Source organism: Bidens hawaiensis, unplaced genomic scaffold (genome assembly GCF_021521415.1).
Source record: "Bidens hawaiensis isolate Kalapana, Puna unplaced genomic scaffold, B.hawaiensis_p1.1 tig00003244_1, whole genome shotgun sequence".
NCBI classification, from domain to species: domain Eukaryota; kingdom Viridiplantae; phylum Streptophyta; class Magnoliopsida; order Asterales; family Asteraceae; genus Bidens; species Bidens hawaiensis.
The window spans coordinates 435,779-505,922 of NW_027491178.1; the positions used below are offsets into that span (position 1 = coordinate 435,779).

General features: G+C 37.5%; 6 protein-coding genes, 1 long non-coding RNA gene, 5 other non-coding genes and 2 pseudogenes across 13 annotated transcripts; 6 read left to right on the plus strand and 8 right to left on the minus strand.

The window, feature by feature from the left end:
- Nucleotides 1–9,951: 9,951 nt before the first annotated feature.
- Nucleotides 9,952–14,779, plus strand: LOC143622944 (uncharacterized). Its single transcript, XM_077093955.1, has 12 exons — nt 9,952–10,295; nt 10,366–11,202; nt 12,294–12,383; nt 12,462–12,698; nt 12,830–13,054; nt 13,130–13,463; nt 13,556–13,602; nt 13,693–13,772; nt 13,869–13,924; nt 14,021–14,061; nt 14,346–14,404; nt 14,511–14,779. Exons 1-11 carry the CDS (start codon nt 10,047–10,049, stop codon nt 14,400–14,402), a joined length of 2,253 nt encoding a protein of 750 aa, XP_076950070.1. The 5' UTR covers nt 9,952–10,046; the 3' UTR covers nt 14,403–14,404; nt 14,511–14,779.
- A 2,280-nt stretch (nt 14,780–17,059) lies between these two features.
- On the plus strand, nt 17,060–20,841 carry LOC143622777 (uncharacterized). Its single transcript, XM_077093833.1, has 7 exons — nt 17,060–17,465; nt 17,574–17,703; nt 17,815–17,901; nt 18,579–18,770; nt 18,998–19,156; nt 19,251–19,406; nt 20,229–20,841. The coding sequence occupies exons 1-7, from the start codon at nt 17,244–17,246 to the stop codon at nt 20,429–20,431; spliced, it is 1,149 nt and encodes a 382-aa protein (XP_076949948.1). The 5' UTR covers nt 17,060–17,243; the 3' UTR covers nt 20,432–20,841.
- A 1,710-nt stretch (nt 20,842–22,551) lies between these two features.
- Nucleotides 22,552–24,902, plus strand: LOC143622865 (pentatricopeptide repeat-containing protein At1g51965, mitochondrial-like). The gene is made up of 2 exons (XM_077093891.1): nt 22,552–23,291; nt 23,697–24,902. Exons 1-2 carry the CDS (start codon nt 22,584–22,586, stop codon nt 24,900–24,902), a joined length of 1,914 nt encoding a protein of 637 aa, XP_076950006.1. The 5' UTR covers nt 22,552–22,583.
- Nucleotides 24,903–25,424: 522 nt separating this feature from the next.
- On the plus strand, nt 25,425–25,496 carry TRNAE-CUC (transfer RNA glutamic acid (anticodon CUC)). The gene has a single exon. It is a non-coding gene; the product is annotated as a tRNA-Glu (tRNA).
- A 1,776-nt stretch (nt 25,497–27,272) lies between these two features.
- TRNAE-CUC (transfer RNA glutamic acid (anticodon CUC)) lies at nt 27,273–27,345 on the plus strand. The gene has a single exon. It is a non-coding gene; the product is annotated as a tRNA-Glu (tRNA).
- A 60-nt stretch (nt 27,346–27,405) lies between these two features.
- Nucleotides 27,406–27,492, minus strand: TRNAM-CAU (transfer RNA methionine (anticodon CAU)). The gene is given in 2 exon segments: nt 27,406–27,441; nt 27,455–27,492. It is a non-coding gene; the product is annotated as a tRNA-Met (tRNA).
- Nucleotides 27,493–27,845: 353 nt separating this feature from the next.
- LOC143622778 (major allergen Pru ar 1-like) lies at nt 27,846–31,947 on the minus strand (annotated as a pseudogene).
- Nucleotides 31,948–34,251: 2,304 nt separating this feature from the next.
- Nucleotides 34,252–35,310, minus strand: LOC143622779 (major allergen Pru ar 1-like). Its single transcript, XM_077093834.1, has 2 exons — nt 35,053–35,310; nt 34,252–34,786 (listed from the first exon to the last, which is right to left on the minus strand). Exons 1-2 carry the CDS (start codon nt 35,239–35,241, stop codon nt 34,493–34,495), a joined length of 483 nt encoding a protein of 160 aa, XP_076949949.1. The 5' UTR covers nt 35,242–35,310; the 3' UTR covers nt 34,252–34,492.
- A 2,089-nt stretch (nt 35,311–37,399) lies between these two features.
- Nucleotides 37,400–37,472, plus strand: TRNAE-CUC (transfer RNA glutamic acid (anticodon CUC)). The gene has a single exon. It is a non-coding gene; the product is annotated as a tRNA-Glu (tRNA).
- A 60-nt stretch (nt 37,473–37,532) lies between these two features.
- Nucleotides 37,533–37,619, minus strand: TRNAM-CAU (transfer RNA methionine (anticodon CAU)). Its single transcript is given in 2 exon segments — nt 37,533–37,568; nt 37,582–37,619. It is a non-coding gene; the product is annotated as a tRNA-Met (tRNA).
- A 406-nt stretch (nt 37,620–38,025) lies between these two features.
- Nucleotides 38,026–40,396, minus strand: LOC143622780 (protein VAPYRIN pseudogene; annotated as a pseudogene).
- A 4,362-nt stretch (nt 40,397–44,758) lies between these two features.
- Nucleotides 44,759–48,595, minus strand: LOC143622781 (uncharacterized). Its single transcript, XR_013151776.1, has 3 exons — nt 48,312–48,595; nt 46,844–46,951; nt 44,759–45,988 (listed from the first exon to the last, which is right to left on the minus strand). It is a non-coding gene; the product is annotated as an uncharacterized LOC143622781 (long non-coding RNA).
- Nucleotides 48,596–53,109: 4,514 nt separating this feature from the next.
- Nucleotides 53,110–55,407, minus strand: LOC143622782 (FH protein interacting protein FIP2-like). Its single transcript, XM_077093835.1, has 4 exons — nt 54,786–55,407; nt 54,584–54,693; nt 53,408–53,551; nt 53,110–53,311 (listed from the first exon to the last, which is right to left on the minus strand). The coding sequence occupies exons 1-4, from the start codon at nt 54,856–54,858 to the stop codon at nt 53,138–53,140; spliced, it is 501 nt and encodes a 166-aa protein (XP_076949950.1). The 5' UTR covers nt 54,859–55,407; the 3' UTR covers nt 53,110–53,137.
- A 1,927-nt stretch (nt 55,408–57,334) lies between these two features.
- LOC143622783 (FH protein interacting protein FIP2-like) lies at nt 57,335–59,328 on the minus strand. Of its 2 annotated transcripts, none has more exons than XM_077093836.1 (7): nt 59,243–59,328; nt 58,866–58,975; nt 58,653–58,787; nt 58,379–58,534; nt 57,919–58,002; nt 57,718–57,764; nt 57,335–57,636 (listed from the first exon to the last, which is right to left on the minus strand). In XM_077093836.1, the coding sequence occupies exons 1-7, from the start codon at nt 59,283–59,285 to the stop codon at nt 57,456–57,458; spliced, it is 756 nt and encodes a 251-aa protein (XP_076949951.1). In that variant the 5' UTR covers nt 59,286–59,328; the 3' UTR covers nt 57,335–57,455. The 2 variants fall into 2 exon arrangements, with proteins under 2 accessions (XP_076949951.1, XP_076949952.1); XM_077093837.1 differs by lacking the exon at nt 59,243–59,328 and adding an exon at nt 59,122–59,239 and having other exon boundaries at nt 58,866–59,065.
- Nucleotides 59,329–70,144: the final 10,816 nt, after the last annotated feature.

Here is a 70,144-nt window from a genome sequence, read left to right on the forward strand (position 1 = left end):
GACTCCTGTTTGACGCTTCGCGGAGTCTAGGATGGTCATGCTTGGGATGAGCCGCGTGTGGAAGGATGCCGGGTCTGGGACGCCGCAGATACCCACCGTTCTTGAATACGGTTTGAACTATATTCCTTATGGTATGCTCCGTCTTTTGTGTTGGTTTAGGATTTCCTTCTAACATTGTTATCATTTTTATTTCAGAGGGGAACGACTTACAGTCGCTCTTGCACCCGCGGGAGACTGGTGGTCCCGCGCGGTTGGGTACTCGTGACCTTGATGAGAACGAGTTGCCCATTTTGGAGAAGACTGCGGATAGATTCGTAGAGGTCTATCCGCCAGGCCATGACATTTTAAGCGCCGCTCGGCCAGGTAAGGAGTTCTTTAATCCTCGTCCTATTCATGCTCAAACTTCTGCTGGAATTCCTCTGATCTTGTCATCTTCTGATGAGGGATCCGCAAATGGGCCTTTTATTGTGAGGAAAAAGAAGGCGGCTGGCGTGAAGGGCAAAACGAAGGTTGCTACCTTCGTTGACCTGGGGAATCAGTCCGATTCCGAGACTTAAGGTGAGGAGGCGGCGGGGAACCTTGGTGGTGGTGACGAGACCATTGCGAAGGTAACTGGCGTGAAGAGGCCAGTTTCATCGGGTCCATCTCCGCCTGTCAGGTCTTTCAAGATCAAGAAAACCAGTACGTATACTTTTTGTGTACCTTTTCCGCATTTCCTTCCGCATTTGTTTTTTATATCTTTGGTTTTTCTTTATGCAGGAGTGGACTTATTTGCTTTTGAGAGCGGTGCGGGAGGAAGTGGTTCAGGACCCACGACGATAGGTTTGGTCAACCTATCCGAGGCGATGACCCAGGCGGCTGCGCCTGTTTCTGGTACTGGTTCAGTTGCTTATACTGTTGAAGCGACTGTTCCGGTTATGACGTCATCTGTCGTGGCTGCTGTGCCGACGATGGCGTCCACTTTTTTTGCTACGTTGAGCAGTTCAACTTCATCGCCGGCCGTCAGTGCCATCTTTACTACATCATTCACCGGACCGGCGGTGACTTTTTCTGTGAGCTCATCCGCAGCGTCTACCACGGTTATGAGTTCATCTCAAATGAGTTCATCTCCGATGGTCTCTACCTCAGTGGCTTCTACAGTGTCACACTCGGCGTCAGCGACTACCTCGTCCTTGGCCGGTTCTTCAGGTATGTTTAGAACCTCTAGACTTACCTCTGTTGATGAGGGAGTCCAATCTTTGCCTCCTTCCCATCTCCTTGACCTCTTGGATGGATATCCTTTAGGTTCAGGTGATGGGTTTAGCGGCTATCGGCCTGTTATCGACCCTACAGGTGCGTGGGGTTACTTTGGCCTATTATCCATCCTTGTCATTTTTTCCTAACTGTTTTCTGTTTTCACAGTTTCGAATTCCAATGAGGTCTATGCCCCAAGGTGGAATATCCGCCGAGGGACAACTCTCAGGACGGCTGCAGACTGTGTCGACTGGGCGCACCATGCCGCTCCAAGTGGTGCATTGGGGGAGGCCATGGTTAGTTACCAGGAAGGCCGGTTGTCCACCGAGCTCCGAATTCTACTCGCCCGGATGCAGCCGCGTGTCGAATTACTTTGTCGTGAAAACGATAAGTTAAAGACTGCGAGAAAGCTGGTTTCTTGCTTGGTCTAGGATTTGCAGAGAAAGGCATCCCGCCTTCCAAATTTCCTTTACACGATGTTGACACTGAAGCTGCCTATGACCAAGCTGTGAACCAGTATGTTGTTTTCTCTCATCCGGTTGTGGAGAAGGTTAATGAAGTTGCTGCTGCTGATGACGGGCTAGCTGTTCTCAAAGCTTTCCTCGAACCACCGCAGCCGACTGATGGTGCGGGTTCAAGTGGGTTTGGAGGAAGTGGTCCCGAAGCCTGAATCTTCAGAATCCTCCAAGTTAGGATAAATTTGTACTTTTTGTAGGCGGGTAGATACCTAGCCATTTTGTAATATTTGAACAGCTTTTAATGTGAATATAAATGTTTTGTTAACGCCTTGCCTTGTAAACATTATATGATTTGCTCATGCATATTTTAGTTTAACTTAGCAGCTTTCTAAGTGTTTTGAATAAGTTAACCTTTCGACGCGTGTCAGATAATAGGTTAATGTTCTGTTTCCTCTATCATGATTGTGCGGGTAGGACCGTCACTTTCACTTAGTAGGATGACCAAACTTCATCTATGTCTGACCTGCGTGAAGGTTTTCCTCATCTTCCCCTTAGAAATTTTTACTGTTTTTGTGTTTATGCGGGTTGTGCCGCTTTCCATACGCAACGACTCACTTCCTCCCTCACTTATTTATGCGGTGAATACCGGCATATCAGTGTGGTCAGTTCATAAGTATAAAGGTAAGGCTATCAACATCAATGTGATAAGGAGAATCATTTCCATTAGAAGTGGCTCTAGGCCTGTTCGTTACAAGTTTGGAATTGATCTACATGTAGCATCTGCGTAATTGAGCTCCATTCCATGTTCTTGGGATGGGGGTGCCATCGAGCCTTTCGAGCCGGTATGCGCCCTTTCCCAGAACTTCTTTAATAATGTATGGCCCTTCCCAGATCGGGGCCAGCTTTCCTGGGCGCTCCTGGTTCGAAGCCTCGTTGTTACGCAGTATGTAGTCTCCGACATTGAAGTTGCAGAGTTTCACCCGCGTGTTGTAGTACTTTTGCATTTGTCGCTTGTAGTTCTCTTCACGCGTTGCGGCTAAGTCTCTGCGCTCTTCGGTTAGCATAAGGTCTAACCGTCTTTTCGCATCATTGTCTTCTGGTTGAGTTATGACTATTGGTGAGGGTAGACCAATCTCGATTGGAACCATGGCTTCAGTGCCATAGGTGTGGCTGAACGGGGTTTCGCCCGTGTTTGCTTTTTTCAGCGTTCTGTTTGCCCAAAGGACATGTGGAACTTCGTCCACCCAGCCGGATCTATGCTCCAAGAGTCTTTTCTTTATGCCGTCAACGATGCTCTTGTTTGCTCTTTCCACCTCACCATTACCCTGCGGGTGTGCCACTGAGGCAAAGGTGTGGGTGATTTGAAGCTCTTTCAGCCACTTTTGTAGCTTCTGGTCAGCAAAGTTGGTGCCGTTATCACTTACCAAATTCTGTGGAAGTCCAAAACGACAAATAATAAATTCCCAAATAAATTTCTTGACATGTTTTGCGGTTGTTTGGGCTAGGGGTTTTGCTTCTTTCCACTTGGTGAAGTAGTCGATGGCTACCACTAGGAACTGAACGTTCCCTGCTGCTGTGGGAAATGGGCCCGTCACATCGATGACCCATTTCTGGAATGGCCATGAAGAAGTGACTGGAACAAGTTCGTTCTTCGGGCGATGCGTGTTGGGTGCGTAGAGCAGGCAGGACCTACATTTTCTGATGTAGGCCAGCGCATCCGTGTGCATCCCCGACCAAAAGTATCTTGCGTTGTTTAGCTTAGCTACAACTGCGCGTGGACCTGCGTGTATCCCACAGATGCCTTCGTGTACTTCCCTTAGGAGGTAGTCAGCATCTTGGTCGTCAACGCATCTGAGGAGTGGGCCAAGAAAATTACGCCTGTAAAGTATGTCATCAACGAGTTGATAGTTTAGTGATTTACAGCGTATCTTTCTTGCCTGTGTCTTTGACTCTGGTAGTACACCCGTCGCAAGGTAATTTATGATTGGCGTCATCCATGTTTCCGTACCGGTTTGGATGACACAAATTTCCTTGTGCGGGACTGATGGTGCTCCAAGGAGTTCAACGCGGATGTCCTTTCCCAAGTGGGTGAAGGCTAACGATGCAAGCTTGCTTAACGCATCCGCAGATTTGTTTTCGCTTCGCTTGATGTGCACAACTTTGCAATCGTTGAAATCGCGCATAAGGGTTTTTGCTTGTGCGAGGTACAGGGCCATTGTGTCGTTCACGGCTTTGTACGTCCCGTTTATCTGGTTGGCTACTAGCATGGAATCCACGTGGGCTTCCAAGTTTTTCACCCCCATCTTACGCGCAATTCTTAATCCGGCCAAGAATGCTTCGTACTCCGCTTCGTTATTCGTACTTGGGAAATCCAGCCGAATAGCGTAAGTGTATTCTTGGCCTGATGGGTTAGTTAGTTTCAACCCTGCGCCTGAACCTTCGTTGTTGGCTGCTCCATCAGTATAGAGTCGCCAGACATCGTTAATGTCTTGTGCTGGAGAGGGTTGAGCCTCTTCCTGGCACTCTTTTTCCCGCGGAGCGGGGACTTCTGCAATAAAGTCGGCCAAGACCTGGCCTTTTATGGCTGGTCTTGGCTTGTACTTTATCGCGTATTCTCCCAACTCAATTGCACATTTGGCTAGGCGCCCTGACAACTCGGGTTTGCCTAGAACGTTTGCAAGTTTGAAGTTGGTGAGAATGGTGATTGGGTGGCCTTGGAAATATCGTCTTAGCCTGCGTGAAGCCTGTACAAGCGCTAAAACTAATTTTTCCTGGGTGGAGTATTGGGTTTCCACGTCTGTTAAGACGCGGCTTACATAGTAGATGGGCATCTGGATGCCTTTTCGTTCTACTAGTAAGACTGCCCCGGTTGCTCTGTCTGTGGCGGAGAGGTAGAGAATTAATTCCTCCCCCACTTCTGGTGCTGTGAGCGTTGGGAGTTCGATCAAGCGTGACCGAATCTCTTGAAAAGCTGCTTCCGCTTCTGGTGTCCAGCGGAAGTGCGTTTTCTTCAAGCAATTTCTCAATGTTGACACGAATGGAAACGACCTATCCGCATGGTTTGCCAAAAAGCGGTTAAGTGCGACTAGTCGTCCATTCAGTGTCTGAGCCTGTTTGATAGTAGCAGGTGATTCCATTTTCATAATGGCTTCGACCTTTTCAGGGTTCGCTCTGAAGCCATCTTTGGTAACGATGACTCCTAAGAACTTCCCTTCTTCCATCCCAAAGGAACACTTGCTCGGGTTGAGCTTCATGTTTATCTTTCTGAGCGTGTTGAAAGTTTCTTCGATGTCTTTCAACATCGCCTCTGGCTCGAGGCTTTTGATGACCAAGTCATCCATGTAGACTTCCAAGTTCCTCCCGATTTGGGCATGAAACTCTATGTCCATCAGGCGTTGGTATGTGGATCCGGCATTCTTTAGTCCGAATGGCATCATTTGGTAAAAAAATGTGCCATCGGGCGTCCGAAATGCGGTTTTATCCTGATCGTCAACAGCCATGTGGATTTCATGGTACCCTTTATACGCATCAAGGAAACATTTAAGGCGAAACGGTGCTAATGAATCTACCTTAAGGTCAATTTCGGGTAACGGGTAACAATACTTGGGGCATGCTTTGTTTAGGTCTTTAAAATCTATGCACATGCGCAATTGTTTGTTGGATTTTGGTACCATGACGGGATTTGCAACCCATGTTTGATATTTACTAATGCGTACGATGCCTGCGTCAAGGAGTTCCTTGACTTGGGTTCTACACGCGTTAGCCTGCTCAGCACCCATTATGCGACGCTTTTGTATGACCGGTGTAAACGCCGGGTCACACTTGAGCTTATGCTCAGCCTTAGTTCGAGGTACACCAGTCATGTCAGCTGGTGTCCACGCGAAGATGTCGGCATTTTTTTTGCAACAAGCGTTTGAGTAAGGTGCGTGTGGGATTAGTGATCGTTGGGCCAATGGTAACAGCCTGGTCAGGGTATTTGCCATTAAGGGTCCATTCTTCTGGTTCAGAGATGGTTGGTTTAGCCATTTTTGGTTTGGGTTTAGATGAGACGGATGCGATACATACCTGGGGAATGCCCGTGATCATCGCGACGCCCTCAGCTGTTGGCCATCCCATCATACCATGGACCGAATACACCACGACATTAAATCTTGCCATCCCGTCTCTCCCGAAGAGAATGTCGTATGTGTGGTGTGGCTTCCTCATTACAACGAAGTCCACGTCTTCCGTGCGGGAGTACTTCCCGTCCGTGAGAGTGACGGGGAAAGATAAGATTCCCAAGGGGGTGTTTGTGCTGCCGTCGAACCCTTCCATCGAGGCGTAAACTGTTTCTAGGAGTTCCTTGTTTTCGTCGTCTAGATTGTCGAAGAACTGCCTATACATGATCGTTGAGGAAGCGCCATTATCAGCAAGGGTGTGGGAGGTGATGTAGTGCCCTAGCTGGCTTTTGATGACTATGGGGCCTTCTTTGTTGAGCCCCCTGGCACACGCGGGAAGCGCACTTCTGCTTCCTTCCACGCACTTAGCTCTGTTGTTCGTCGTTTTCTTCCGCTGATGTTGCCGTGAACCATGTGAATGCTGATGTCGACGGACTTCCTTCCATTGCCCTTGTACCGATTGTCTTTCCTCCCTCCGTTCTTGATTGACGCCACGAGGTGTGTGAGTTTCCCATCCTTGACGAATGTTTCGACGACATCCTTTAAGGATGTGCATTCCTCAGTGGTGTGGCCTTTTGTCCCGTGGAAGTCACAGGATTTGCTCTGATCAGCGTTTTGACGCTGTTGGATTATTGGAGCCTTTGGCCATGAGAGCCTCTCGGTGGCAAATATCTCGGTGACGCTTTTGGTGAGTGGCGTCCATCTGGGATTCCGGTTCGACGAGTGCATGTTGTCCCTTCCGCCTAAGAGAGGGCGAGAGCTGGATGAGGTGTCAAAGTTTATCCTTGACTGCCAAATACCAAGCTTCCTCTTTTTATTTTGTCGGGTGGTACGGACGCTATTTTCTCTTGTTCTCTGCGTGTAAAGGTTTGTGCTCTGGGGAAGATTTCTACCCAGTTGCTTCTCCGTTTCGGCAAAGCGTTTAGCTGCCGTCATGATGGCATCCCACGTGGATGGCATGCCATCTTTACCTGTCAACGTGCGGATGAGCTCTGGGTACTCAGCGCCCTGGATGAAAGCGGCGCGAACAAGATCTTCGCTTATAGTGCCCAGACTTAGCTTCTTTGAGTTGAAACAAGTGATGAAGTCTAGCAAAGATTCGTCTTCCTCTCGGATGCAGTTGAGGATCGTCCATTGCTTTTCAGTATATTTTCTTTGTTGACTGAAGTGCTGGCTGAACTTGTGCTGGAAGTCTGCCCATTGCTTTTAGCTCTGTTGTTCGTCGTTTTCTTCCGCTGATGTTGCCGTGAACCATGTGAATGCTGATGTCGACGGACTTCCTTCCATTGCCCTTGTACCGATTGTCTTTCCTCCCTCCGTTCTTGATTGACGCCACGAGGTGTGTGAGTTTCCCATCCTTGACGAATGTTTCGACGACATCCTTTAAGGATGTGCATTCCTCAGTGGTGTGGCCTTTTGTCCCGTGGAAGTCACAGGATTTGCTCTGATCAGCGTTTTGACGCTGTTGGATTATTGGAGCCTTTGGCCATGGGAGCCTCTCGGTGGCAAATATCTCGGTGACGCTTTTGGTGAGTGGCGTCCATCTGGGATTCCGGTTCGACGAGTGCATGTTGTCCCTTCCGCCTAAGAGAGGGCGAGAGCTGGATGAGGTGTCAAAGTTTATCCTTGACTGCCAAATACCAAGCTTCCTCTTTTTATTTTGTCGGGCGGTACGGACGCTATTTTCTCTTGTTCTCTGCGTGTAGAGGTTTGTGCTCTGGGGAAGATTTCTACCCTGTTGCTTCTCCGTTTCGGCAAAGCGTTTAGCTGCCGTCATGATGGCATCCCACGTGGATGGCATGCCATCTTTACCTGTCAACGTGCGGATGAGCTCTGGGTACTCAGCGCCCTGGATGAAAGCGGCGCGAACAAGATCTTCGCTTATAGTGCCCAGACTTAGCTTCTTTGAGTTGAAACAAGTGATGAAGTCTAGCAAAGATTCGTCTTCCTCTCGGATGCAGTTGAGGATCGTCCATTGCTTTTCAGTATACTTTCTTTGTTGACTGAAGTGCTGGCTGAACTTGTGCTGGAAGTCTGCCCAATCATAGATGTGGTGGACCGGTAGACGATCAAACCACGCTCTGGCTGCCCCGACGAGCGTCATCTGGAACATGTAACACCATGTGGGTTCCGTCCAATTACTGACGGTTGCCCCCGCTATAAATCTGTTCAAGTGATCGTCCAGGTCAGATATGCCATCGTAAGTGCCTATGTTGGACATCTGTTTGGCACTCTTTGGAGCGATTGCTTCCGCAATGTCCCTTGCAAATTTGGACGTTCCCGCATTCGCAACAGTTGGTCTGAAAGTTTTGGAGAAGTCACGTGGGTTTCCTCCCGTGTTCTTTGGTTTGAAGGTTCCCTCGAAATTTCTTCTCGAGTGGAAAGTCTGCTTCTTTACGCTTCCCTTTCGCCTTATGACGAGGGTTTGCGTCACTGTCAGATTCTTCCCAATCTTCATCATCCAAATGCTCGCAATCATTGCTCATGTTGATCTGTTGTCGAGTGCTTCCGAATTCGTCATTGGCCTGTTGGAGTGAACGTAAACGTTCGTCCAACTCGGCTTGGAATTCTTTCTGACGTGCTTCCGCCCAAGCTTTAACTTGTTCTGGTGTTTGTCGCGGAAGTCTCGTCTGTTGTTTCCCCAACTGGGTATCAATGAATCCCAGGAGAGGATTGTTTACTACACTTGCCCCGGCTTGGGTAACCGGGGTAGTGTTCGTAACAATCATGTATTCACCGGTGTTTCCCCCAGTAGCTGGGGTTGTGGTTACCGGAGTTTCTTGGTCACTCGGTGGCTTTGGCATCGGAGTAACCTTAACCATCTTTCCAGAAGTTTGAAAAAACTGAGAAAAAGAATTAGTTCTAGCTTAATGCACGGATGGCGCCCAATAAAGAAACACTAAATGACCCCGGCAGATTAAGGATAATCTTAGGGTAAATAGATGTTTTCCCCGAGGGTTAAGTCCGGCAAAGATGGTTATTCTTCTCAACCTGCAAAACAGACACCGTAAGCTCGTCACTGAGAAGGGGGGGGGGTTCCTCCTTGTGACCACCCTCCGGCGTGAGAATCAGACTAGGTTGCTCTGAATATAAGTGTATATAGAGAGAAATAGCTAGAGAGAAGATGATGATACCGTTCCAAGGTGTTGGAGTATTTATAGCCGAAGGTAGGTTTCCAAGCAGGTACGGCCAGCTGTATATAATATTTCTTTTCCACCAACTATGGGCTACGTTCGTGCCACGATGGGAGTTGGTGGGTAGGCAGCGGCTGATAGTGACATTTTGTACTGGAGCGTGCTCCTCCTCGTACTATTATCGGTGAGCTGTCACCCTGTGATTGGTTCATGGGTTGCTTTTGTCAGATCTTGTTTATTTGTCCATACTTTGGTAGGTATAGTACAAAAGATCTTCTAGAAGCGTACGGACTGGCTCTTTTGGGCGGGAATATTCCCGCCTTGCTCATTCCTTCTTCAGGTGACATTACTGAAGTATTAAGAGTTAGCGCCTTATGCGTGTAGCCTTACTGTTAGTGCGGGTAGCCTTCCTTCTTGGCTTGTACCCACAGCTGCGGGGACAGGCAGGGTACTGTACCAAGGGAGGCTTTCCTGCGGGAACAGCGGGCTTACTGCGTGTAAGGTCTTCATCTCTCTGAGCATGGTGGGTCCTGCGGATCCAGTTGGTCTTTGCGCAGACGTACCTCTTCAAGGTGAGTCTTGTGGGGCCAACTGGGCTTTGCGGTGACCTACCTCTTCAGATTCCTTATTTTTACGTCTTTATGACTTACAATTTATTAAAAAGTTAAAAAGTTGTTTGAGTTTGCTTAAAATATAAGAAAAATTTTATAAGTCACATAGTCATAAGAAGGTAAAAATAATGAATCCCAAACACACGAAGAATTCAAAAACTCAATTTCACACGCAAACAAATTATCTCAAATGATAAAATAAGTTAATTTTAAGCAAATAATTTATCTTAGTTAAACCATGGATGTAAAATACGCAACTACTTGTTCAAAGAAAACATTGTTTCTTTTTCTTTTTCTTTTTCTTTTTATTTTTATTTTTAATTTCCATTTCTATATCCAATCTATCTCTTGAAGAAAACACTCGGCTGTTAACTCGACGGCGTGACGCAGCAAGTCAACCACAGCATTGCCACCGCCGGAAAGCGTTGAATTTGATTTAATTGGAGAATTAAGATGGATCATGAAACCCTAGATGAGAATAATAATAATAAGAAGAAGAAGAAAGTTAGGGTTGTGAAGAAGATCGTGAAGAAGAAGATTATTAAAAAGGTACCAAAGCGTGTACCAGGTGCATCCAATTCTAATCATTTAGGCACAATTGCAAGCCCTAACCCTAATGTTCACTCTTATGTGGAAATTGAAAACCCTAATGTTGATATTGTTGGATTAAGAGAAGCTGAGGTTGTGAAGAACATGCTGGAGGTTAGTGATTTAGAATCAGTTTTTTAAATTTTTTTGTGATTATTATTATTATTATTTTATTGGATTGTAGGATAATGTAGATGAGTGTGAAGGTGATGAGTGTGTGAAGATTGAAAACCCTAATTTTGATATTGTTGGATCAAGAGAAGCTGAGGATTTCAAGATGTTGGAGGTTAGTGATCGTATGCACAATAAGTTGCCGGATAGTGATTTGAATGAAATGGAATTGCAGGATAGTGAATGTAATCGAATCTATTTAAAGGATAGTGATCAGAAGAAAATAGGATTGCAGGATGGTGATCATAAGCAAATCGAATTAATGGATAGTGGTCAGAATCAAATCGAATTGCAGGATGGTGATTGTAATCAAATAGAATTGCAGGATGGTGATCATAATCAGATCAAGCTGCAGGATGGTGATCAGAAGCAAATCAACTTGCAGGATAATGATCATAATCAAATAGAAATACAGGACAGTGAACATACTCAAATCGAAGTGCCGGATAATGATCAGAAGCCGATTGAATTACTGGATATGGAACATGATAGTAACACCATGAAAGTAGATGAAAAACATGAAGGTGAGGAGTGTGTGAAGGAGCCACTAGTGAAAAGTGAAACTGATGGATTGGAATCAAAAGAAGCGTTAAGTGAGAGTAAAAAACCGAGTGAAAAAATGGTAGCATCCAGTTTGCATATGAAACAGATGAAAAAGATTTTCATTCATGGGTTGGGGCAAGAGACAAAGGAAGAAGATGTTAGAAAAGTTTTTGAAGAGATCGGTGAGGTGGTTGAAGTGAAACTAATAGTAAATTTCAAAACAGGGAAAAACAGGGGGTGTGGTTTTGTTAGGTTTGCTACAGCAGACCTTGCTAATTTGGCTCTGAATAAATACCAGAATGTTGAGGTAACTCTACTTTGTCAATGTATTTTCGTGTTTTTAACAGTTATCATAAGGTTTGAAGAGTTTGCACATCAGAAAATTTAATAGTTGTCTTTATTTCATAGTTGCATCACAAATTACATAGGTAGAATGTTGACAGTTTAATGTAAATGCCATGTTCAACGTTAATGATGTGTAAAGTTAGAACATCATTATAGGGATTTGATAACTATGGTTGTTACAGCATATAATTTGACTTACCATGAATTGAATTTATAGTAAAAGATTGATCACTGATCTGTACAATCTATAGGGATTCTTGTTTAGTGGAGATATATAGGGACTTTGTAAATGTTGGTAATATACTAATACATGTCATCTGATATTATGGAGATTCTACACGAAATTAGGACATCTTTAGGGGAGATGATAGACCTACTAAAAGTAAGGAAACCTTTTTGTTTGTTATGTCAGAAAGCTCAATAAACTTGCTCGGGTCCTATTAGTTGCAATTTGATACTATTAGAATCGTGGGTTAAGTTATATCTTCTATGGATGATTTTTCTCAATTGACTAGAATTTATTTTATCAAAATATTCAATTATAAGTTGTGATTAATAACACAGCACAACATAAATCTTGTGTTGCATTTTTTCGTGCATTCATACGGATTTCACGAATTTCTAAAACAATGAATGATAATTTTTAAGGATGTTTGAAGTTGATTCTCATAGTAGAAATATTATCAGGGTAAGGGGGGCACCATCCAGTTGGTCGGTACCGATCTCCAAGACTTTCCTATCAAATCGGGTGTTTAACATTGAAGTTGGGGACCATGAAATGTTGTGTGCGCTGTGATTGGTTGGATTTTGATGTTTAACGTTAAATAAAAATAATAATTCTTCATAATCTCCGTAAAGCTCCATAAACTCTTTAACAATGAAATGGCAATCCCTTATTGGTCCATTTCATTCTCCATACCACCGTAAATCTCCATACACCCCCAACGCCCTCATCATTGTCAAGTTACTTTTAAATACAAATGTGATTTGTTTTTATGAAAAGTCTACTTATCTTTCTTTTCTTTTTATATATTTTCTGAAATACACATATAGATATGTGGAAGACCGTGCCATACATCTGCTATTGAAGGGATTGATACAATCTTACTCAATAATATTGATAAAAGGTGGAACAAGGAAAATGTAAGCCACACTTCAATTATGAATTTAACCAAGTTATCATGCTTAACAATATCTGAATAGAATCATTCTTTTTTGCAGGCTGTTGAATGGTTGCAGAAAATTGGGATAAAGAAAATAGATGAAGTTGTAGTTGTACCCGACCCCGATAACAGTGAATTGAATTGTGGTTTTGCTTTTCTTGAATTTGAAACAAAAAGGGATGCTCAAATGGCTTACTATAAACTTCAAAATGAAAATGTTTCTGGAAAGCATTCAAATATTAAGGTTTCATGGGCCTCACGATTTGTTGATCCGGTTGAAGAAGAGACCCATAACGTTAGTTAATTCATCTTTAGCTATTTTTTAAATTTTATTTATAAATTATAATTAAAAAAAATTATTCCTGTGCCATGTGATACTGGTAAAATTAGTTTCTTACACTCAAATACATGTCGGTTTTTGTGTAGATAAAATCTGTTTATGCTGAAAACATACCTTTGTCTTGGGACGAAAAGGAAGTAACCGACCACTTTAAAATGTTTGGTGAAATCGAAAGCATCGCTCTTGCCAAAAATCTTTGGACAGCCAAGAGGAATGATTTTGCGTTTATTAATTACAAGACACGTGAGGCGGCCCTTTCGTGTATAGAGGCTTTGACTTCCAAAAAGTCAACCAGCAGCAATGACTTAAAGGTATGATATAGTTTTGCCATCAAGTTAGAGGGTGTTTAGATTCGCATTTTGGAACTGATTATAGAGGGTTTGTAGGGTTCCTTGAAGGTTTCACTTGCGAAGTCAATACCAAAAATGAAACCGGCCAAAACCGTCCCAGATTCTACTGTGACTTCGGTTTCTAAACCTTACCAAAAAGCAAAACCATCAAGACCGTCGAAGAATCAATACCAGAATGCATACCAATCAAGACAATCTCAACAAAATTTGCCATATTTAGGCGTCTACAACCCGCCACCAAAACCTAAAATCATGATTGGTAAACATGAAGATTCAAGAAAAGATTCAGAATCTTCAACTACTGCTGAACTTGTACAGCTTTTAAGGGAGCAAGCATCATGGAAGCATGGTGGACCGAGTTCAACTGCAGGTTATTATTGAAATAATATTATTTTTTGTCATCATGTGTGCAAGTGATTCAAGTTGACCCATTTTGACTTGTTACACTATTCATTTTTATAGGTCATCATCGACCGCCTTTTGTAGGGAAGCAAACGTTTACCGAACTGGTAATAATATAAATTTCACAAATTAGAAAACATTTAAATCCTAATAATAATAACAATCTTACCGATTCTATATAAAATTATTTAATGCAGGAAAGTAAATCATTATATCATCATGAACCCCAAGCATACCACCAATCTCATCTTCAAATTCCAAATGTTACACACCACAGGTTTGTTTATCTCGTTTCATTTTGTCAATTATGATTTGTTTAATTTGTATTATTATATTTCTCAAAGTTGACTAAATTATATATCTTTGCAAACAGACCAACTGTGGCATCCTTCCCACGGTATGATCAGCAACGTGCTCATTACACATCTGGTATGATATCTAATTATTTATGAATCATCAAGGTTGGTTTATGGCTGTATTTATATATTTAACTTTTTCTTTACCTTGATGTTTTATGCTTCATAGGATCAGTCAATGCGGTCAAACCTGACTCTAAATATATCCAGGTAACCATTCTTGGTTCTTACATAATCCAGAAATTCAAAAGAAAATAAAAAAGTAAAATGACAATGCTACCCTCATGTGCCTTGCACACGAGTCATGACTGAACTTAACAGAAAAAATTAACGTCTTTTAGTGGAAATGACGTAAACTGTAAAAAAATGTGAACGGGGATGATTTCTGTTATCTCCTTAGTTTAAGTACGAAAAGTGAAATTTGCTATATACTTAAAAATGACGAAAAGTGTAATTTGTTTTATTTAAATAATAGTTATTGCTGGGTTTTGCAGACAAGGGACCAAACTACTTACCCTGGAAGTAGTAGCGTATATCGACGAATGCATTAACCGTAAGTCTATATTTTTCTTCATAGCCAATTTAATTAACAACTGTGTTTAAATTTATGGAAAATGTATGGGAACAATTGGTTAAAAAAGTTTACTTGTAATTTACAGGACATTTGGCTCTTAAAAGGGTGTTGTTTATCCGGGAACACAGTTTTTGTGTATGAATAATGCTTTATTAGTTGATATATTATAGATTAGTTTTCATATCTGGTGTTGGAAATTACATTTTTTGCCTTCTGTAAATGCAATATAAGAACAGAAAATGTCTCCAAGACGATTCGATGTGAAGGCAACTCATGTTAGCTTAGAAAAACGTTCGCTAGTTGGACCGCAGGATCTGATCGACAGTACTGAAAAACAGATGATATTAATTTTTCATATCATTAAATATTTATATTGTTATGATGATTATTGATTAGGCTGAGGGGTGTGGGGCTTCAACGGGGGCGCTAGAGCCCCTCCGCTCGCGCCCCCAGGCGCTAACACCACACCACCGGGGCGCTAACCGGGGCGTTAACGGGGCGCTAGCGCGGAAAAACATGCAGGCGCAAGCTGGTTAGCGGGAGAAGAGAGAGAAAAGCACGGGATTTGATGGTTTTTTGACCATTGGGAGCCGACCAAACCCAAAAAAAAAAATATTTTTCCTATATAATTATACCCCATTAAAGCCCCCCATACCAGGGCCAGGGGCTCCAACGGGGGCTCCAACACCCCCCTTATCCAGTTTCTCTCTCTGCCACACGTCATAATATTATTGGTTGGAACCCTCACTGGAGCCCCCATTAGAGCCCCCCACACCCCTCAGCCTTATATAAAAGAGGTTCAACCATTCATCAATCAAAACTGCTAAACATCATAAATAAGTTAGTTTAGGTGTATACTTATATGCACAAACACCCATGCACTGACTAGCATGCATGAATGAAATTAAGTAAACCTTAATAAATACACTACTATGTATTCGTGAACATAAATGAACCGAGCAAATCGATGAACACTAAATCGTGCTATGTTTATGTTTGTTTATCAAAAAAACGTAAACAAAGTGTTCATGTTCGTTCGTTTTATTAAAAAACTGAAATACTCATACCCCTTTTACTTTCTCAACAATGGAGATCCTTCACCAAGATTTTTATCACTATCTTCTCTCTTTTAGATAGGCATCTTGTTCTCAACAATTCCCTTTTACAAATGCTTTACTTGACGCATAAAGATACTACTCTTCCAAGTACATTCATAATTTCGTTATATACAACTTTAGACATGGTAAAAACTTTAAATGTGAAGACTATCACTTATATAATCTTCTAGGTAGGTTTTTGCCAAATCAAAAGCAAGTTGATTCTCGAGAAATCTTGAAGTTGTCTTCACCGATGCTATAAAAAAGCATCTCTTATGTGGCAATGCCTCTCACAAGGAACGCTTTTGGAATTGTGCACAAGCCCGTGGTGAAGGTGCCCTTCTGCAAAGAAATATTAGTTACTGTAACGTAAATGTGTGCGAATGGAGTGCTACTGGTTAGGTGGGGCGCCCTCGCCAATGCCTTCTTGTCATCTCGTTTTTTTTTCCACGGACTCGGATGACTTGAAGTGATAAATCTATCTAAATGCACATTCCGATGCTATCAGTTGCAACCCATATGACACGCATCGTGAGATTAGGCACACACGATAAACTATTAATTCCGAGACCAACAAAATATGTAACGCTTAATTTTATCGTTTATTTTGTGACATTTTCAACAAAATTCATTTAATACAATACATCAATACTTTAGTAATTTAACTGAAATAAAAAATAATAATAAATGCAAAAGATTTTAATACACATTTAACATATAACTTTACTCCCTATTTAATACAAACTTATATGTTACCGTCTCATGTCTAACCAGACTTTACAAACTTCCTCTTTATTCAACTCATCCCCGGAGGTAGCATTTTAATGGTTTTAAGAGCCACAATCATTCAAACTACGAAATCCAGGTATTTTCCCCCCATCAATTTCCATCTAAATTTGCTTGACAAAACCATTTCTTACAATTTAATCGAATTCTTGATGCTTATAAACATTAACAACGATAATCAAACTAATAGCTTAACATTCTCCAGCACTGTCAACAGTAATAGTAAAAACATTTTGAAATAACCAAAGTAAACACATTAGCAAGCTTGAAACTCATACATACAAGTAACAAAACATAATCAAATGAGATTTACGGTTCATAAATTTGTCGACCGCGTTTCGCAGAGGATTGAAGGCTGAAGGCGCGATCGGTGTTCATAAAATCATGATCGACTACTGAAATCGAATTGAATTAAATTTTTCGAAAACAAAATTATTAATTGTGTGGTTTGATTAATATAATAATTATTTTGAAAGTTTGTGATATTATGTGACCAAAAGTACAAAACAAGTCAATGATCTAATTCTGTTTTTTTTTTTCCTTTTCCTGCAAGTTTAAGCTATAATTATTTATTAAATTATTAGAAAATAAGCTTATGATTAATATGATATCTGTACAGTATTAGAAAATAAGCTTATGATTATTTATTAAATTATTTGAAAATAAGTTAAAATTTGTGATATTGTGTGCGATTCAGTTGTATTTGCTTGTTATTAACGCGATTGTATAATTGCATGTAAATATATCTGCACAGTGAAAAATGATGCACATTTTATAAAATTAAAATTTGTGATATAATGTGACCAAAACAACTAATCTAAGGTTCTAATTCTGTTTTATTTATTTATTTTTTGGCTGCAAATTTAAGCTATGATTATTTATTAGCAACTAAGGTTATGACAAATATAATATTGAATTATTTTGTTTGATTAGGAATGGCACATCTCTACAAAAGCAGACTTGAAACTTATGCTCAAAAGAGAAACATTCCTCTTCCTACGTATGCGGTTGAAACACATTGTCGTCTCTTCAAAGCGCAAGTCACCATTTGTGGGAATACTTATGAGAGCCCCGGTTTTAGCTCAACTATAAAAGACGCGGAACACGAAGCTGCTAAAGTTGCTTTCATGGCATTATCACAGGACGGAGCACCAGAAGTTTGACTCTTAAAACTATCTTTATTTATTGATTTGTATTAGTGTTATGTTACTTTGCTAATTTAATTAATTATTGAACCAATTGTTGTTATGTATGTTTTGATTCAGGATGATTGTCTGTACAAGAGTTTGTTACAAGAATTAGCTCAAAAAAGGGGTCTTTTGTTACCGGTTTATGCCACCAACAAATCAGGCCCACCGCATATGCCATGTTTCGTTTCTACTGTTCAAATTTCAGGTTAGTGGGACCCACATGGATATCGTGATAGTAAAATGTTTTACTGTTTTATAGTGTGAAATCATAAAACGAAGAATAATGATCATGAATCTTGGATTTGCTACTGAAAAGGTGAAAACTATTTGGGAGAAGATGCACGCACGAAGAAACAATCGGAAATGAACGCTGCTAAGGTTGCTTATATCGCTCTTACTGAAGGTAATAAATGCATTTGATTATCTCTTACACTGCTTCATGTAGGCTTGTAAATGAACCGACCATTCAGTGAACAGTCTGTGAACCGCTCAGCGGGAAGTTTTTATTTAATAAACTAACGAGCATGGACATTGGACAAAAAATGTTCATTTAGTTAAACAAGCATGAACACATGTCTCCTTCGGTTGTTTATGTTCGTGATCGTTCGCTCATTTAAATTCGTTCGTTGGTTTATGTTTGTTAATATATTCATTTAAGTTTTTTTGACACATTACAACCCAGTCTACTTTTAATAACTTTTTATGTCCAACGCGCTGTTCTTCAGTCTTTACATTATTTTTAACTGGTTTTAGGTCAGTTATGTTCATTCGTTTTCGTTCGTGAACTATTCGATAATGTTGTTAACAAATAAACATAAACGAACAGAACACTTTCGTTTAATTGCCCGTGTTCGATCATTTGTTCGGTTAAAGTTAAACATTTTATTCAAAAGGTTAATCATTATTGAATTACTATTATTTTGTAATCATATTTGACTTACTAATTATATATTAGATTTTGGACAAGTGATGTTGTCAACACAAGTTACTGACTTTTGAAGATACTAGTTGCATATTTCAGTAACATAATCTTTTTTTTTTTTTTTTTTTTTTTTGTGTGTGTGCATATTTTATGCTTAGGTGGACCAAGGGCAAACAATGCAACTGTTATCTCCAACATTGTAGGAACTTCTAGTTCTGCTTCTGGTTCCGGTTCTTCCAGCATGCAGACAGTTATAACTCACCAAAATGAACCCACCGTCAATAAGGTGCAACCAAGTATCAACAACCGACCCATTTATACAATTCCAGATGACCCCGAGAAAGCAAAAGGTAATATTTATAAAAATCTAAACATATTTTTACATATAAGCAGCGGGTTGTTAAAAGAAATCCACACAGTAATCGAAATGCATATCTGATTTAAGTTAAACCGTTTGTTTTAAGTTATAAATACATGGATCGACATTTTAGTTATTCATGACTATATACTTTAATCTTCAAATTCTAAATTAAAAAATAATAAAGTATTTACTATAAACTCCTTATTATCTTTTTAGGGTATCTTGAATTAAAAGACTTCCAAGATGTTATAGAGAAGCATAAAGAAATAGCACCTGTCACAATCAACCCGCTGCAGCCAAAAACTACACCGGATATTCTTGATTTTGCAAAATTGAATATCAAACAGAAAAACCATGTAATTCAAGCCGGTGAAGGTATTTCCCAGCGCTCTTGTATTTATGTGTTTGTGTATAGGCATTCACTTGTATGGTATGTTAGAATTAACATCATGAATTATCATTTGTTTAGGGTCGGGTTCAAATGGTAAAACAATCAAACTATCTTTCAATGAAGCCATTTTACACCCGTTGATGGATTCGGGCTCAACAAAATCCTCACCAAATGTTGTTAATGTTCCAAAACCGAGTCGGATACTGACTAATAATGTAATTCAAGCCGGTGAAGGTACGTGTGTTATCCAATGCTTATGTAGCAACTGAACCGAAATAACTGAACCTAAACAAAAACCGATTGTTTGGTTTTATGTTTTCGTAAAGACCGAGTTTTCAGTTAGGTTTCGGTTTTGCATGTTATTAAAACCGAAATACGAACCAAATTTATAATTTTTTAATATTTTATTTTAAATTTTAAGTGATTTATAAGAATTTAATCAAATAGTGTAGCCCATATATTTTAGTGCAAATGTATAATAATCAGTTAATGATTAATTAACAAAAACATTTTGGCCCAATTAATTATTTTGTGCAGTTTTTTTCAGCCCAGAAATTTCAAGCGCAAATGGCAAAACTGAAAAAACGAAAATTGAAACCGAAATTGAAAAAACCGATCCGAAACTGAAAAAAACTGATCTGGGATAACAAAACCCAAACAAAAAGCAAAGGTTTGGTATATGTTTTCTTAAAAACCGAACTTCTTGATTCGGTTTCAGTTTTGCATGTAATTAAAACAAAAAAAAGCGAACCAAACAGAATATATGGAATTTCATTCTTTTATTTTGAATTTTAAGCAATTTTTAAGAATTTAATAAATAGTGTACCCTCAATACTGTAGCCCAAATGTATATTAATCTGTTAATGATTAATTAGCACAGACATTCAGGCCCAACTCCATTATCTTGGTCCAATAACTTCAAGCCTTAATAACGAAACGATAAAACCAAACCTGAAACAGAATGGTTTCGAAAAACTCAAAAGCCGGAATTTGGGATTTTGGTTCAGTTTGAGCTCAAAACTGACCCATAAACAATTGTGCATATCTTATCTTTAGGCTCGAGCTCAAATGGTAAAAAAGGTCAACCGTTGGTCTACAAAGTCATTTCAAACCCGTTGATGGAGTCGGTCTCTACATTGCCACATTCAACAAAGATTGTGATTCGACCGCACGTGCATGGAATGACTTACGACGGGCCCATCCATGTTGTAGATGAAGAGTGGGTGGCTATGAAAGTGAATGTTGGTGATGGAATGTAAGATGGAGTTATGTAGTTTTTTGTTTAATCCTTTTGGATTTGTGTGGCATTTAGACAATTATTGGGTGAACTAGGCGTTTTGACTATTGTGTTTTGGTCCTGAAAGGCGGGTGTCGTCTGGGCCATGATTTTACGATTTGGAGAACATGTAGTGTTCACTGGTAATCTTGAAGGGTTTAATTGGAGAACATGTAATGTTCGTATGTGATGTGACGTTACTACCTTATTTTGCAACATGCTGTTTACAATAGTTAAAAAAATATTATCTGGTTAGGCTAGATATGCCTGGTAACTAAACGAGTAAACGAGCTTAGGTTAGCATGTCAAAATTGGGTTTGAATCAAAACGTGCATTTTTCGGGTACATGCCAAGGTTTCACATGCATACATTGACACACTTTTATGAGCATAATGCGTACTAGGTACCGGTTCTACCAAGAAAACACAACTATGTTCAGCTCAACTTGTTTCAATCTATATTTTAGAAGTGTGATCTTGTAGTTTGTGAGTAATGTTATAAGCTCGGGCTTGGCTCATTGCTCCTAAATCATGTTATAAGCTCAAGCTCACTCTTTTAATATATACTTATCTTTTCATCTGTAACTATTTGTCTAATTATAAGAATACTTATAACCGTATATGCCAAACATTTATAGTTTATAAATTATAATTGTAGTTATACATTTGGATATGTAATTATTTATAGCACGCTAATATTGTATTTACAGAACAATATGCTTGTTTAGGATTGTGACTTGTGAGGCTAATAAAGTTTGACACACGAAGCTTATACTCGAGTTTGATAATTAAACGAGGCCAACTTAATCCCTACCTTGTAATTGTTTAAGCTTAAGTCAGCTTAAATTTCAAATAAAATAAAACGATTTCATATAGATGAGACCGATTCAACTCATTTGCAATCAATCTTGATAAGCTTTTTCGAAACGACAACATATCATTAAACTACATCTAGCAAAACGCTAGAGCATTACAAGTTACGAGGAAAAAAACACATGGTAACTACACCAATCAAGCCAAATGCAACCTGTAATGCTATATTCATGTTAGCTCTATATTTCATCCAATAATTTTATGTCCTCCAACATCTTCAGCAATACCAAAATACTTCTTGCATTATCCACCAAAGTGCCATGTACTAAGCAAAAGCTATTTCATAATCACCAAGCAAACTCTGGAGGTGTACAAATCGAGTTCTAAGCCTAAACCGGTTCGTGTTGTTAAACTGAATCGGTTTGGTCTAATTTGGTCAAAACCGGTTTGTGGAGGACCAGCTCGGGCCCTAAACCTGTTTTGGTGGAAAATGTTTGAACCCTATACAAATCGGTTTGGTTTGGGTATACAAAACTGGTGTTTTGGTCAGTTGAAACCAGTTTCGGGAGAACTAAGTTGGGTTACGAACCAGTTTGGTCCATGAGAGGGGGATCGGTATCCAAACTGCCAGGTAGAGTCGGGTTAGTCAAACAAGGTTTTTTTTTCTCTATCTTTAATATCGTCTTTTTAATATGTGCTTATTGGTAGGGTTGTAAGTGAACTGGACTATCCGTTCGATAGGAAGTTCGTTTATGTTCGTCCATTTAATAAACGAACCGGAGACGGGAAAAAAAATTGTTCGGTAAGCTTAACGGAAGAAAACGGACAAAGGCTGCGTTCGTTCAATAATGTTCGTGAACGTCTGGTAATATCCGCCCGATTACGTCCGGTATAGTCCGTCTCCATTTGATAACATTAATGTTTATGTTAAGTATTTTGATATGTTTATGTTTGTTCATCCATTAATGTTCATTAGTGTCCATTGATGTTTGTTTGATCATTAGTGTCCGTTAGTGTTCGGTTGTCCATTAATGTCCGTTAACGTCCGTTTACAATATTGACGAACGGACATGGACGTACACAGATAAACTCAATTTCTTCATGAACGGACACGGACATGAATTTTCGTTCGGTAGAGCGTTTGTTAACCGTCCGTTTGTCCGTCAAAAGCTTAACGGATGAGCGGGACAGGGTTCGTGATTCTCGTCCAGTTCGGTCCATGCACACCCTTACTTATTGGGCCGTTTTGGGCTCAAAAGAACCAACCAAAAGCAAGTCTCCGTCAGTCCGTCACTTCCACCACCGGACACACCACACCCGCCGATGACCACCTTCCACCACCTCCTCCGGCGCGGCTACGCCACCAAATACAACGCAAGAGTCATCACCGAAATCAACAACGGCCGTTCACTCGCCGTCGAAATCCAAACCCCCAACTTCCAACTCCACGACCCTAAAGGCTACCCACTCCCACGCCGCCACCTCATCTGCAACTCCGTCAACATCCTATCCAAATCACCCGACCCGTTCACCGACTTATCCGAATACCTCCAAACCCTAACCCTAACCGTCTCTGAAGCCTCCGAAATCCTCAAATCATTACACTCCACGTCACTCGCACTCCAATTCTTCCGCTTCTGCCAAACCTCAATCCCTAAGTTCCGTCACGACTGCTTCACTTATAACCGGATTCTTTTAACTTTATCCAAATCTAATTCACCGGACCGGTTGGATACCGTACGAAGGATTGTTGATGAGATGGACCGGTTGCGTGTACGTGGCAATATATCTACTGTTAATATATTGATTGGAATGTTTAATGGTGAGGATTTGGAGAGGTGTTTAAAATTGGTGGAGAAATGGGAGCTTAGGATGAATAGGTATAGTTATAAGTGTCTTCTGCAAGCTCATTTACGGTCGCGTGATTCTAACAAAGGATTGGAGGTTTATAATGAGATGAGTAGGAAAGGATATTATCCGGATATCTTCGCCTATAATATGTTACTCGATGCCCTTGCCAAAGACGATAAGGTCCGTTTAATTGATATCGTAATTGATGTCGTAAGTCGTAACAGCCCAAGCAAACCGTGCCAGGATATTGCCCGCTTTGCCTCCGATGGATTGCCCATCCAGAAGCTCACGGTTTTGTTTTCACCCGACGAACTGCTCGCCCAGGCTAAACACGTCCCGGTAGAGAAGGTTTCCATCGCTTTATAATGAAGGCTTCGTTAACGAAGCCTTCAAGGGGATGGAAACCTTCTCTACCGAGACGTGTTTAGCCTGGGCGAGCAGTTCGTCGGGTGAAAACAAAACCGTGAGTTTCTGGATGAGCAATCCATCGAGGGAAAAGCAGACAATATCTTGGCACGGTTTGCTTGGACTGTTACGGTTTTGGATAATATAATTTTGTGAATGACATGTGTTTAATTATTACAGATTGATCAAGCGAACACGGTTTTTAAAGACATGAAGCGGAAGCATTGTGAACCGGATGAATATACATACACAATAATGATCAGAATGACGGGAAAGTTAGGGAAGCCGGATGATTCGATAACGCTGTTTCAAGAAATGGTATCAAAGAACTTATCCCCAAATTTGATTGCTTACAATACAATTATTCAAGTGCTTGCTATGAACCGAATGGTTGACAAAACTGTATATCTTTTCACAAAAATGGTGGAAAACAATTGCAAACCGAATGAATTCACTTACAGTATCATTCTCAATCTGTTAGTTTCAGAAGGACAGCTCGGTAGACTTGATGAAATTGTTGAAATATCGAAAGATTACATGAACAAAGGCATATACGCGTATCTAGTTAGAACGCTTAGTAAGTTAGGGCATGCGAGTGAGGCTCACCGGTTATTCTGTTACATGTGGAGTTTTCATGATAAGGGAGATAGGGATGCATACTTATCGATGCTAGAAAGCTTATGCAACGAGGGTAAAATGGTTGAAGCTATCGATATGTTATCTAAGATTCATGAAAAGGGGATAGTTTCTGATACTATTATGTATAACACCGTGTTCACGGCTTTAGGTAAGGCAAAACTAATATCGCATATTCAAGATTTATATGAAAAGATGAAAAAGGAAGGACCTTTAGCAGATATATTTACTTACAATATCTTGATCTCGAGTTTTGGTAGAGCGGGTAGAGTTGACGAGGCGGTTAAGATATTTGACGAGTTGGAGAATAGTGATTGTAAACCCGATATTGTGTCGTATAATTCTTTGATTAACTGTTTAGGTAAAAATGGTGATGTGGATGAAGCTCATATGAGGTTTAAAGAGATGAATGAAAAAGGGTTAAATCCCGATGTTGTAACGTATAGTACGCTAATCGAGTGTTTTGGGAAGTCGGATAAGGTTGAGATGGCGTGTCGGTTGTTTGATGAGATGCTTAATGAAGGCTGTTCTCCAAATATTGTGACGTATAATATATTATTGGATTGTTTAGAGAGATGTGGGAGGACTGGTGAGGCGGTTGATTTGTATGCAAAGCTTAAAGAACAGGGTTTAACGCCAGATTGGATAACGTATTCGATTCTTGAACGGCTGCAAAGCGGGTCTCATAGGAAGTTTAGAAGTCGGAGGCAACATCCGATTACTGGATGGGTTGTTAGTCCAATAAGCTGATAGTTAAATCACAACAGATTATTTACCAGATATTATAAGCTTTTTTTGATCATCAAAATCAGATGATGCATGCGATTCAAATGCAATCGAGATGACAGTGAGTGCAAGCTGATTCTAGTTGAGATCAAGCCTTGGTGAAAGGTTCAGATAGGATGGGCTTGGTGAAATATTCAATTGTAGTTGATACAGTTTTGTAGTACTATTTAAGTATTTAAAAGTAGTTAATTGTATCATTTTTCAATAGTTAATCTACATTGATCCACTTATTTTGACTTTTTTACTTTTAACCCTCTAGCGGTAAAAGCAAGCCAAATGTGTACAAATCGCTACGAGTTAACCGTTTGACCAGGCTTTATGGCTACAGGTTATTCACTGTATCAGTTTTAAGACTCATTGGATATGGTTGTTTGTATCATGAATAGTATGTATTCAACAATTAATAACCTTTTATTGACTCATTTTTAATTCATAACTGTTACTTTGAAGATTTGAAAAAACTATTTTACAAAGATAACTAAATCATCCGTTGTAGTCTAGTTGGTTAGGATACTCGGCTCTCACCCTAGAGACCCGGTTCAAGTCCCGGCAACGGAATTTTTTTATTTACTTCTGTTTTTAGAAAAACTAAAAAGTGTGGGGTGAGAGAGGCTCGAACTCTCGACCTCAGGATCACTCAAATAAATTGCTATGAGACCTACGCGCTAGCCAACTGCGCCACCACAACAAATGATGTGAAGGGTTTGTCAGAAACAAATATAACGTATAGAGTATCCATGTCGAAGATGTGGCCGGGAAGATGGAAAAAATGATTCACAGGTCTGGAGTAAGCTTTGGAAGCAGTAGAGGAGACATAGAGATGGAGGAGATTGGGAAAGTTAATCAACATTACAAGCATACCTTTTTTTATGTTCAATCGAGCTATGGTCATGACTCATGACCGAAAACTTGTTTTGGTATGCTAAAAGTGGAATTTTCTGTTACTTAAAAGTTAAAAGATGCTTATGAAACCTTGGTGTGGCTACTGCCTACTGGCTACTTATTATTGATGAGTCTACTTTTGTTGCATGTGACTTACCTTCAAAAGCAGTTGTTTTACATACACAAACATTTTAGCAGTTGATTAAGTGGACAAAGAACAAGCTTAAAACTGCTGTATTTGAGTGTACTATACCAGATTGAAGTTCAGATCTTCATGCTCAAGTCAAATGAATACGGAACACAACTAAACATGAATATCTTGTGTCAAAGTTAGAACTGACTTGTTTATCTAGTGTCGATTCACTACAGTGATACCATTTCCTTACTGGTCAGATGAATGTTTCTTTCGTTAGATTAGTTCAGAATCTGATGTTTGTTGTTATGAGGCTACAAGATTCAAATTTTGAGTCAAAACTTTATTGATGATGTTAACTTTATTAAAAAAAAATAAAAGAAAAAAGAATTGTTCACATCGGAAATGGGCGTATGCAAAGTTGCAAACCAGTTTAGTCAAGCATTGGGCATTTTAATGTTTAAACATTTGTGATTGTCTAAAGAAGAAACAAATAAGAATATGAAAACCAAAAAACTCAAACAAGCAAGAAATGACTGGTTCACTCCCAATATTATTATCAAGATAATATAACTCAGAAATCTTGATACAAGTTTACAACTCTCCTACATGACCCTAGACGGCTAGACTAGACTCGATTAAGCATTTATGATATTAACACAACTTAGTTAACAAGTAATCTCATTAACTCTAACTTGATCATTAAAATAACCCCTTATAACCCCATTAAGCCCACAACCAACTTAATAAAGTGTTAGATCCATTTGCTTTTCTCTGAGTGGTGGGGGTAATGATAGAGGACTTGTCCCGAGTAATGATAGAGGACTTGTTGAGATGGTGCCAAGATGCCAAATGGTGGAAAATGGAGAATGATATGTGCAATACATAGTCTTAAAAATAAAAAAAAAATAAAAAATAAAGTCTAAACTACTTATTTTATAGGTAAGTGAGTACAACTTGCCACATGTAGTTTAATCCATCATAAATAGCATCTACAGAAATGTTCTCATTTATTTTAAAGCCACAAGATCATCATTTTCTTCACAAATTATACCTTTACTAACGGAAAATTTCTTACTTCACGTGCCTTCAATCCAAGACCTGTAGGCGTTTAAGAGGCTTTGCCTTTACGACTATGCCCTAGACCACCAACCTCATAACACAAATTGTCGCTTTTAACATGTTTTTTTTGTACGTTTACGCTCTTCACAAGCTATTTTATAAGATATTTTATCCATTTTAAGATTTATTTCATTTTATATCTTAAGTATGAATAATATTTTACGAATTAAGTTAAAAGTTTACAATGAAACGCATCTTCCGTTGTAGTCTAGTTGGTTAGGATACTCGGCTCTCACCCGTGAGGCCCGGGTTCAACTTCCGGCAACGGAATTTTTACTTTTATTACGTTTTTTATTAATTAAACTGCAAATAAATTATTAAAAAAATGTATGGGGTGAGAGAGGCTCGAACTCTCGACCTCAGGATCACTCTATATTGCTATGAGACCTACGCGCTAGCCAACTGCGCCACCACCCCACTTGATACCATGATTTTGTCAGAAATATATAAAACGTACATGGTATCTACATCGACAATGTGGCCGGGATGATCAGGGGAAATGTTTACAGGTGGGGAGAAAGCTTTGGAAGCAGTAGAGGAGACATAGGGATGGAGGAGATTGGGATTCTATAAGCAATTAGCATGCAAATATGTCTACAAAAGTTGTGGTAAAAATATACTGGCATAATGGCATATTGCCCATATAGGTTTGTTGTCATTTGCTTTTCTATGAGCCATGAGCCCATGACAATTGATATTATATCATATTTGCTTCTACTAATAATTCTAAGTAACATACAAGACAATGTGGATTATATATTGACTATTTGTGGTACTCCCAAGTCTTGATATCTCATATGTGTTTTATTAATCATGATAAAATACTCATCCATTATTGTAATATTAGTTATCATCAGGCAATTGAGACTTGAGATGATATGTGATGTTTATCAAAGAACAATTTATTAAATCAAACATTAATACATTATTGATGATGCGACGTTTATTCAAAGAAGACAATGTAAAAACTTAAAAGCAGAGCCAATTTTGGGTACAACACAATCTTGAAATAAGAATTATTAAACATATGCATCAGGGTTTTTGAGTAGATAGCCTTCCACAACCTTGTAAAACCCTAAAACCTTCTCTTTTTCGGCCTTTAGTTCTTCTTCTTTGATCTCAAAATCACCATGTGTGCAAATTGTTGTCGTCACCTTGGAGATACTCCCACCATCGGGTGAACCCTCAAGCTTAATATCATAAGACACCTTTTCAATCTTGTCTGATATACCGTTTCCTTCAATCAAAGTGTACTTGTAGGCAAATGCCTTCTCATCAACCTCATCGATTTATTGCTTGGCGAAACCTGCAAACGAAAATTGGGTTGCGTTTAATTGTGTTCTCAAACGGGCCAAATCAACAAAGTACATGTTAAATGTGCTAAGAGTTTCACACACACACATATTAATGGCCCGGATCGAATTAAACACGAGAATATATTTGGCACAACTCACCAATTTTATTAATCAAGAAAATAACTCAAAACTTGATCTAATTCTCTCTTAACCCTTACATGAATTCTTTGGGGTTATATAGAGGCTCGATTACAATTAGAGTAAAACACAAACTCCTATTTATCTATTAAATAAAATTCCATCTCTATCTAATAAATAAAATAGATAATTATCTCTAACTGCAATAATTAAATAATTAATGAGATCGATCCATTAGCTCGAACCGGCCCCACTTTCCCGACCCATAACTCGGTTCGGGAATTAACTCCAACAATCACCCCCTTAATTTCCGAACCGGAATAGGCGGACCTTTAACCTCGAACATGTCTCTTTTGTTCTGTTTAAGTTGACCCACGAACTTGACCTTCTTGGCTTTCTCAACCATATTGGTCCTAATCATCTTGGTCTTCACTTCTTGGAACTTCTCTTGATCCATGACTTTGTTCTTTCGGTTCTCCCGAACTCGACCTCCTTTATGACCTTGTCCCCGACCATTCCCTCGGCCGCATGAACTCGCATAACCACTAATTTGGTTGCGATTCTTTTCATCAAATCGAGCGAACAACAGTTTTTCTTGATCCTCTTTTGTTCCCGAATCGTTTAACTTAATTTGAATCGGCGTGGATTTCTTAACATAACCCGGAACTCCCACGGTTAATTTAATCGTGTATAACCGGCTTCTTGTTCGAAACGCCTTCATCATAAGTTTACCCTCGTCATCGTACAAGAGCAAATAATCTTCCTTCATATGAACATTACACCCGTTCTCCGTTGCTTGACCGAGACTTATTATATTATCCTTCAAACTTGGTATACAATAAACATCGGATAAAACCCGATCACCTCTGGTTTTCGATTTTAACAAAATCTTTCCTTTACCGCATATATCAACACACGACCCGTCTCCGAATTTTACCTTACCCGTTATATTTTTGTTGAGTTCGGAAAAATACGACTGGTTACCTGTCATGTGATTCGACGCTCCGTTGTCGAGATACCAAGTGTCATTTTCCACTTTCTCGGCTTCAAGCCTTTTCGGGTTAACTCATTCTTCGTTTAAGTAAACCGTCTCATGAAGATTTAAATAACCTGCCAGATCATTCGTTTGAGTGGGATTTGCTTCCTGATTTTCTCGTCTTCGTTCCGGACACGAGGACGCAAAGTGTCCCATCTCGTCACATCGAAAACATTTAATCTGGGAGCGGTCTTTCCTTTCTCTTACCCGTCCTTCGATTTGGTATGATCCTTGTCCTTCGGTATCCCGGCCTCTTCCACGTTCCCATGAACTCGACCCACCTTTACCTTGGTTACCGGACTGATCATACGATTTACCTTTGTAACTACCTTCTGATCGATTGAAAAGTAACTGACTTTGAGACTCCGAAGCAGCGCGCTCTCTTCCTCGTAAACGTTCCTCAAACGCCTTAGGTCTTCCTACAGCATCTTCAAACCTCATACTATCGAGGTCAACCGTTTGCACGATTGAAGCTACCAGATTGAAGTATTTGTCTGGAAACGCGTCGAGTAACTTTTTCACTAAAACATCTTGCTCGAATACGTGACCAAGACCCGTTGCCTTTGAAACCATACCGGTTATTTTTCCCGCAAATTGATCAACAGTCTCGTCTTCCGCCATCTTGAGTTTCTCAAATTCACTTTTCAACGTTAGGAGTCGAGCCTTTTGGACTCGCTCGGCCCCAACAAACTGTGCCTTCAAATCCGCCCATATTTCTCGGGCATTCTTGTATTGAGCAACCTGAAGAAGAATATTACCTTCCATAACTTGGAACAAAAACGACTTTGTCTTTTTATTCTTCTTCGCATCAATAGTCGCGCCCTCTTCCGGTTGAACGACTTCCCATAATCCTTGATCATCCAAAATCACTTCCACCACAATCGCCCATGTAATGTAATTTGTTCCGTTCAGCTTTGTAACCTGCACTGATATCCCCCCGTTCGCTTTGGGTGGGATTATCGGTCTTTCTTCGGCATCTGCCATTGACGCCTTTTTTCTCTTCCGTTGGTAAACTTTTAACGGTGTCGAACTCCCTTGCTCCAGCCCGTTGGAAAAAACACAAACAAATCAGTCCCGAACCACTTTTCAAAACCGAACCCGTTTGCTCGCAACACCCCAATCACATATACCATTCAAAGGAAAAAAAAAATCTTGTGCAAAAGACAATAATTGCAACAAAGTTAATTAATATTTTCTTTTATGCAGCCTGTTCAAATCAACTTTTTTCTGTCCTATTACTCCTTTGACTTTTGTGTCACCCAACAACCAATCACAAAACACAAAAGAGAATTTCCTTTCTCCTTTAATTGGAAACAATTCAAAAGAAAACAAACCAGAACTCGTTCCTTGTTCAAGCATCCAATACTCACCTTCCTTGTTCAAGTTCTCTTTGTTTAGTGGCAGCGACTAAACCAGTTTCTTGTTTAATCGCCAAGCAGAACACGTGACGAGAACCCCGGTGACGACAACAACGATCAGCGGCAACAACGGCTTCGGTTCTTGAACTTTCTGAACACGTTTAACAGGAGGTATACTCGGCCCCTTTGAATCACCCTCCTGCTTATCTTGTTCAGTTGAATTTGAATCGAACACTTCCTTCTGTTCGATCAGCAACACTTCACCCCTAGTCTCGCCGCTCAAACACAAACCCGGTTATTCTTGGTCTGCGCCCCTTGCGATCTTGAGGTTATGCTTTCCTTGCTATGATACCAATTAATGGCCCGGATCGAATTAAACACGAGAATATATTTGGCACAACTCACCAATTTTATTAATCAAGAAAATAACTCAAAACTTGATCTAATTCTCTCTTAACCCTTACATGAATTCTTTGGGGTTATATAGAGGCTCGATTACAATTAGAGTAAAACACAAACTCCTATTTATCTATTAAATAAAATTCCATATCTATCTAATAAATAAAATAGATAATTATCTCTAACTGCAATAATTAAATAATTAATGAGATCGATCCATTAGCTCGAACCGACCCCACTTTCCCGACCCATAACTCGATTCGGGAATTAACTCCAACACACACACACACATATATATATATATTAATACCTCCTCCTAAATTGTTTGATAAAGTTAACCCATAGAAAAATGTTTGTGCGTCAGTCCAACATGACCCGTATTGAATTAATGAAATGTTGCAACCAGTCCCAGACCTTAGAGAGAGATCTTAGTGGATACGTTTGTTTTTCTAATAATTATATCCTTACCTCCAGCAAAATTAATCTGCTTAACGCTTCCGGCCCCACCGTCACCTTTGATAAATTTGATGCTTTTTATAGCATCTGGCAAGAGTTTTGGCATTAGATTGTGGAGAATTGAGGCTTTGAAGATTCTGGCCGGAGCGACCGGTGAAGTGTGCTCATCCGTATATGTCAAGACACCCATGATTTTGAATATTCAAGCCTAAAGGATGTTTATTCTGTTAAGTTGAGAGTGTTTTGGCAATGGAGATGGATGGTTGCATTTATAGGTCCAAATTGAGCATATGTTTGTATAGATTTTGAAATGAGTGGAGCTATGCAATGTTGTACTTGGTGCAACTGTGTTTGTACCTTGCATTGGCAAGCTCATGTTGGGCCCAGGTGAGAATGCATAATGCACATTCCATCTCTTGTCCACATTTGAAATGGGCTTGAGCATAATGAAACATTCAAAACAAACAAAACTAAGCATAAGTCTCAACACATTTGGTTTTAATTTTAATATTTTTGGCTTTTAATGTGTAATTTGTATGTGCTCTTCGGTGCTTCATACAAATATTAAAATAAACATTTGTGATTACGTATGTGTAGTAGTAACTTATGACCGAACCCGACCCCCTGCAAATAGGTTTTTTAAGGATTTGAATTTGGAGTTACTTGAGTTAAACAAATCGGGTTATTTGAATATTGAAATTTGAAGTTGGATTTGAATTTGTTTTAAAAAGATATGATTCAAATTCGGAGTGATTTGGATGCATCAATGGAAATAACAGCCAAATATATGACAATAAGACCAAGTGCAAATTCATTCTAGTCCATAATGGGCTATTTGGTGTGAAAGCTTCTAATGTGGGTATTCAAGATTCCCGAAGGTGACCATGATGAAAGTTTTAGCTGTTAATATCGTTACACTAGTCTAAAAGATAGATGGGCAATGCCGAAATTGTATAATTATTAAAAGTATTTGGTGCATCAATTTTAATAGTTGCTCAACGGTGTGTCACTTAGAACCTGTTGGTCCGTTTCTTTTTTGAGTTTCATCGTTTGACACATTATAGATAAAGATGAGTTAAATCTTCCCACTTATGGCTAGTGGATACAACTTGCTACTTGTGATTTCAATTAAAGCATTCTCAATTCTAGTTATCTTTACTTTAAAGTCACCAAAATCATCAAACTCCTAACAAGTTGTCACCTTTAGCACATCTTTTATGAGAGAAACTTTCTTCACATCTTTATAGTATAATAGGATATTCTATCCAAATAAGTTTTATTTCATATAAATATGGTGGGTTTTGTTGTTGCCTTTTAATCATTTTAAAATGTTTTATTTTAAATAAAATAGTTAACCTGATAGTCATCATCCTTTGTAGTCTAGTTGGTTAGGGTACTCGGCTCTCACCCTAGAGACCCGGGTTCAAGTCCCAGCAACAGAATCTTTTTAATTTTATTACGTTTTTTAAACTGCAAAAAAATTATAAAAAATAATGTATTGGGTAAGAGAGACTCGAACTCTCGACCTCAGAATCACTCTATATTGCTATGAGACCTACGCGCTAGCCAACCGCGCCACCACCCAATATGTTTTTTGCTATCGACATTAGTATCTGTCTAATGGTTTTGGCAGGTTGTAATCAAGTTGTAATCGGGCTAACGGGACGGAAACTCTTTGAAATAAAAGTTGAAAAGGATTGTGATTTGTGAGTGTGCCACATTATATTTCATGGATGGATAAGAGCTTAATTTATAAGACAATTTTAGGAGCTAATTTAGTGTCCAAATAACAAGCTTAGAACTGAATGCATTGAACCAAGATTGGAGTTTGGATGTGTTCATCGATATAGTGATACGCATACCTTTTTTTTATTAGTCAAACTAATCTTTCTTTTGTTAGATTAGTCAGACTGTGACGGTTTTAGAATGTTGTTAACGTTAGATCCAAAGAAGTATTTATTTTGGCTCCTGTGAATTTCTTGTCGGATCCACGTGAAGAAAGGTCTACTCTCCGACCAGCGGACATTCTTGTGTTTGGATGAGCGGGAGGAAACATGCTTGTGTGGACCTTACTGGGGTGTCCCCTCTTGTCGGGCTTAGGGACACCGGGTTTGTTGCTAGGCATGCCGTGCTAAAGGCAGAAGCAGGAAAAATTGCTAAGCACGAGAAGGCGTGTGTGGAGAATCAACACGCCTTCATTCCTTTTGCTTTTGACACATTTGGGTCTCTTGCCCCCGATGCTGTTGCGTTTCTAAAAAGAGATCAACGGGTCGTGCACAGTAACTCATCGACGCCGAAGAACGATAACTTTGTTTTCAGTAGGATCGGTTTTGCCATTCAAAAGGGGGTGGCAGCGCAGCTTGTTGCCCGCTTACCTGCCTCTTTATTGTATTTGAAACTATTTTTAATATAATTTAACACTTTCGTAGTAAAAAAAATCAACAAAATATATATGTGCAGATGTGCCTATGCGGTGAATGATCAGATTATGTAAGTGTGGTTTAAATATTCGAACTGAACCGGCTTGAGTGAATAGACATCATTTAAGTTATGCCACTAACGTGGCATATATATTAACTAAGACAAAAGCATTGCTTATATTTCTGTCAGTTGAGAGCCTTCAAGATTTAGCTTTTTAGTCAAACTTTATTGATGATGAGATTTAATTCAAAGAAAACAATGAGAAACATTAAAGAGCCAAATATGGGTACAATACAAAATTAAAATGGTAATCTTTAAACATATGCATCCGGGTTCTTGATGAGGTAAGCTTCAACAATCTTGTAAACCCCTAAAACCTTTTCTTTGCCTGCCATTAATTCTTCTTCCTTAATCTCAAAATCACCAAATGTATATATAATTGTTGTCATCTTGGAGATGGTCCCGCCCTCGGGTGAACCCTCAAATTTAATATCATAAGATACCTTTTCAATCTTGTCTGATATATCGTTTCCTTCCATCAGAGTGTACTTGTAACTTGTAAGTGAATGTCTTCTCATCGACTTCATCAATTTGGTGCTTCGCGAAACCTGGATACATGAATTAGGTTGTGTTTAACTGTTAATCTCAAACACGTCAAATCAACAAAGTTATTAAAAAAACATGTACATGTCAACATCACCAAAAATTGTTTACTGAAGTTGATTCGCAAAAAAAAAAAAAAAAAAAAAAAGATAAAGTGTTTGTGCGTCAACCCAACCTCACCCTTATTAAAAAATGAAATGTTGCAGCATGAACTTATTTTAACGTGTCATTTAACACATGAATATGCCCACATTGGGACAATTATTATAACCTTACCTCTAGAAAAGTTGATTTGCTTAATGCTTCCTGCCCCACCGTCACCTTTGATAAGGTCGATGCTATTAATAGCATCGGGCAAGAGTTTTGGCATTAAGTTGTGCGAGTCAAGAATCGAGGCCTTGAAAATTCTTGCTGGACCGGCTGGTGAAGTGTGCTCATCGGTATATGTCAAGACACCCATGATTTTGAATTTTCAAGGCTAAAAGATGTTGATTTGAGAATGCTTAAGCTGATGGAGATGAATTGTTGATGATGGCTATATTTATAGGTTCAAACCGAGCAAATGCTTGTTTACATTTTAAAAATTAAAATGGATGGAGCTATGCAATGTTGTACTTTGTGCAAGTGTATTTGAACCTTGCATTCGCAAGCTCAAGTTGGGCCCAGTTGGTAATAGAAACAATAGAAACAAACAAAATTAAGCGTTATGGAGCATCGAAGAGATTATGACAGTCACATACATGTACACACAAATTAAAGCCAATATATATTAAACTTAAAACCATAATTATTGTTGATTAAGCACATGTAATAAAGTATGTGTAGTACTCACACTTATAAGACTATGTTGGCGGCTAATTAAAAAGTGTTAGTTAAAGCGTTACGTCACTGTCATATAGATAGTTGGGCTTTAATTAATCCACCTTAACTAGCTCGTTGTGATTTAACTAATATTTAATGTAATAAAAAATGTGCGTGTGTTTGCATGTGACTGGTGGAGAGAAGTGGACCCTAACAACTAATTTGAATGCACAACCCAAAATGACAATCGAATAGGTGACAATGGTTATTTCAAAGTATTTAGTGCATCATTTTGAATAGTTGATCAACATGTTTTCATGTATAACCCATTGAGTTTCACCGGTTGATCTATTAAAAAGATAAAACATAATGTACAATCTACCCATTTATAGGTAAAGGGGTACAACTTGTCCTGTAACTGTAACTGAATCCAACATATTTAACTTCTTACAAATTGTCACTTTTGGCAAGTTCCTTTTTATGAGTCAACTTTCTTCACATATTATTGCATAAAATATTTTTGATCCATTTTGAGATTTATTTCATATAAATATTAGCCGGATATGTTTGTGACCTTTTAATAACTTTTAACAACAAATGCTAGTTTATCTATATCTATATCTATATTATATATAATACATCAAATAAGGGTAAATTAAGACACCTATTTTTAAGTAATTTACAACACTTAAAGCATAAGGTACATGTGTTACTAAGGGTAAATATGTCTTTTAAACACAATATATTTAACTTACAAGTTTGGTCCTTCATCTTTAACCATATTATGTTTTTAATTTAACCTGTAAACTAACTTCTCACCCATGATTTTTAAACGACTATAGCCTTTTCATACGCTAATATTTTTATAAACAAATTGCACCATAAAAACGACCATTTTATTCTCTTTAATTTGGATATGATATTGTTGTAATTTTTTTTCATTTAAATAAATTAATATGTTACGTATGGGTGTTCAATGTCGATTTTTATGGTTTTTAAGTTAAACTTGTGAGTCCAACCGTTAATACTGATTCTTTGTCGTCCAAAGCCAAACTCAACCATTGAAAGTTGAAACCGAATCGTTACTAACGACCTGGTTCTGGTTTGGTTTCACAGTTTAAACTTTAATAATAAATTTGTTTAAAATAATTAATAATGTAAATGTACCGTCAATGTTAACTAAAAACCAACATAATATATACTTGAGATGATCATAAATAAAAAATGATAATTTTAGCCACATAAATGGTAAATATTAATGGAAGATTTAGGACGTGAAATAATAACAACAAATATTACAAAAGGAATCATGCTGCAATTAGGTTAATTTACAGTCTTTTCTGGTTTCATATGGTTGGTTGCCGATATAAACCGCGAACCAACCGTTCACTACATTTTGAAAATTTTGAAACCGACCAACAAACCGAAAGTAAAAAAGAAAAAGAAAAAAGAAGTCAAACCAATGACCGGTTTAAACGATTTCAAGGTTTTAACCGAACCATAAACACTTATATTTGTACGTGATTAATAGGTTCAAACACCCGTTGCATCGCGCGGGCACCCGTCTAGTATATTTATATAAATGAAGTGTTTTTTACTAAATTAGGGTAACCAGATGAGAAAAGAGAGTTTGGGATGGGAAGCGAATAACTCAGTAACCACAACCAACATAATTCACACTCAACACAAAGTCCTTCAATTTGTTTGGCTCACTCCTATTTACTGGGTGGCCCATTATAGTATTTTGATTCATGATCTACTCCTTTAATCCACTATTATAACTACTTAAACTAATATTTTAACAAACACCAACATCTTCCGTTGTAGTCTAGTTGGTTAGGATACTCGGCTCTCACCCGAGAGACCCGGGTTCAAGTCCCGGCAACGGTATTTTTAATTTTATTACGTTTTTTATTAATTAAACTGCAGATAAATTATTAAAAAAATATATGGGGTGAGAGAGGCTCGAACTCTCGACCTCAGGATCACTCAATATTGCTATGAGACCTACGCGCTAGCCAACTGCGCCACCACCCCAATATGTTTGTTTATAGTTTTTCGTAACTGATATACGTCCTAATTGCTGTAAACTATATGTGTATTCAAACGGGTTGTTACCAATTTTAAAGCGGCCTAAAGCCGTAAGCAGCTTGTAATAAAGTTGAAACTGGGTGTGGAACCATAACTTGAGTTGTTTACGTGTACTATAACCTGAGTTGTTTACGTGTACTAGGTGTGTAATAAGGTTTACGTGTTTTTTCTCATCATCTTGAGTTGTTTAATGTGCTTGGTGTTTTGGTAACTTTATATAAGGCTAAATAACATGTTTTTTATATTATATAATTTGATGTTTATTTGAAACTCATTATTCTCTATGCATTTAAAATTACAAAGTTAATTATTCTACTTTTGCTTATAATATAAGTTTAAATAAACCACACCAGATGCAAAGAAGCAAATTATACAAAAGAAATACTATCATGTTTAGATGAAACATAATCACTCTTTTTTTTTTTTTTTCTTATTTCTTGCATTTGTCTTACCTGATTAAAGGATCCTATGGTATAATATTATAACATACAAAAGTGAAACATTAAAAGTTGGACAACAAACTATACATCAAGAATTCAGTATGTATTTTTACCTTTTTAGGACTAGTACAATAATAAACAACGTACTACATGTAATAATTAAGGATTTTATTTGCTTAATCGTAGCTAACTAATGGTTCGAGTCGTGGAAACAACCTCTTACAAAAATGCAGGGTAAATATGCATACATCAAACCCAAGTCGGCCCGACACCTCAAGACCCGCACATAGACCAATTAAGGCTAACTAAAACATTGCCAAAGGTGAAGTAGACCTTTCAAACCCACCAAATGCTTTAGCTCGTGTAGTCTTTTTTTTCATCAAGCCCATATCCTTACCGGACCTCCGACCCGTTTTATTCGCAAATGCTGGTGGTGAGTGTCTACCAACATTCTTGATATCATCCTTGTTTGCACCTCCATTGATGAGTATTCTTGTAATCCCTACATAGTTTAACGAATCCGCTATTTGCATCGCGGTCACGCCTTTGTTGGTTCTTGCCTTTACATCCGCACCTTTCTTCACTAGCAATTCTAGAACATCCACATTGCCCGATTCAACCGCGCAATGCAAAGCCGTGTACCCATCTCTGTCCCTTGAGTCAAGATTCGCACCCTGCTCGATCAAGAGCCGGACCACATCCGTGTAGCCTTTGAACGAGGCTCGGTGCAAAGCGGTCCACCCATGTTGGTCTTGCCCATTAATAGCGGCCCCACTATCAAGAACTCGACTTACGGTTCTCACTTCGCCTTTTCTTGCGGCTAGACATAACTGGTCCCCGAGCCCAAGCATGTCAAAGAGCCTCGTGTGCCCGTGATCTTTTGCCAAATCGTAAGCGGTTTTCCCTGATCGGTTTCGAATATCTTTGTTAGCTCCTTTGAGTAATAATAACTTGACCATGTTATCATCCCCTTGAGACGAAGCTATATGCAATGGGGTCTCCTTGTCGGCTAAGTTTGCGACATCTGGATTCGCCCCGGCGGTTAACAAGACTCGAGCGCAGTCCCGTCTCCGCTCCTTCACCGCGAGGTGTAAAGCAGTGTTCCCGTCTTTTGTAACTGTGTTTACGTTATCTCCTTTTAGTAAAAGGAGCTTCAGAACATCCACATGGCCTCCATCAGTGGCAAGGTGGAGTGGACCCCACGTGGATGACTCTGACCTCTCAGTGTTAGCTTGGTGAGCTAGTAATAGCTCAACAATCAAGCTATCACCTGAGGCAGCTGCCTCCTCAAGTGGACTTGTACCTAATCGACTCCTTGCCTCAACATCAGGCTCGAACTCGAGTAGCAGTTGAACTAGGTCGGCTCGGCCTTGTGAGATCGCCAAGTGGAGTAACGTTTGACCTTCTTCATCAACCGAGTCAACGGTATTCCAATCCGGGTTACTCTTTTCTAACACGTCCCTTATATCACCATTGAGCCAACAAACATGACCCTAATACCACTATCAACAAACACTTGCTTCTTTCGTGTAGTAAACCACTCAATAGGGACCGAATCATGGGTGGATGACGGGTTTTTAACCGCGGCTCCTGGGACCACAACACTATGCAACAAAAATGAATCATCACAATAAGGAATCAACCCCGAGAGACTAGAATTTAAAGGGAAGTCATAGGTGATCTCTACGATTACCGTTGTTAGTGGAGATATGATCCCGGATTGTGGTCGGATGGTGTAACGAGCCTTGTTCATTGGTTGCAAACGAAAAGCTACCGGCATTGTGTACATAACGTTTCGCAAAGTAAGTTGGCCGTGACACTTTTGGCCTTGTTCGAGTCGTATTGCAACCACATTAGATGGCTCTAGACTTATCAACCGGTCCATGATCTTCCCTTATGATTAGTGAAAAAAGAAGCAAGATTTTATGAACAAGAGTGGATCGGTACGTATGTAAATAAGAAGCTTAAATTAAAAGAGTGCCGGCTTCACTAGGGACTTCCAAATGGTGGTGCTAATAACAATGTTAAATTGTTGTATTAGGTGTACCTTTTCCCTTAATTTATGTCACTTTCATCATTGTGTTTTACATATATCCCTTTTGTACTATGCACACACTTTTTTATTGTAGACAAACTACAACATCTCAATCTTAATATTCCATTCGGTCTAAAAATGAAACACTTTTTAAGGTAACTTAGGAAAATTGTAATGTTAAATCGGTATATATTTCTTTACTCGTTAATCTATTGATTTATAGGGATCTGGAAAAAATCTGTTGTTTGTTGATCCTCCTGTTAGGTAAAATTATATCAATTAAGGTATTTAACCGAGCAAGTTTGTTGTAGTTTAATCGCATAATCGTCGTCATTAGAGTGACCACGATTTTATGACTGTAATTGAAAAGATTTGTTTTGACCGCTAGTTCGTTCGTAAACTACCGAATACCTTGGTTAAATGTGTAAAAAAATTATGTTAATTAGTATTTGGATTTCTTTAGTTTGCTTTTGCTAGAAAAATGTGTTAACATTTTATTAATAAGTTATGTGAAACTATTGGAAGATATTGTATTATTTAATTTTAAGATAAAAATGATTGGTGGTTCTTTAAGATTTGTGAAATTTAAGGTCAAACAAAGTGACAAAGGTGGGATCAAGAAGTAGGTTAAAACCTTTGGTTATGTTGCTAATATTCCTTATGTTGGCAATTGTCTTTATGTATGGTGGTGTTTCAATAGTCCAAAATGTGCATTTGATATTCCCAACAAAGGAACTAGTTTTATAAACTATTACGAAGTAGAGGGTCATTATTTGTGGATTTTGTCAAATGAAATTTTAGCATTGATACTTTATTGCATTCTTTATACAAAAAGAGACAAAAATGTTGTTGTACATTTTGTAAATGGATGGTTAACATACGTTTAAAAGGATTGTGAAGAAAATTGTGATTGGAACTTGAGAAAGGTGTTAATATTTCAATCATTTTTAAATTTTATATAGTTAGAGTTAAAAGTTTGATGAAAAGGGTGTGATTGATCCATTTTTTTTATTATGGCATGATAACGGACAAAAGTATAAAAAAGAATTATATTGTTAACGTTAAATAGGTTTCACATTTTTTCTAAATTTAATTATCACTATTTAAAAGGTTCTACATCTCATTCCTCATAGTCATATTTATTTATGTTCAACTAAATAATAGTACTTATGATCATCATGCATTATTTTAACAATTTTTTTTGTATTAATAGAACATAAATTAATTGGTATGGGGTGAACCCTACCTCACTGAGTCACAGGTTTCTTAAGGCGTGAAGGGATGCCACTATCCGTTTTGACGCCCAACTTTTGTAAGCTTGTTTTGGTACATTTAACGCCCATAAATCTCATTCCAACTTTTGTAAGCTTGTTTTGGTACATTTAACGCCCATAAATCTCATGATGTGGCTTTGACACTATGGGGTTTAATGCCCACAATGCATAGCCACATAGCATCATGCATACATGTTTATTATTTGGTGTAGGAAAAACTAGTTGTTAGATATATATTATCCGAAGAAAAATGCTTTTAAAATCACATATAATAAAAATAACATAATATACAAAATATACATTTACACTTCTAAAACTTTGTTTATGTAATAATTTCAAGTTTATAGCAATTTGATATAGTAATGGTTATATTTTATAAGATTATGAGATATTAATATTTTCATTTTCATTCAGGTATGCTTGTTCGAATAATCAAACATGTATTACCTTATATCATATTTGTTTCTAACCCGCTAAGTTTTTTAAAAGTAATCCGATAATCAAATACACGTACCAAATGTTTCATGGTTATCAATCGGATATGGATTCTTTTTCATCCCTACTTGATTTTACACTATCCAAATTGAATAATGTTATGTCCAAATCTAACAAAAATATAACAGAACATAAACAAACTCACAATCACTTGGAAGTTGGAACTTTTGATATAAAATAATAGAATCATGTGGCTTTCGTGATTCGTTTACAATATTCCTAGTTTTCTTCCACATGCACCGTCCACGCAATTTACAAGCATATATCTCGATCCACCCAAATGCATGTATCTACTAATGACTTGGAGTCACAAGTAAGGTTTCCGCATTTTCAAGACCATCAAATTAATGGTGTAAACCCGGGTACATGTTACGGGTGTTTAAAAACCGTTGAAACTCACTGAATCGTCCAAAGTGAAGCAAGCCGACTAGTTTTGCCTCTTTGAGATATGTTAGGTTTGGTTTTCGCGGTTTAGTGATACAAAATTTCAGACTTAGAACTACTCGTGTAAATTGAACCGGCCATTTGACATTTATTGGTTTGTATTTTCTCTTTTCATCTTTTGAGTATGTTGTAATGTACATGTATTATAATTTATAACAATCTTTTTCATTTTTGAACTTTAGTACAAACTAAAAAGGATTGTGGAAAAAAATTCCATTTAGTTATTCAATTCCAAACCGGTCATGTCAGACCCGACCGGTTTGTTGTCCAAGACAATTAAACTTGTCACACGCCAAACACCCTCCAAACTCGACCGGTTTATCATATTCTGAAACTATAGTTAGCACGTTGATTTATTATATTTTTCTTCAACAGATCACTACCTAACTTCACACGTAAACTATTTTGTAAGTCACCTAAATATCATTTTATCATTTTTTTAACGACCTAAATCTTACTCTACTGCAATCTATTACACACCTCAAATGAGTTTGAACCCAACACCTTTTGGATGAGAGCATACACCCTTGTAACTAAACCATTGCTAGTGGCTTGGAGCTAAATATTCTTCTAGTTTCTTTATTAAACACACAATTTCAAGGTAATATAAAAAAAATACTCAAAGAAATGGAGTATTTTATTAAAATATTAAAAAAGAAAGAAAGATAGTGTGTGTTGGAAATACATAGCACAATAACATTAACGAAACAAATGTCAAAGAAATGTAAAACAAAATTAAACGTGATTCAAATTTAACTTCCACAGTGTTTTTGGCTGCAACATAATGGAACGCACTACATAGTTAGCTGATGAGTTAATTTTGGTGTAGGAAAAACTAGTTGTTAGTTGTAAATACAGATCTCTTAAACAAATTTGTAAAACAACCTGCGTGTCTCGTCGAGTTGTGTAGACTAAAAGAGTAGTTGTAAAAGAACTCGTATCTTTTACCTGTGCATCAAACATTTCCCTTTAATAACGACTAAAGGACTAAAACTAAGATGACAATCGATTCCGTATTATGAATAGCTTAGCTCATATATCATTATCATTATTTAAATCAAGTATTATATGATATCATTATGGCGTAAGTTAACGAAGATAACTAAATTTTTTAATAACTGTTAATTATCATAACTTTTTTTTCGTGTAACTTATTAATTAAAGATTTTCAGTAACAGTAAAAACCATTAAAACTTCATTAACCATTTAGTAGCTATTACACCCATTCATTACTGATTAACTAACAAGTAACAACCCATAACTCCTTAATTTCTACTCACTTATTACATTTTATTATTATTCCAACACACTCATAAAGTCATAAGTCATAACACCTCCACCTTCATCTACATCCCTCCATCCCCTGCAAAAACAAAACACACAATAACAATAATTAATAATTCAAAAACTAACTATATTCATCTCATCAGTGACAGTCTAAAACAAACACAAATAAAATCTAATAACCGAGTTAATCAGTTCTTAATCACTAGCAGATCTGATTCATCACAATAATCTAATCATCAAACATACGTCGTCGTTTAAATGCTCGCAGTTAATAATGTTAATAATATATAAACAGATCTGAATATATACATACACAATAATAATAATAATAATAATAATAATATATACCTAATCGCTGTCGCTGCTGCTGTTGCTGTCTTACTGATACGTGCACATGTTGTGATCTTCATGTCCATGTAGCATTTAACCACGTTCACTCCCATGACCTTCATGCACATTTGACTTTTCCATGTTTCAAGTTATAGTTAATTAACTGTAGTATCCACGTTCCCATTTCTCATTCATGTTAGTTTGTTTTGTAGCCTATAAAAGCCATTTTAATTATGATATTAAGAAGTAGAAAATTATGAAGGAAATTATGTCTTGTTCTCTCTATTTCTTTGGAGTCTAGCCCGCTCAGAGGGTCACTATCTTGGGAGATTAGCCATCTCGAATCGGCTTCTATCAGTTGCCGTCGTGATGCTCACCGTCTTTCTTCTTCTTCTCTTTCTTATCCTTCTTTTTCGTCTTCTCACCTTCGCCGGAATGTTCCTTGCTTCCGCCGTCTTCGCCGTGAATCTTATCCTTGATCTTATCAACAATACCTTCCTTGTGCTTTGGCTTGTGATTGGACTTGGACTCACCGTCGTGCTTCTTCTGGTCGGACTTGTGGTCGCCTTCGTGCTTCTTGTCGCCGCCGATGTGGAGTGCGTCTCCGATCTTGTTGATGATTCCGGCCATTTTGATTTGTATTGGAAAATATACTCTGAATCAATAATAGGTGTTGATTTTGGTAGGTGTGATAAGTATGCCCAATTGGAGTGATGTTATATATAGGGGAAACTAGTTTGAAACCCTTGTCGGGTAATTTTTGAAAATTTTAACACCTATACAAAATAACATAATCATGTGCACATAACCCTATTTTTATAACAATAGTTGGAACTCTATAATAGGTAACGGTACGTTGGACTGAGTATTTGACTTATACAAAACAAAGGAGCTCGTATCACGTTGTACATTCTTGATTCAAATTCAAAATCTACGAACAAAACACCCTAATCATGATGACATAACTCTATTTTTATAACAATAGTTGGAATTCTGTAATAAGTAATGGTACATTGAACTGAATATTTGACTTATACAAAGCACCAGAGCTCGTATCACGTTGTTTATTCCATACTCAAATTCAAAATCTACGTGCAACTTACTTAATTCTTCATTCAACTTAAAGATGATCAAAATCGAAACGACTAATTCAAAAGATTACATGCCGAAACGTTTTCTGGTTCACGAATCACATCAAGAACACTATCAACAAATTAACATACCAATTTATATTTATAATGATAAACCATGACTAAACTTATCATAAAATATTAACAAACATAGTAGAAAACTAATTTTCATCACACAATACATCAGAGCATTGCAAAAGTAGTTATAATCATCCGTAAACAAACCATACAAAAACTGATGCAATTACTTATGCGCACATTGTACCCGCTAACCTCCACCATGCATATCTTCACCTTCATTATAAACTTCTTGAGCTGCTTGCTATTGCTTCCTTCTCATCTCTTCTTCAATGTTTGCGTCATGCAGAGTTGTCTCTTCACATTCGTCCAGCTCCATGTCTGTCATCTGCATAACTGCATTGATGGCTCATGGCTTTGGTGGCAGCACCGCCTCTAACGCCTTGCACTGTTCCAGTGACAATGAATCAAGGAAGTCCACAGTAAAGTGGATGTGCAGCTTCCCCTTCATAAATGACCTATGATACATAACATCCCTTCATTATTTATTGCCTTAAATATCTACAAATCAAGCAAGAACTAATCAAATCACCAATCCTTAAAAAAAAACCTTAATCATAATTTTGCAGAGGGAATTACCAGGCTTCACAAGCTCTCCCAGGTTAAGATTTGATAAGAAGCTATTTGTTATCCAAATGGGTCAAAACAAACTTGAACCCGCGTAGGGTCTCTGTCAAGCTCAATGTATACACAACAAATAAGCCATCACCCTTTCTCTTCAACTTTGGGTGTTCAAGACGATCATATATCTCCCGCTTCTCTGGGTCACTCAGTACCTCATATGCTTGGGCAAACTCTTTAACTAAAAGAGCACACATCATTACATATATATAAGTATAGACCTCAAAAGAGATTAATGAAAAGTGAAATAAAAGCAGCTAGCATTGTCCATACAAACAATGTCTATTTCATTGCAAAATCTAACATGGGGACCTAATTTAGGTTCAGAAAAGAACCTCACTAACCACCATATGTGCAATCCATATTTCAGGATCAAACTTTGCACATACTTGCATATGAAGAATAATCATCGAAGGCACAGATCAGCAAAATACAATTGAATCAAGAATGTTAACACCGGTATATTGGATACCCGTTTCTATCGAACTCAAAAACTCGACACAAATATAAGGTTCACAAATTTCCTATTTAATTTAAACGAAACAAATCCAAAGAAACTATTATAACTCAAACTTTAATAAACAAATAAAAACCAACAGATAAACCTAAACAATTTAATTCTTCAATCCAAAGCTCAACTCGAGCTCAAATACATAGTATAAAATTAATATATAAAAGTTCAAAATTGGTAAAACATAAAAATACACAAGGCTCGGTGAGCCTAAACAAACTTCCCAAGCAAGGCTTGAGCTCGGGGTCGGTAAATAAATGAGCTTTATTTGAGGCTTAGGCTCAGCTTGAGCTTGAAAAAGCTCGACTCCAATTCCTTATATTTATTTAAAAAAAAAAACCTTGTGTATAGCTTTCATATTTTGTTAAGAAACCGGTCCCAATTTTTTTTATAAAACAAAATAGTACATGCATGACTAAAAGCTTAAAGTAGAATTCAAAACATTGATCTACATCACAAAATTAGATTATAACAAAATCTTTCGTAACCAAATAAAAAAAATCATAATCAAATTAAAATATATACCTGATTTTTAATACATTCCAATAAGTTGTTTGTGCTCATGACAACCACTGTAACCGGTCCATGGTTGGTTGCTACATGCTCCCATCAATGAAATTACCAAGTCTTGATCTGCATTTTTAAACAAAAATCAATGCATAATATAGGTCCCAATTTTTTTAAAAAAACAAGATAGTAAATGCATGACTAAAACCTTAAAGTAGAATTCAAAGCATTGATCTACATCACTAAATTAGTTTATAACAAAATCTTTCGTAACCAAATAAAAAAAATCATAATCAAATTAAAATATATACCTGATGAAGAATAGATTCCAATAAGTTGTTTGGGCTCATGACAACCACTGTAACCGGTCCATGGTTGGTTGCTACATGCTCCCATAAATGAAATTACCGAGTCTTGATCTGCATTTTTAAACAAAAATCAATGCATAATATAGGTCCCAATTTTTTTTATAAAACAAAACAGTACATACATGACTAAAACCTTAAAGTAGAATTCAAAACATTGATCTAAATCACTAAATTAGTTTATAACAAAATCTTTCGTAACCAAATAAAAAAAAATTCATAATCAAATTAAAATCTCTTTTGGGAGTTCGTACATCTATTAGATGCGCTATGCCTTGGTAAATTCTTTTTCATTCACCATTTGGAGGTTGCGATTAGGGTTCAAGCCTACCTGGTGGAAGTTTCCGACTACTGGAGTTTTGGTGGAGATGGTGGTATGCTTGTAGGCTATTTTTGGAGTCAAATGAAACCAACTAAAATGATAAATGAAAACAAAAAGAGGAGAAGAGTTGTTTCCAATACTTTAACTCGTTGGTTGCAAATTTCTATATTTGTTATGTCCTAATGCCATGGAAGGGTCTAAATATATAATGAATCTCAATAATTCTATCATATTTAATTTCTAAAACTTAATTTATTAAAATTTCTTAATGGACGTACACGGGCATGAATTTTCGTTCAGTGTAGTGTTCGTGTACCGTCCGTTAGTCCGCCAAAAGCTTAACGAACAGACACGAACATGCTCTTGTCTGGTCTAGTTCGGTCCGTGTACACCCGTTATTATAATAAATATTAAATAAATAATCTCATTTTTCTCACATCTTCATCTAGTAAATGGGCTACTAAATGTAAAATAAATGATACAAAAACTCATATTAGTTCTACTCGCTATATGAATTATCCTAAAGTTTCATGTATTCGTTAGTTTTTTCATAAAAATTTAGTTGAAGCATTTCATCGAGCACCTTATGTGCATACCTTCTCAGCCTTCTAATTGTGCTGAAAAACAAAGGATTAATCCTCCAAGCTCATTTCTTTCGATCTAAGTAATATAAGTATGTTCTTAAATTAAAAAGGTAACTAAATTCACATCAATCAACAATTTCACAAAAGAAATTCAAAAGACCTAAAGTAAACAGATTTTTGTATGAACAAAATAATCAACTCAAATTACTACTAACCATGATGTTGCAATTGGAGAAAAAAGCATGATCTAAATCAGAAGCGGTCGAGGGGATGAACGGTCGCGTGTATCGGAGAAGAAATGAGACAAATAGTAATCAGGTTCTTCAACAATGACGGCATCCTAGGGCTTGTAATAGGTGAGGTGTTGATCCAAATCGGCAGTGGCAGTGGGAATCGAATATGAAGGATGATGATGCTGAAAACGTATAGAGGAATCGAATAGGTGAGTGAGGTGGCTGGTAAAAGTATATATATAGAGAGAGAGAGAGCTAGGGTTCATTGTGTTGAACAAACAGTATGTGGGCTGATGATTGTTTGGGTCGGGTATACCCAGTGATCCGAGAAGATATTGAAAACGGGTGAGTAAAAGTGTGAAGCGAGTGACACGTCGGTGAATATGATATTCTTTTATTATATTGTAGGGTCGACGACAGGCCTGTAGCCGCCAAACCCATCACCCGACCCTAACGGATATCCATCCAAGAGGTCAGGCAGATGGGAAGGAGGCAGAGATTGGCTTGACGCCCCAACCCCGGACATACCTGAAGGACCGGCCGTAGTCGCCGGCGCCGGAGAAGGCATGGCGGAGGCCGCCGTGGTAGAGACCAACGGAGGTGAACTCACCGGAGGTGAACTCACAACCGCGGCCGTCGTTGCGGAAGGGACCACAGAAAAACTCACCGCCGGCTCAGTGAAGGAATCAGTGAATATGGCACTGACAACCGGCGGAGACGTCGTCACAGTTGGAGCAGTTGCCTCAACCGAGTGAGCAACTGAACCAACTGAAGCAGGCGCAGCCGCCTGGGTCATCGCCTCAGGTAGGTTGACCAAACCTACCATCATGGGTCCGGAGGTGCTCCTCCCCGCTCCACCCTGGAATGCGGAAGCATCCACGCCTACACGAAGACAAGATATATAAGTATAATGGCGGAAAGATATGAAGATAAAATTAAAGGAAATTTATACTTACGAGTTCTCTTCAACTTTAAGGTTCTGACCGGCGGGGACGAACCCGACGGAGCCGGCCTCTTCACGCCGGTCACCGTCGTAGAACTTGGTCGCGTGGCAGTGGCAGCTGTCTCAACCTCCGAGACTGTTGTCTCACCACCACCAGGGTTCCCCGCCACCTCCTCGCTTTCGGTCTCTGAGTCAGACCGATTCACCGGATCGGCAGTGGAGGCAACCTTTGCTTTCCCCTTCCCGCCAGCAGCCTTCTTCTTCCTCACGAAGAATGGACCATCTGCGGATTCCTCATCAGAAGATGACAAGATTAGGGGAATTCCAGCAGAGGTTTGAGCATTGACAGGTCTAGGGTTAAACAACTCCTTACCTGGCCGCGTGGCACTTAGAATCGGGTGGCCCGGCGGGTAGACCTCCACGAACCGATCCGCCGTTTGCTCAAGGATGGGCAACTCGTTCTCATCTAGAGCACGGGTACCCATCCGAGCGGGACCATCAGCTTCCCGCGGGTACAGAAGCGATTGCAAATCGTTTCCCTCTGAAAAAAGAAAAAAAACAGTTTAGCGGATAAACCCTAAATCAGCAAAAAGATGTGAAGCATACCGTAAGGGATAGAGTTCAAACCGTATTCAAGGACGATGGGAATCTGCGGCGCCTCCGCCCCAGCATTCTTCCACACCCGGCTCATCCCGAGCATCACCATCCCGGACTCCGCAAAGCGGTAAACCGGTGACTGGATCCGGGAAATCTTGGCGAACCATTCCGCCTCCTCATAGTTGGAGGCGTGAAGGTTCGGGAGAGCTCTCCCGTTCTTAAACGTCATCGCTATTGGGACGACGCGAGCGGAGATATAGAAGAACTCCCGCTTCCAAGACCGAAGACTGCGCTCGGTTGCACAGATCTTCAGACCCTTGATCCGATTGACCAAGGTATACCACCCCTGGATGCACCTCCAAGAATAGAAGGTCATCAGGCGGTCAACATGGGGCTCCACACCCAGAATGAGACACGCCCACTCGAAATGGCGGATCTTGGCGATCGCCATTGGGTGTACCTCAGTCAGATGCACACCGTGTCTCTCCAGAACACGGTATACAAACTTCGTCAATGGGAACCTGAGATTCCCATAGACGAAGAATGCAGCGTACACCCCTATCTTGCCCTTGGGGGCATCGTACACCGTCTGGTGAGGTGTAGGAAACTCAGGCTCGAAAGGCTCGAGCATGAACTTCCTGACGACATACTGATAGAGGTCGGCCGGAAGAGCACACTGGCACTCGCCAGCAGTACTCTTGTCATCCTTGTCCGACGTGGACGACGGATTCTCTACGAACACGTCAGACTCCTCGGCAGTAGCCGCAACATCATGAGAAGAAGACATTCTGGAAGGATGAAAGGCAACGATTTCAGGAGAATGTTCGACAGAAAGGTTAGAGTATTCGCCGGAAATCTCTTGAAGAAAGAAGTGAAAGTGTGGATTAAGATGCAACCTCTCCTCCCTTTATATACTCATCGCAATGAATGCGATGAATTTAATGCGGAAGAGAGAGGAAAACACTGGTGCAATGAAACTATGACACGTGGAAAAAGCAAGCTGGCAACAGCTGTTGACAGGACGCGTGCCGGAAACTTCGCGGCCACGCGCCCGAAAACTTGCGCCCACGCGCCTGAAAAAGCGTCTGGAATGACCATATACTGTCACGTCGTCATAACTTCCTGCACGTCCTGACACTATCAGAAGAAACCGTCGGACGACGTTTCAACAGTCTGGACTGTTCTTATCCTTTCACCAACTCTTCAAATTTCAAAAAGATTCAAAATTAAGCGGGACTATACCCCTTACCTTGGCAAACAAGTAACTATAAGACGGGTGCGGGTACAGTGTCAAGGCAAAACCCTTCACATACTTAGCACCCGCAGGGAATTGAAGCCAGGAATACCTTGGAAGTAAAGTAACTATAAGACGAGTGCGGGTACAGTGTCAAGGCGAAACCCTTCACATACCTAGCACTCCGCAGGGAATTGAAACCAAGAAGGATCTTCTGGGCCATGCTTGCGGAAACGGGAATAACATCCCCGCATAGCGGGAACGTCGAGAACTAGATTGTTTGAAGCTCCAAAGATGGAATTGGTTGTTTAAACATAATTGATCACTATGTTCAAAACTACCAAAACCTCATGGAGAATCTATACAAGTGGAACTCAACGCTCCTGACTTGCGAGGAGGTTACAGACCTACCCGCATCATACCCAAAGATCAAGCAGAAAAGTCGGGAATTTCTGCGTGACATTAGGACTTCCGCGGGAAGAATCCCCATGGAAAACCTTAAAACTAAACCATTTTCAAAACCCTTTGCTTAAGTCCAAAAGTTCACTTCACTTATTAACAATTCATGAGAAGAACATTGGACTGGGGGGACTTGAAGAGGTAGGTCCCATCAGAGCCCAGTTGGACCCGCAAGACTCACCTCAAAGACGTCTGCGCAGTTGAACCCGCAAGACTCATCTTCAACAGGGACGTCTGCGCAAAGGCTAAACTCGCAAGACTCCTTGAAGAGAGACGTCTGCGCAGAAACCAACTGGATCCGCAGGACCCACCATGCTCAGAGACGTGACGTCCTTACGCGCAGTACGCAAGCTGTTCCCGCAGGAAAAGCCTCCCAATGGTGAAGTACTCCGCCTGTTCCCGCATCTGCGGATACAAGCCATCAGGGAAGGCTACCCGCGCAGCAAGGCTACACGCACAAGGCACTTAACTCTTAAATAATTCAGTAATGTCACCTGAAGAAGGAGTGAGCAAGCCGGGAACACTCCCGCCCAAAGCCGGGAATACTCCCGCACAAATGAGCCAGTCCGTACGATACTGGAGGATCTTTTGTACTGTACCTGACGAGGTATGGACAAAAGATCTGACCAAAGATACGACAGCTCACTGACACATATGTAATATGTAAGTATAAGTAACGTAAAAAAATTACAGTATTTTTTACACACCGAATCGACTTTTTACACATTTGTAACTAACATTTAAACTTGTGTAATCATAAAAAAATCCTCCTGATTCATTTTTTAGTTATATTTAATCTCAGCCACTGTATAGTCCATATTGAATTCTTAAAGTTCTTACAATCATCAAGTTCTCAAAGTATCCCGTATTAATATTTTACCAAGTTTTGAGTAGAAACATAAAATGAACTTAATAATTTCGTAAAAAAAACATAGAGATATTTGCCTTGTAACTTTGCATGGCGAAGATTAGCGTCCACCATATGAGCTCCACGAAGATTAGCCCCTATGAACTCACGACTTCCCTAGGAAAGAGACCATATCAGTTGAGATGACAAATAATGAAACAAAAATTAACTCACAAAAAGACTAACTTGTAAAAAGCATGTGTACCATAACAAGTACAAATAATGGGTTGTAGAATCTTACCTATGCAAATTTGTGTTGTCAAAAATGGCATTTTCAGCATCCACGTACTTGAATAGAAGTAGAATACATAATTAATGACCAAACAAAAAAGATAAATTCAAAGACAATGATATATAAACCACTATATTACAAATATGTGTACAAGATGCTCCCACCAACAACTCTTTAGTAACCAAGTCACATAAATTACCTGAAAATTAATACCAAGAATAGTTTTTGAGAAGTTAACGTTTTTTAGACATGCATAGTCAAGACTCACAGTCGATAGGTTCTGCATAAGTCAAAATGGAAAAACAAGTTTATAGTTAGAAATTCAGTACTCTATGATATGGCATACATCATAACATCAACTCATCAAGCATCTTCCAAATTTATAATATTCATAATTTGACAAATACTCTTGAATCACATAACAACAAGTATTTGATCATACCGGGTTTGAAAGATCAAGCCCAGAGAGATTTATTCCTCTAAAATTGTAATACTGGTAATCACGAGATGATTTTGCAGTATATTTGATAATATCACTACGCGTTAAGTCAGGTTCCTTTCGTACTTCATCTTCCTTATTCAAAATCTCAATTATCTTGTCCACGAACCCCTGGATTAGTAATTTAAAATAATTACCATACAAAACTTAAACTTAAGTAGAATCAATTCCTGTAACAAAAGAAGGCTAGCTCATTAATAAACTTGCATGAAGCTGATAGTATTTTGCTTCCTGCAAAAGCTGTAAAAGCTCTAAACGCTCCAATTCAAACAAACCGATAGCTACACCGTCCCTCAACCAATTCAAAATATGTCCAAAGTGTTTCCCGTCTCTGTCAACAAACACATATCCCTGCAAAGATACAAAAAGATGATCAAATCATATTACTCATCAACTTGACCAAGAACAATAAAAAAAACAAGTTATATATATAGAATTGGGATCATGTGAGAACATTTTGAAATAACCAATTTGGAGTACCATTAAAAAAACTCTTTTTAAGAAAAATAAAAATAAATTATAAAACAAAAAAAAAAGTGAAAATAAAAAAAGTAAAAATACCAAAAAAAATTATTTTTCATCCCGGTTTCATAAGAAAAATAAAAAAAAATATAAAAAAAAAAATCGGTTTAGCAAAATTATACATATATGTATAATACTTATTTTTTGATTTTATACATATTATTCTTTATACACATATGTACAATTAAGATAAATGATAATGTATATATGTGTATATTATGTAAATCAAGATTAAAAAAATATACATATGTGTATAATTCAGGTTTTTTTTAATTATAAAACCAGAATGAAAAATAAAAAAAAATTGGTTTTTTTACTTATTAAAAAATTTTGATTTTTTTTTCGCTTTTATCAACAATAGATTAAACGGGATGTGCATGATCTTGATGACAAACATGTTGCATGCTGTTGGATTAATCTTGACGGTTATGGATCTGGGTCGGTTATTCGGTTTGTTTACGGGTCACACGGGTTAAGACCCGAGTACGAGTCAATGGGTCATGGTTTGGATAGCGGAAAGTGGGTTATCCATGTTAGCTACGTATGAGGGCAAATGGACGTTGAGTTTGACCGAGTTTGTTAGATTTGGAATATGCATAATGCACGTTGAGTAAAAGAACTAGTCTTTTAATTGTACCAGATTGTTAGGAAAAGTAGTATTTTATTATTTTGCATGTTCCCACGTTGTTATCATGTATGGCTATCAACAAAGTAGTAACCCTTCATTAGTAAATATAGAGTGAAATTTTGCAAGCTTCTCTATCTTCATATTCACATATACATAATTACATACGTACATAAGTTTGTATTAGAGTGTGTGATTTTGGGCCCGAACCAACACATGCATGCATATCTACTTACCTTCTCAGGGTCCTTGCTAACAGTTTGGCGACCATTAAACATGGCAGCAAGCATTGATTCAGGCTCCCTATTAGTTAAGGTATCAATAGTAGTTGAAAATTCACGTCCACCTGTTTCAGAAGCAATATTAATTAATTAATTAAACAATTGATAACCAAATCAATAGATCGTTTACACAATATTAAATTCAACAATTAATAACCTATATTGAGACGAACAACTGAAGAACAGGCGTCTGAGTTCATTGTGATCTCGATGTTTTTGGTGCAACCCATGAAGATCAACAGTAATTAATGAACACGCATTATATATATATATGTATCAGCTAAAACCCTAAATGTCCAACAATTTATCAAATGTTTCCTTTTACTTTTGATTATTTTTCTAAATGTCCCCTATACTTTTTTTTCTTTCACATTCCTATTTGACTTTGGTATGGTGCAATGACTTTTGAGAATACAACTCATGACGTAAATTAAAACAGAATTTATTTATTTTTTTCTGGGAATGGTAGATTTAGTAAAAATGTAATGGAAAGTGGTTACCTGACATAGGCTGTTTTGGAAAATAGGTTTTTCTGCCTTCGTTTAACTTACAAGAGCTCGAGTTCGAGCTTAAACTCGAGTTCGGCACATTTCAAGCTCTATTTTTAGTTCAAGCTTGGTTTGACTAAACTAAATTTATTTTATGACTTATTTTCTATTACAAATACGTGTATATGATTTTTATGAGTTATTCAAACGCATGTTCAATAAAATTATATTTATGACTTAATAAGAGTTTCGTTAAGGCTCGCCAGCCTACTCATGCTTAAATGTTAAGCCCATGTCGTTTAAAGCCCAACTCAATTCAAGATTTAACATGTCATTCTATAATAGCTTATAAGCGGTTGCCCCTCTGGCCAAAATTGAACTATTTTAAACCACTTGTTTTACTATAGACCCCCAATAACTTTAATTCTACTTTCAGTCTTCCACAGTTTCAATCCATTACTTTAAGCTCACTTTAAGCCTAATCCTTGTTTAATATGTACTTTTTAATGGCATTGTAATCATTAGTATGTTTTTATGTTTCAAATTTTGTAATATAGAACTGGATAATATAAAAATTATACACTAAGCCATGTACGGTGGTCCTAGTGGGATGTCTCTCTCACACTGTCACAACTCACAAATGCACCCACTTTGCATGCGAAGTGTACACGCAGTGACAGATCCAGGATTTTTCGTCCATAGGAGCATATAATGGATATGTAAAAACAAATCATTTATAACAAAAATGAATTGGTTGAAATGGGTCATGGAGGCATATAATAGGTTTGTAAAACAAATCATTAATAACAAAAACGAATTAGTTGAAACAGGTCAACTAATACTATTAATCATTCGACTAATAGGCTAAAATTAACCATAACCTAAAAACAATAAATCAAACTAATGCATCCAAAACATGTATAGTGAGTACGTGTTTAAAGAGTTCGATTATCCAACCATTTAGGGCAATCAGCTTCAAAATGCAGATTGAACGACAATTTGCAAAATATAATAAATAGTCAATATGAACGAATGAAACAAGTTAACCAAATTACATTCAAGCTCAACACTCATTCATATCTAATAAAGAACAGCATATAAAATACCATATTGACTCCTACAAATAAGTATATTAGAGTAAAGAAAAATAAAACAAAAGAAACCCAACAATCTTCTTGTGCTGTAAAATCAACTCATAGTCATCTAATCGTCCCAAGTAAATCTGCTCCGATCAAATTTGCCCCTTCCAAAACCTACAGAAGGATCAATTAGACATTTGCTACTAATAATCAAGATCTTTAGCTTTGACAATACTAAAGGGTGTTTTAGACATTCGACTGATAGTCTTCCGTTCAATTATTATTTAGTAAACTAATATTCTCAGTTTTCATATGACCCGTGTACTACACTACAATATCAATGGTACTTGCTGCATCCTGAAGATTAGCATATCGAAGATTTGCACCCTTTAAACTGGCTTTAGTAAAATTGGCACCCTACGTGTATAAAGAAAAAATAATCAATCAAAATTTACAGTAAAACACTAAGCCTAAACCTTATTATCTATATATATATGTGTGTGTGTGTGTGTGTAGGGTGCAGTTACTGTACGCTAATGCTTAACGTACGGTAGATACGCGAGACGCTCAAAGGAAAAAACCTAAAACGCTCACAAAACCTTAAACGCTCAAAAACCATCTTTGTGAAAAAAAGTGAAAAATTGATCGATTAACATCCAAAACTGTTTTTTTTCGGTGAAGCAATAATTGATTGGATATGTATTGACGATTCCGAGATGTTTGGTTGTGATTTCATGGATCAATTCGTGAAAAACGGAATTCGCGTACGTATTTGTACGATAAGCATTAGTGTATAGGATCTTTTCTCTATATATGTATACCTTTAAATTAGCGCCTTTCAGATTAGCTTCCTCCAAATTCGCATTTGTGAGATCAGCATACTGATTATAAAATCACTTAGATTTAGAACCGCCAATTAAAATATGTATTCAATAAAAAATTAAACATACCTCGAGATTTGCATGTTGCAGGTCTGCACCTGCAAATATATTAAAAAAAAACGTCTTATAAACCGACAGAAGATGATAATCTCGACTGCGTACATAACCTAATGGCTTACAAAATCTCTTGGCTTAGCATTGCATTTCATTATTCATCATTATACAAACCAGATATTCAATAAAGACGAATTTTCATACATACCACTGCAACCAAAGTCTGCTAATATACTTAAACTATATTTTACCAATTTCACTATATATAATTTACACATGACCACTAAACTCTTCCCTTTCTCCTAACCCTCCAAACTTCTATATTCTAGTACAAGTTGGCCATAACTTTCATAAAGAAAATGCATATATATACCAAGTTTTGAGGGGATATAAATAATGAACTTAGTAAATTAAAAGAAACGATATACTTACCCTGTAACTTTGCAAGCTGAAGAATAGCCCCCGTCATACGAGATCCACGAAGATTAGCCCCTGTGAAATTACAACTTCCCTAGGAAAGACCAAATCAATTCAGTTGCCTAATAATTGAATCAAAAAGAACAAATGAGATGTTTGCAGAATCTTACCGATTCAAACTCGTGTTGTCAAAAATGGCTTTTTCAGCATCTGCGTGCTTGAATAAAAGTAGAAAAAATAATTGTAATTCAAATTGATGACTAAAAAAGATCAAATAAAAGACAGACAAATAAATATATGTGCCTAACAATAATATTTAATATATGTATACACGCCCCAACAAGAAATATTTACCAAGTCAAATAATTTACCTGAAATAAAGCCTGATAAATATAAGCAAGTGAGAAGTTAACATTTTTGAGGCGTGCATAGATGAAATCCATATTTGACAAATCCTGCATAAGTCATAATGAGAAAAACAGGTTTAGTAAAACATTCACTAGTGAAAGAGTCTAGTTCATGATAAGTCATTTTTTTTAATTTGCAATCATCATCATAAATCAAACATTGAAAAAAAACAAATACAAAGGGATGCTACGTATGTTCTCCTTTAATACTTGTAAAAATACAAGATTAAAAGCTAATGTGAACAAAGCTAGTATCTATATAATCATAGAGAATGAAATATGTAACCACTGTTATTTTGATAGATTTCATATGTCAAAATAAGTGAAAATGAATCCGTGCAATGGTAAGATAGTAGTTTATAACTTCATAAGATACATATTTTGATAAATACTGAGTCACATAACAATATGTATTTGATGATACCAGTTTGGAAAGATCAAGCCCAGAGAGATTTACTCCTCTAAATTTGCGACAACTAGACTGTACACATCTAATAATATCACCGCGTGTAAACTCAGAATCCACTTGTTCATCCTCCTTCTTCTTAGTCAATACCTCATTTATCTTGTCCACCAAACCCTGAATTAGTAAAATAAAAAAAAAGATTATTTAATTAAGTACCATAACTTAAAAAAGGTATTATCAATTCTTCTGACAAAATAATTGAATTAAATGAAGATAAAAAAAAGTGACTTACAAGAAGCTGATAGAATTCTGCTTCCCGCAAAAGCTCGGAATACTCTGATTCGGATAAGTTGGGAGCCACACCGTCCCTCAACCAATTTAAAATATGCCGAAAGTGCATCCCATCTCTGTCAACAAACACATGCCCCTGCAAAAACACAAAATGATCAAAGCATATCACCCATCAAACGTCATCAAGATCACGTTATATGGAATACATACTTACCTTCTCGGGATCCTTATAAACCGTGTGACGACCACTGAACATGGCAGCAAGCATCGACTGAGGCTCCCTAAGAGTTAGGGTATCAACAGTAGTTAAAAATTCATTTCCACCTGTCACAATTTAATTAAACAATTGATAACCTAATCAGTTAATTATTTCCACTTGTTTTGGCAGAAATATAATATTAACCAGGTGACAAGCTACTCAACAGATCATTTCCACTTGTTTCGGTAGCGATATTAAACCAACTGATAACCTAATAAATCGATCCTAAACTTAACTGATAATAATAACCTAATTTAATCCATCAGTTCAGAGCCAAATTACAGAGGATTTCGAGTGAAGTAGTAAATTGAAAGTTAAAAAAATGTGAGTACCTATATTCAGACGAACAATCGAAGAACATGCGTCTGAGTCCATTGTGTTCACGATGATGAAGATGAACACGCGCTGCACAAAAGCTAAAACCATAAAGCCCCCACTGAATACGGTTAGAGTTATGGTATTTTACAATAAAGCGATAACTTTGCTATTTATTTTTTATTTTTTTAATTTCCGTGCCTTCCACCTACTTTATCTACACACGCCACAACAAAAATTAGGAAAAATTCTCAAAATATGCGTTTATGAATACGTTTTTCAGGTTTTATGTGTTATTTCAAACAAATTCTCAAAATAGGTATTATAAACTAGTCGTGGCGAATAGTTTATGATTGTCAACGAGTAGTTTGTATAACCAATAAAAATTTGCCACGTGTCTGTAAACTAACCGTAACGACTAGTTTCACTAATCATCTACTCGTAAAGATTAAATAAGTTTAAAGCCTCATAATCAACGTCCACGAGTAAATAAGATATCTTTTAGTCGCGACGAGCAGATTATAAAACCTTAAGAGTCGCGAGTAGTTTATCAAACTAACCATGACGATGAGTTTGATTACCAAATGCATCGAACCGGTTTGTTTTTCAAAACACTAACCGGAATGGTTAGTTTATTTGGTCAACTAGTCGTTACGAATAGATATGGTCAACGATTACTTTACATCCATTATACGAGTATTTTATTGTTAATTAACTCGTCTCGATAAGTTTACCTGGTAAACATTACTCATACGAGTAGTTCATATCTAGTTAACTCGTCTTGACTAGTTTACCTTGTTTATATTCCCGAGATGAGTATTTTATTAGTAATTAACTCGTTCTGATAAGTTTACCAGATTTTTATTACCGATACGAGTACTTTATTGGTAGTTAACTTGTCGCGTCTAGTTTACCTTGTTTACATTACTAATACGAGTAGTTAATAATTAGTAACAAACTCGTCTTGACTAGTTTAACATAACAATCTAGTCGTCTCCTTTTTTACCGATACGAAAAAGCTTCATGTCATAGTCGTCGTGTATATCCACCGGATATGAGTAATTACAGAACTTATAAGATAATCGTTTAACATGACCTACTTTAAAACGACTAGTAACCAAATCTATAAACTCACAATAACCGAACCTCAAAGATGGAGATACACCTTGTCGTCCACAATCAAACGAAACATACTCAGTAGCTCCTTTTGTTTGTTCCCACTTTCCTCTGTAACAAACTACAATATCATCAATTTCCTTCTCCATTGATGTGCGGGTTCAAAACAATAAGAACATGACATTTATATAAACCCAAGAACTTCAAAACAACATTGTAACGATTAGTTTAGACTATAAAGTATGACTATAAAGTAAGGAGACGAGTAGATTGTTACGTTAACTAGTCAAGACGAGTTTGTTACTAATTAACTACTCGTATCGGTAATGCAAACAAGGTAAACTAGACGCGACGAGATAAATACCAATAAAGTACTCGTATCGGTAATAAAAATCTAGTAAACTTATCAGAACGAGTTAATTACTAATAAAATACTCGTCTCGGGAATATAAACAAGGTAAACTAGTCAGGACGAGTTAACTAGATATGAACTACTCGTATGAGTAATGTTTATCAGGTAAACTTATCGAGACGAGTTAATTACCAATAAAATACTCGTATAATGGATGTAAAGTAATCATTGACCAATATCTACTCGTAACGACTAGTTGACCAAACAAACTAACCATTCCGGTTAGTGTTTTGAAAAACAAACCGGTTCGATGCATTTGGTAATCAAACTCATCGTCATGGTTAGTTTGATAAAACTACTCGCGACTCTTAAGGTTTTATAATCTGCTCGTCGCGACTAAAGGATATCTTATTTACTCGTGGGCGTTGATTACGAGGCTTTAAACTTATTTAATCTTTACGAGTAGATGATTAGTGAAATTAGTCGTTACGGTTAGTTTATAGACACGTGTCAAATTTTTATTGGTTATACAAACTACTCGTTGACAATCATAAACTATTCGTCACGACTAGTTTATAATACCTATTTTGGGAATTTGTTTGAAATGACACCTAAAACCTGAAAAACGTATTCATAAACGCCTATTTTGAGAATTTTCCCAAAAAATTAACCTAAATGTGGAGGGTGCCTTTATCCACCATAAAGCTTTCAGTACACATGGTCTTATGAACCCATATAAAAATATTTTTTTAACTATAACTCATTTTTCATAAAATTTATATCGGAATGTTCGTAATAAAAGTTAAGTGAATCCATATATTTATACTTTTGTAAAAGGTTAAATATAACAAATTATTGAGAAAAATTCAAAATATAAATGAAATTAAATGTGGGAAATAAAATAGTAAAATGAGCAATGAGATATTGGCACGTGGCTTTGTTAAATTATATAATAATTGACGATCTGGTTGTAAGTTGGGCTGGTTGAACCAACAGGTTGTAAGCTTGTAAGACCACCCGTCGTGGTGGCTTTGTCCGTAGCGTTATGAAGCAAAACGTGGGGGGTACACCGCCCCCCTGCGTTATGTTGATTTCCATTTTGTGTGCGTTGTATACGAAACGCTGAGAATGGCACGTTAATCAAAATTTGACCGTTTTTTTTACCGTTGGATAATTAAAAAAAATATTATTTTTTATATATTAAACCATTTCATCCCCAATCAAACCTTATCAAATTTATAAAAATTCTCTTTCAACTCTATAAAAATTCCTTTACACCAAATTCAATATATATGGATCCTCCATCTATTTATAAACAGTTTTTCGGGCCCGACCAACAAGCCGAGGACGTGGAGGAGGAACAGGCGGTTACGAGTGCGATTATGCTCGCGACACAGTATATGAGTTCCGTTACGGGTGCGATTAGCTCTCCACCCCCCGTTTCAACAAGAGCATATATCGAACGAGATCGTGCCGAAGCCAACAACCGGTTGATGGCGGATTACTTATGCGACACGCCCGGATACAAGAACCCGAAGACCTTTAGGCGCCGTTTTCGAATGTCTAAAAATTTATTTATGCGCATCACCAATGATTTGGAGCGTGAGTTTGATTACTTTAAGCAAAAGCCTGACACTCGAGGGACACTAGGATTCACGGCTATTCAGAAGGTTACGTCAGCCGTGCGCGTGCTCGCCTACGGAAACACGACCGACATCAACGACGATTATTTAAAGATGGCCGAAAAAACAACCCGGGACACCTTGGAGTATTTTTGTTACGGTACGTTTTGTTTTTTTTAAATAGTTTATCACTTGTTTACTGTGATCATTTATTTTATAAAAATTTTGTAAAATCTAGGAATATTTAAACTATATGGACCACATTATCTGAGAGAGCCCAACGTTAACGATCTACAACGTCTTTACGAGGCACATACAAGGGTGCATGGTTTCCCCGGCATGATAGGAAGTGTAGATTGCATGCATTGGGAATGGGCTAATTGTCCAACTGCATGGCGAGGTCAATTCACACGAGGTGACCAAAAGGGACCAACGGTCAGCCTTCAAGCGATCGCTTCATACGACCTTTGGATTTGGTCGGCATTCTTTGGTGTTCCCGGTTCCAACAATGACATAACCGTCTTAGAGCAGTCTCCTGTGATGGAGAGTTACATATCTGGGACCGTTCCCGTCGCTTCGTTTTGGGCTAACGATAACTTCTACGATCATGGGTACTATCTGGGTGATGGAATATATCCAGAGTTCGCGATAATTGTTAAAACATTCAGAGACCCCATGGATGAAAAAAGACAGTATTTTAAGAAAGTGCAAGAGTCTGCGAGAAAGGATATCGAGAGGTGTTTTGGTGTTCTTCAACAACGATGGCATTATGTTAAAAATCCTTGTCGTCTGTGGTCTTTAGAAAGAATGAGATGTGCTATGTATGCGTGTATCATAATGCATAACATGATCATCGAGGACGAGGGAAGAGATATATGTCCAACTTTCATACCGGACCCGGATCCACCACGGACTCCGGCAAGTATGGAGCAACGACTCGAAAACTCGGATTCCGTGCGGTCAAGAGAGATACATAACGCACTAAAGGAGGATTTGGTCCAACATCTTTGGATGTATCGGCCTCTGCCTGGTGAAAACGATGATCAAAACGAGGGTAACAATGAAGACGATGATGAAGACAACGACGACGATAGCGACGACGATGAAAACGACAAAGAGGGCGAAGACAACGACGACGACAACAACGACGAATAGTTTTTTTTTATTTTCTTGTAATATTTATTTAATAAAATATTATTGTTATTTGATTATTCTTATTAAAAATTAAAAAAAAAAACAAAAACTGTAAAAGTGACTGGGCGCCACGTGACGCATAACCCCTGGATGTGGAGAGTTATGACTACAGCCTGTTTTTGTACAAAACCATAACTCTGACTGGGCGCCACGTGTCGCATAACCCTCGATGTGGAACTTTATGACTACACATGGTCTAAGCCTTTTGTTTTTCATTTTTGAACGTGGCAAACAAACCAATAAATGGTTATAAAGAGGTAGTGGCGGAGCCAAAAACTTTTTTCTATGGTTTGGAATTTTTGATGTTTGAATTTTTTTTCCGGTGTCAAAGTTTTTGCACCCGAATGGGTTGGGTCGGGTTGGGTTGATCATTCGGTTAGCTAAATAAAATGCAATATCACTATCATAACAAAAATATATCGTTAACATTCAATAAAATACAAAGTCAGTCATTATATATAAAGACATTGCATATTATAATTTTTCCTTACGTGTTTTCATGTTTTGAAAAATATCTTCAATCGCGACTTTGAAAAACAACTCATTCTCAATACAACACACAAGCATCATTCATATAATTGTCACCTAAATCCGACTTCACATGCTTCATTGAAGAAAAACACTTCTCAAACGATAGACCAACTATTATTGGTTGTTGGTGATGATTGAAACCTTGAGGCGAACGGCGAAGAAAAAAGTTGATCGGTTGCTGAGTCGATAGCCGATGTTTTTATTTGTTTATTAACTAAACTTTTTATAATCAATGGGTTCGGATATACTTTTTTAAAACGATAATGGGTTCGCTCGTTAATTCAACACTATAGGTTATATATAAACCGAAAAAGGACCGGGTTCGGCTGAACCCGATGGTGTGAGTGTGGCTCCGCCACTGTAAAGAGGGACAGTGTTGGGCATGGCATTATATGCTTGTATTATTAACTTAATGTAACATGTATATCAATGCGAGCTAGTCAAAGTTTACACGAAAAACTTCGTATCACTAAACAAACTCGTTATATTCACAAGGAGACATACTATACCTATGGCCTATGCACACTAATAGTAGCAGATGCGTGTCTTTTTTAAAAATGACTAAAAGTTAACAGTCAAGTTGGGGTTTGGCTAAACTCATTTCGTTTTCATGAGTTATTTTTTTTACTTAATTTGATAATATTTATTTATATAAAACTTTTATGTACAAATTATTATCTATCTTTGATGGCTTATACACCAATTTCTTGTTCACAACATCAAAAGGAATTTCCAATCGGTCCTCGAAGAAGGCAGGGTGATGTTCTCACACATCTTTCACCGTCTTTTGAGCCCTTTCAACCAGCTAAGAGCAATTCGTACTTTTTAGATTTTGGTTAGCTGTACCAATCAACATGTAAGAGAAATTCAGGAAAATGGTTTTAAACCATAAATCATCCAAATCACATAATACATAGAACCATTTAGTAACAAAAAGACTTAAGTTGGTTTAGAGCAGAATAACGAAAAATAAAAGAAATTATAACCACCTATCTTCTAAAAGCTCCAGACAAATCCGCCCCGTCTAGCATCGCGCCTTGCAAACACTATAAGGTTAGAACAAAAGTTACAACAGTCAATATCTTTGATGGCTTATACACCAGCCTTCTCAAATTTCATGGTAAGTGTGTGCTAAATTACAAGATATCAATATCAATGTTACTTACGGTATCCCAAAGATTAACACGCTGAAGACAAGCGCCTTGAAGATTCGCACCCTCCAACATCACATCGCATAGATTAGCATCCTTCAGCTTCGCGTTATTCAGATTTGTACCCTAAGAAAGTAGACAATAGATAAGAGAACAAGAATTGATCCGTACTTTCCTAAACGTTAAACTTTAAACATTAAAACTTTTAACAAACCTTTAAGTTGGCTCCCTCTAGATTGGCTCCTTCCAAATTTGCATCTGTGAGAACAGCCATCTGAAAATATGAAAATACTCTTTAAGATTCGGAACAAGAAATACCTTGTATATTTACGCAAGAGTTAAACATACCTGGAGTGTTGCATATCTCAAGTCTGCAACAGATAAATTACAGCCTATCACGCAACAATAAGCAAATTAAAAACATGCCGTTTAAATATAAAGAAAAAAAAAAGAAAATATGAAACAACAAAATCTCCACAACACACACTTCCCATTGCTTAGAAGAACACTTGACTTAGCTTCTTAACAGAAACAACTTATTATTGGAATTCACAACTCATGAGCATATAAAGTAAAAATCACACATTTAACACAAAGAAGCAGATTCAAATATGCCCCCCAGAAACTTGCATAATATTGTATTTACTCAATGTCCCAACCAAAAAGAACTAGTATAAAAAATACCCACTAAAGATAGTACTTTCAAATTTCATAATTAAAAATACAATTATATAAAATTTATAACATGAAACATTGGCATTGACTATTTTTCCTATACCTTTCTCTTTTGTCCCTCCACTAGATATTTTGTTTTTTTCTTTTTTTTTTTGGTTGTTTAGTAAATTTGATATTACAAGTTTCAATAGGGATTTACAAAATTATCTCTACAAAATAATTTAATAGATTGATAAAAGAGAAGAGATACTTACAATTAAATTTTGCCCCTTCAAGATTAGCCCCTGATAGCATAGCTCCACAAAGATTAGCCTTTGTAAACACACACCTACACAACTCGCAAGGCAAGACAAGATCTAATGAGCAAACTAACAATGAAAACAACACTTGACTCTAGACTTCACAAAAGTAAGTCATAAAAGTTGTGCAAATCCACAAACATCATGACTGCATACTTTGTGCTTCATAACAAAAAAAAAAGTGTGCATAATCTCACTCGGTCAATGTTGCATTTTGAAAATTGACATGTTCAGCATCTGCATTCTGAAACTATTTTATATAATTTACTATAAAACGATTACAATAAAGTGGCAGGCAAACGGGCAACAAGCTGCGCCAAACTATTGACAAAAAAACCTTTATTTAGTTATAAGATATAAAAAAAAGTCAGATGATTTACTTGAAACGTAGCACCATAAAGATTAGCAGCTATGAAGTTGTAGGTCCCGAAACCGGATCAAACAACACAACAAACTAAATACTAGTTGTTCTTGGATCAACCTCACAACTAGTTGGCCCGAAACCGGATCAAACAACACAACAAACTAAATACCAGTTGTTCTTGGATCAACCTCACAACTAGTTGGCGGAAACAACTAGTTGGACCGAGATCTAGGATCTTGTGTGTGGGTATGGTGGAGCCGAAACTTGGAAGAAAGAAAGGGAGTTGAGAGAGTTTTTGGTTACTTGGATAATTGTTTTGCAAAGGGTTTTTTGAGTATGGAGTTACACACATCTTATATATTGTGTGTAATCCATACTCTATTTCCATTAATAAATGCCCAATGGGCTTCAAGTACAAGAGGCCTCTGGCCCAAAACATACAACCGTAAACTAACAAAGACGTAAACTAAAATGATACAAATACGAAAGACTCAATTAAACAAAACTGGGCCTTACAATCTCCCTCTAGTCTTTTGGTATTTGCTTATTTCCTTCTCACCACTCGCATTCGGACTCAGTCAAATACACCATTTGGGTCTTCTTCGAAAGGCTGCTTTTCAACAAGTAATCTGACAAACTTGTTGAACTTTCCAACGATGGCGTCCGTGTAGTCACGACAGACATCTTCGACTATGTATAGTGGCGACTCAGTTAGCTTCCTGAGGTCGCGGAGTCCAAATCCAGTCAATTCGTGCTCATCAAAGAACGTAAGCTCGTGACTGCGAGTGCAATGCATGATGACATCATCGAATTTGTTGTTGAGTTAGACCTTGCTTGCATGTTTTCCAATATGCTAATGTTGTAGTATTTGATTCCTCTTCTTGACCGACTTCTAGCAGGATCAGCAACAGGAACGACAACATGCTTGTCAACAATTGGCTCAACATTTTCCCAGTTGGCTGTGTGTCGGGTTCGAGGGAATAGTTGATGTCGTCATCATCATCTTTATTTTCTTCACCGGCTTTCTGAACCGAAGGAATGGTACCTGCAAAAGAACAAACGTTAAATAAAAAGGCGAGCTCGGCCTCCACCTCAGCTTCCGTTTCCCTCGTTTTCTCAGCCTCCTTTGACGGCCCAGCATCAGCTGTCTTATTTTCAGTGGCATCACCACTACCACTTCCATTACCACCACCATTTCCACGAGTATCATCATTGCTATCATACTCATCCTCATCCTCGTCATCTCTCTTCTGACTCAACATCGTCTCCATCCAAGCACTTGTCAAGATATATTTTATCGGGTCAACACTTAACAAACAATGCAATGAAGACCTTGTAGTAAACAAAAGCCCATTTAACTAAATACTTAAAAATTAAAATAAAATTTTAAAAAATAAAAGAAAATAAAATTAAAATTTTAAAATAAGTTTAAAGTAAAATAAAATAGAAAGAGAAACTTTTATACAGACACAAGATTTAGACAAAACTTAAGCTAAGTTTAAAATAAAAAGATTTACAAAATGATAAAGCAAAAACTTAAAAACTAAATTAAGAGTTAAAACCAAAAAAAATTAGAACAAAATAAGATAAAGTCAAATATTTGAAAACTAAATTAAAAACGAAAAAAATCAAAATAAATTTAAAAATAAAATTAAAAGTAAAAGTAAAAGTAAAATAAGATAAAATCATATTAAAAGAAATGTAAGTTAAACTAATTTTAACTTGTGAAATAAAAATAAAAATAAAAATTTAAAATTTAAAATAAGGAGAAAATTAATATTATATTAATTAATCATATTAATTAATTTACAAAATAAGCTATTAATACTTGTTTTTGGTGAGAAAGATAACAACATGGAATCATATTGTCTATGGTGTCCTAGATCACACTTCTATTTGGATATTGTTATGCCAAGAACCCAAGGTCGATTGTAGATATATTTGTCCACTTTAAACTTAACAAGTATTTTGATTTCATCATGATACGTTAGGCACAATACTTGTGTGGTCCCCTGTGAATCCGATATGTTACAAACTCCATCATACCTCGGGCATACTTTGTGTTCATCAGTATCACCCCGAATTGACTCCGACCCCCTAATGATTGATCAAAACATTTTGAGGTTCATAGACTTTTTGCAAACTTTTCTTTCAAACAATATGTAAAGGTTGAACCTTGGACTTACTTGCCTTGTTGACTTATGCCTTCATATAAAGTGTTTAGGACTTACTTGTTTGCCTCACGTTACGTGGTTCTAATATACCCCTTTTTGTTTGATAAAATTATCAACAATTTTGTTGTTGATTTTGAATATTTTTTTGAGTATTTTGCAGTTTTTCTGTCTTTTCAATAATTTTTGATTTTTTAAATATTTGAAGCTAAAGCAAGAAATAATTTTCATTGTGACCAATTACTAACGGGCTCGTGTATGACTGACTATTAGGATTTTTGCCTTCATTAATATGACTTATTTGGAGTCGGCAACCGCTTCATAAGAGTGTAACCACTAGCATAGGCAGATATTTAAGTTTATATCACTACAATACCCACTCATTTGTTAAGCCTATCTACACATCAAGCAATGATCTTGTTGGCTTTTGATATACTCTTTTCATGTGCTAGGATCACCTGAGACAATTTCCTATCATTTTCCAAAGGTCGGATCGATTTCTTAAAATTTTCTTTAATATTATTCGACTCCCTCTAAACAGGAGCTCCCTCTAAACGAGAGATTATACCTTTAAGGCTTTTTGAGGTTTTCTTGAATAAAATAAAGAATATATAAATATTTTTGGAAGTCAAGTGACTAAAATTTTGATTTTCTTAACAAAAGTAAAATCTTTTTGGTGAATTAAGACTCATTTTCTTCCTCTAAAATTGTGACATATTTGAAAAATATTTACAAATTTTATATACAAAAAGATAAAAGAAATTTGAAATAAAATGAGATGAAAATTAAAAAGAAAATTTAAAAACAAAATAAAAATAAAACAAAAGTTTCAAATTTTAAAACTTTTTAAAAAATAAAATCTGAAAATAAATGTTTAAAATTTAAAATAAAAGAAAATTTAAGCTAAATTAAAAAGAACTTAGATAAAATAAACTTTTAAGAAAAAAAATAAAATAAAACAAAATAAAATTAAAATAATTTTAAAATAAAAATAAAGAAAAATAAAACAAAAAAAAATTAAAACTTAACTTTGTACAAAAGAGATCATGCCAAGTGACCTGACAAGAAACAAAAATCTGGCACGATCAAAGGCTTTAGTAAACAGGTCTGCATAGTTGTCATCAGTATCGACCCGTTCTATCATGACAAGCTTTCGGTTCAGATATGAGAGATGCTAAGCAAGTTGTGGTTTAGTTGTTTCACCAAGTTGACATCTTCATATGTCAGGACTCCATTTGACACTTTTCCTTGTTTCGAAATATTTCTACCCATATCTCCAGCAAAAGAAACGTATCCGCCATCGAACGGTTTAATGTCAAATAGAAAGGATTCGTCTCCTGTCATGTGTCGGGTACAACCACTATCCAAGTACCAAATACTGTTTACAGAATGTCTTGGCTGACCCTTCACACATTAGCAGTTTAATTAGATAGAGGTTCCTGAG

What these genes read in the sequence shown, in the direction of transcription:
- LOC143622782 (XM_077093835.1), bottom strand. Translation starts at nt 54,858, where the DNA reads ATGGGTTGCACCAAAAACATCGAGATCACAATGAACTCAGACGCCTGT. An exon ending in AGTTGTTCGTCTCAATATAG is followed by an intron (nt 54,694 to 54,785) that starts GTTATTAATTGT and finishes CTTCTGAAACAG; the next exon opens with GTGGACGTGAATTTTCAACT. An exon ending in TTAGCAAGGACCCTGAGAAG is followed by an intron (nt 53,552 to 54,583) that starts GTAAGTAGATAT and finishes GTATCTTTGCAG; the next exon opens with GGATATGTGTTTGTTGACAG.
- LOC143622779 (XM_077093834.1), bottom strand. Translation starts at nt 35,241, where the DNA reads ATGGGTGTCTTGACATATACCGATGAGCACACTTCACCAGCCGGTCCA. An exon ending in TCAACTTTTCTAGAGGTAAG is followed by an intron (nt 34,787 to 35,052) that starts GTTATAATAATT and finishes TCATGTATCCAG; the next exon opens with GTTTCGCGAAGCACCAAATT.
- LOC143622777 (XM_077093833.1), top strand. Translation starts at nt 17,244, where the DNA reads ATGGCACATCTCTACAAAAGCAGACTTGAAACTTATGCTCAAAAGAGA. An exon ending in TGACCCCGAGAAAGCAAAAG is followed by an intron (nt 18,771 to 18,997) that starts GTAATATTTATA and finishes TTATCTTTTTAG; the next exon opens with GGTATCTTGAATTAAAAGAC. An exon ending in TGTAATTCAAGCCGGTGAAG is followed by an intron (nt 19,157 to 19,250) that starts GTATTTCCCAGC and finishes TCATTTGTTTAG; the next exon opens with GGTCGGGTTCAAATGGTAAA.
- LOC143622865 (XM_077093891.1), top strand. Translation starts at nt 22,584, where the DNA reads ATGACCACCTTCCACCACCTCCTCCGGCGCGGCTACGCCACCAAATAC. An exon ending in CCCTTGCCAAAGACGATAAG is followed by an intron (nt 23,292 to 23,696) that starts GTCCGTTTAATT and finishes TAATTATTACAG; the next exon opens with ATTGATCAAGCGAACACGGT.
- LOC143622944 (XM_077093955.1), top strand. Translation starts at nt 10,047, where the DNA reads ATGGATCATGAAACCCTAGATGAGAATAATAATAATAAGAAGAAGAAG. An exon ending in ATAAATACCAGAATGTTGAG is followed by an intron (nt 11,203 to 12,293) that starts GTAACTCTACTT and finishes ATACACATATAG; the next exon opens with ATATGTGGAAGACCGTGCCA. An exon ending in TGGACCGAGTTCAACTGCAG is followed by an intron (nt 13,464 to 13,555) that starts GTTATTATTGAA and finishes TCATTTTTATAG; the next exon opens with GTCATCATCGACCGCCTTTT.
- LOC143622783 (XM_077093836.1), bottom strand. Translation starts at nt 59,285, where the DNA reads ATGGACTCAGACGCATGTTCTTCGATTGTTCGTCTGAATATAG. An exon ending in CAGAATTCTATCAGCTTCTT is followed by an intron (nt 58,535 to 58,652) that starts GTAAGTCACTTT and finishes TTACTAATTCAG; the next exon opens with GGTTTGGTGGACAAGATAAA. An exon ending in GGCTTGATCTTTCCAAACTG is followed by an intron (nt 58,003 to 58,378) that starts GTATCATCAAAT and finishes TGACTTATGCAG; the next exon opens with GATTTGTCAAATATGGATTT.